The sequence below is a fragment of the Prionailurus bengalensis genome, chromosome A3, assembly GCF_016509475.1.
Source record: "Prionailurus bengalensis isolate Pbe53 chromosome A3, Fcat_Pben_1.1_paternal_pri, whole genome shotgun sequence".
NCBI lineage: Eukaryota > Metazoa > Chordata > Mammalia > Carnivora > Felidae > Prionailurus > Prionailurus bengalensis.
This window is the reverse complement of record NC_057354.1, coordinates 125,751,429-125,823,517: the sequence shown is the minus strand read 5'-3', so window position 1 is coordinate 125,823,517 and position 72,089 is coordinate 125,751,429. Positions and strand designations below refer to the sequence as shown.

Below are 72,089 nucleotides of genomic sequence, written 5' to 3'. Positions count from 1 at the left end.
AAAGCAAGAGGAAGGCACAACGTTTTTCAAACTTTGAATAATTTTCTATGAAGCAGAGTAGTCTAACCATGAAAATGACTGGGGGCAGCTCTGAGCTCCCTCTCATGGACACTTAACAAATAGAGAGGAGATGAGTGGCCTTCAGGATTTGGGGTGAATATTCCATTCTTAGAGGAGGAAGTGGAAGTTGGGCTAAAGCCCGAGGCTGCCTTTGGGTCCTGACAAAGAGCAAACCATTGTGAGCAGACCACTGGAAACTCCCAAAGCTGGGCAGGAGGTAGCACAAACAGACCTGGGAGAGTTAAATTTCTATTTGGCTCCAGAACATTTTAAAAATTATTTCTTGTCAAATCAAAACATTTCCAAACAACTCAGGTCAGATAATGCCAAGCTTACCACGTGGGTTTGCTCAGCAAGCAGAAGGGCCTGCAATGCCGTCCGACTGCATTCTGCACATAGGGGAAGAACTTCCCTGTCCGTGCCTCCTAATCTGATGAATCCTTGTCATAAATTCTGCCCAGGCAGTCAGCCGGGAGGCTGCTGGCACTGGGCTAAGGGGAGGGGCTGCTTTACGAGGGCCAGAGGAGACAGCAGGCCGCCAAGCCCTCTGTGAGAAGCTAGTAAATCAGCAGTCAGTGGAAGTTCTGTGAAGAAGAGGCAGCCCCACCTCGGAGTGCCAGGGGCCCAGGGCACAGGTGACATGGGCAGGAGCAGGGAGAGTGCTCTGGTCAGCTTATAGCGGTGGTGAGGGCACCCTGAAGCATGATTCCACAACCCCTGAGCCTCTCACATGCCCTGCTTCCAGGCATTAAGCTCCAAGTTGGAGGTTGGGAATTCAGGGCCAGTGACAGAAAGGATCTCCACCAATCAGTAGCTCACATTCCAGATGGGAGAACCAGTTGGAATAAAAGAGCTTCCATTTGTCTACTTGAGCTGCCCTAACAAAATACCATAGACTGGGTGGCTTGAACAACAGAAATGCATTTTCTCACAAGTTTGAAGGCAGGAAGTCTCAAATCAAGATCCCACAGGACCAGTTTCTGATAAGGCTCTTGTCGAGAAATGAATTAAGCCACTCCATGGAGTTACTGCCTCAGCATCCATCTTGTGTGGCCAAGAGGCCTGCGGGGACCTTACACTGACACTAGCCCCTCACGTCCTAGGCTGCAGCAGCAGAGTCATGAGCAAACGTGAGTTCCTGATTGGACTTCCTAACAGCCTTGTGAGCAACAGTCCCCCTGCCTCCCAGCGTCTATTTGCCTCGTGTGCCCCTTAACTAGGAATCCCGTGGGGCTTACCAATACCCTGTTATTCTGGCTTGAATTGACAAATCCAGCCCTAGCCTGGAAAACAGTGTGCTCCACTCACAGACCCTAATAAAGATAGGAGCCCCAGGCCCCCCATCTCTGCACTCTGCCTTGACATCCCCATGTGACCCCTCAAGGCATGCCAGTTTCTTCCTTTAGGACCTGAGAGTAATAAAATCCTCTTTTTCAATTTCTCCTGTGGTCTGTTGTTGAACTGAGGGCCACTATTTAGCACCCTGTGCTCCACTCGACAAATGTTAATTTAACCCAGTCATAACAGCTCACGCCCTGTCTTGTAGATGCCTGCCTACTTACCGTGCCCTCACGTGGCAGCGAGAAAGGGAGTGACTTCTCTGGTCTTTTCTGATAAGGACACTACTCCTACTGGATCAGGGCCCCAACTTTAAGATCTCATTTAACTTTTTTTCCATAGAAGCCCTATCCCCAAATATAGTCATGTTGAGGGTTGGGGCTTCAACATATGAATTTGGGAGGGACACAAACATTCAGCACAAAACAGAGCTCTAGAAAACAAAGCCTGATAGAAGAGGTGAGACATGCTGTTAGAGAATTGAGCAGAATCCTGTGGAGTGACTCCTCTGACGGAGGGACTTGGGGCTGAGAGAGAAATCAAGGAAAGTACCATAGAAGAGACATCTGATCGGGGCCATGTAGAATAAGAAAGAGCCCATCCCTTGAAAAAATAAAGCAGGGAGATCACACAGGATCACCATCCTATGTGTAAGGAGTACAAGCCTTGGGATCAAGCTGTCTGGGCTGTAATCCTGCCCCTAATCCTACTAGTTTCTGTGACCCTGGACAAGAATTTTAATCTCTCTGAACCTCAGTTTACTCATTTGTAAAATGTAAATTAAAGAGTCTGTTTGACAGGTTGTTGTGGAGGCTAACAAATTAATTCCCATAAAGGGACTGAGCCAACAACACTAGTGAATAAAACATGGCATTCTAGGCAGAACATGGGGGAGAGCCTGTCAATCACATGGAGTCTTGAAAACAGATATCCTGTTGAAGGAAGGGTACACAGTTCAACGTGGCAGCTTCAGGGACACCAACAAAGGAACGAGGATGTGGGATCAGTACAGACTGGAAAGTTATTTAATGAGGCACGAAGAGTTTGAACTTTCTTTGAGAGTTCTAGGCAGCCATTGGGAGACTTGAAGCAAAGAGTGACATGAAGAGGACTAGAGTTTAGGAAGACCACTCGGATGTCCATGTGAAGCAGGGGCTGAGGAGGAGGGAGTGCAAAACTAAGGAACAAGGCTAGGGTGCCCAAGGTGGCAGCCAAGAAAATGTCCTGGCAGTTAATTCCCCATCCCTTCAAAAGGTGTCTGCTGAACTTCCACAACATGCAAGGCCCACTGCCAAGGGCTGGCACTGAGACTCTGGTCCCAACCCCAATCTACTCGGTATTCAGGACCCTCCACAATCTTTTCCAACTCACCTTTCCAGTCTCTCCCCAAGCATTCCTCAGCAGTCTCCAGAAAAATGGACTGAAGGGCCTTTCCTAGTGGAATGAGCTTAAACTGTGCCTTCCCTTCGTGCCCTTTTTGTGGGAACCTTCACACCCTTGTTGTGGAAACCTTCATGCCTGGGTTTGAAACACTCCTTTGCCACTTACTAGCACTGTGTGGCCTAAGGCAGATCACTTAACTTTTCTGAGCATCCATTCTTTCATAGGTGTAATTTAGACAGCGAGAGTACTTACCTCAATTGCATATTGTAAAAAATAATGAGTCCATTTAGCACAAAATCTGGCAGAGTTGCTGCTACTTGCCTGCAAGACTCCCAAAGCCCTTGCCCAGAATCTCTTTTTCCAGGAGCCAGTTCCTGATCCACGAGTCTTCAGGCCCCGCCACTGACCTCTATTAGTCTGTCCCCTTGCTCTGCTCTCAGAAGCTAACGCACGTTACAGCTTCTGGGCACTTTGTTTTCTCCACTCCCAAACACTCACTGATGAAGAGGTCTCACAAGGACCACGTATTTCTCATCTATGTGTCCTCTCAACACTAAGTGTAAGAGATAGTGCACAAATCTGAACTGGGCAGATATCTATATGTTAGGCTATGAAGGATTAACAGCACAACACCAAGAATCCACCCCCACCCCACCCAACATGCCATGTCCACACTCCCTTGTATGTATGGTTTTTTTTCCTGCCAACAGTCTCTGATAATGTACCAGAAGAGGGCACAGACTCAACGGAAGCCTGCTAACAAAATGCCAATCACTGTGACATGACCCAACCAAAACTGTGAGCTGAGACAACCAGAGTCTCTGTTAAGAACAATGTTGGAAATGAGAAGATATTCAGGCATGGACAAGAACGTGTAAAATTGAAAGGAGTTTGAAAGTCCTGATGTCAAGACAGAGTCATTGAGGGGAGTTCAGAGTTGGAACCACAGGAGCCAACAGCAAGTAAAAATTACAAGAAACCAGAAATTATCAATAATAATAGAAATTACATGTATTGAAGATCTTCTGTGTGCCACCCACTAAGCTAGGTAATTCATGGATTCTCTTCATGGATTATCTTATTTATTCCTTTTACAAAAAAAAAAAAAACCCAATGCGTGGGCATTAATATTAGTCCCATAAGAAGAAGAAATCGAGTCACAGAATGGATATCCATTACCTTTATGGTCCCTCAATTCCTTACAATAAACCCTCATGCTATCCCCCATGCCCAATGCCCATTACTTAAAGTAACCTGAGTAAATCTCTTCTCCTTGTAAGTAACAGGAACAGAAAGTTCTATGGAAAGAAGGTCTATACACAAGACATGAAAAATGTGCAAAAAGCAGAGGAAACAAAGAAGTACCCCAACAAACTCAGCCCAGACCAGCCGCACTATCCAGAGTGACTTCCCAGCCCCCAGCTTGCAGGAACCATTCATTCTCCTGGGCCTCAATGGTCTGTGCCAGGCATGACTATATGCTATCTAGTACTATTGTGCCTTTTCTTCCAAGCGAGCTGGTGAGCTCCTTGGAAAACAGAGATCATGCCTTCTCATGTTGTTTGTTCTTTGGCAAATGACGGTGCCCTGAACACTTTCAGAAATCATCCCCCTGGCTCTGTTCAAAGTGCCAATGATTCCACCCATGTACACAGAATCCTTCGGGGCTCTCCAAAGGCATCAGAGCCCTTAGGTGTAATCTGAGAATCACTAGCAGAATAAATAAATCCCTGCCCTGGTGGCAAATACTTCCCTTTACTTCTTCCCTTATAAAAGCAAACTTCTCCAACCCAATCTCACAAGTGCTCGCTAATGGGTTCTTTGTTTTGTTTATGCCACTTAGTTCAAGCCAGAAGCAAACAAGAGAAAATGCACAAGGAACCACCTAGCACAGTGCATGGCATAGAGTCAGGAACTCCGTGTTTCCTCCAATACTGCCTTATTTGAAGAGTGCAAACTTTCGTGTTTTAAATGGACCAAAAAATGGTTAGGCAATAAGTGGTAGGTACCATTGCCAGGAAGCCTGCTTCTCAGCACTTGTGCAGACTTGCTACGTGTGAACAGGAACAATATAAACTTCAGGCACCCATCTTTGAGGCTTCCAGTTGGCCCTCTCAGCAATCAACAGAGTTACACTAGTCCATACCTCTCAAGAGGGGATCCAGCTCAGGATCATTTGTAGGATCAGCCTCAGAAGAAGCTGCTTCTGCAGGGCTAGGCTGGAAAATTAAGTCCTGTCCCCAGAAAATGGCAGATGCTTGGACCTACAAAGCTGAAAACCTCATGCAAGGTTCAAAATAGCATGAAGGGAATTAAGAGATCCCCACTTGCTGGGGTCAAGAACTAGCGATGAAGATTGGAGTGCAAGCAAGAAGGCAGAGGGTCTACAAGGGCAGGGACAGTGGAAGCGAGGCAGAAGTGAAGGCTTTCAGAGGAATGGACAATGCAGTGTTTTGCAAACATTTTGAGTAGGTGATCTCTTTAAATATATGCAATCCTAACACACAGATGTTTTAATCAGTAATTAGGAAATTAGTACATTTACTAATTACAAAGACAACTGATAAGAACAGGAAATTCATTTTATTAAGATAAAAATCTAAAGTAGAGGATGACAGCTGCAATTTTCTATCATCCTCTCCCTCCAATTTATTTCAGTATTTTGTCCTGGTTCTATACTTTCAAAAGAAAAAAGAAATTCTGGTCACAGCAACAAATTGTTGCAAGTGACAATAGAAATCTTTAACCAATTGTTTTATAATGAAGATAATCTTCAGTTAGCCAGCAATGGTAAGAAAAGCTTTATTCTGAAATCTGAAAAAAAAAAAAAAAAAAGAAAGAGTAAATGTGTTGAATAACAATTGCATAATCACTAAAAGAATGAATCCTTTAGTTTAAAAATCCCCAGCCAAGAACATCTACTAACATTTGCCACTTGATTTCACAGATTGGCATGGGCTGGAAGCATGGGCCAGTTGGCCTGTCTTAAAATTTTCTTTCTGTGTGGAGTGGACATAAGAGCCAAAGAGGCCTCTGGTGGGGAACTGATGAACAACCCCAGAATCCAAGTTACAAAGAAAGAAACTACCTAAATCCATACCACCAAATAGCTTAAAAGGGAAGTAGAGAGAAGCAAAAAAAAAAAAAAAAAAAAAAAAAAAGTAGAATCTGACAGGTTCAAGACTTAACCCCAGATATGTTATTTATTTGACCTTGGGCAAATTATTTACAACTTCTGAGCCTGAGTATTCTTATCCATAAAACTGGGATATTAATGTTCTTTAACTGAATTGTTATAAATATCAAATGAGATGCAATAGGTACATGTACGGGCCTGGCCAGTTAGCCCAATAACTAGGAACAAGGATGGAGTAACCCTGATCTGAGCAAGGGGACACAGAGGCCCAGTGGTTAGCTCTGGAGAACCTGATCCAGATGTGGAAGGGTCTCAGGAGAAGATCCTCATCAGGTGGAGAGGAGAGGGAGGAGATGGTGGAACTCACTTGGTTCCGCCTGCCACCATGGGGATTGATACAGGGGACAGAATCCACTCCAAATGAAGACTGGAGGATGTAGAGGCTGAGGGCCACAAAGACGATGTTAGCAATAAACACAGGCAAGTCCAAGGGAGGATACTTTTGTCCCAGCGATCACTCGTCTGTGATTTCCTGTGAATGCAGATTTTTGCAGATAGACACACCCTATTTACCCTCCACCCAAAGTCTGCAGAGAAGGAGAAATTTCGGCACCCATGCCAGACTCTACAGCAGACCAGACAGAAAGGGGCCACGTGAGGGCAATGCTACTTGGAGGTGTCAACCCTAACCCTGCTCCTTGAACTTACACACTTCATCAGTTAAAGTTCTGGGTACCTCTCCCTTTTCAAAATCAAAGTTCTATATTCTCCTCTGTCTTCCCAAATTGAAGTAGCTGCTTGTCCCCATCCACATATCTGAATCCCAGAGAAATTCCTCCTGTGTTCAACTCCATTGGGATTTCTTCTTTAAATGGGATCCTCATTTTTCCTTTGCCCTATGATATTTACCACCACAACAGCCAGCTGACTCACTTAGTCTATCTCCACCTGGGCCAGGTCTGTCCAATCCCTGACTAGAGATGGACCAAGATGAGATGAAAGGTAGATTCTTCAAGGAGAGGAAAAAAGCAAAGCCCCAAACACTGTAGTCTTCCCCACAATGTGCCAGAAGGAAGCACCCTTCAACTCAGGCAGGATTTGTTGAATCCATCTTTACTCCCATACTGCCAATCTGCAACTCAAAGCTTCAAGTCCTGTGAGTGAAGGCCTCGTAGACATGTGGCTTCTTGTTGGAACAATATACTGAAAGAGAGAGTCCATTTTCCCTCCTAATGGATCCCTTAACAAGCTTATGTAAAGATCTCAGAGATCATTGTTCTAGTGACACAGAGGTATAATTGATTATTGTGAGTTGGATGCCTACAGAGTGATTCATTAGGGCCCCATCATCTCTGTCATTTTTAATGGGAAGGGTTGGGTGGTATGTAAACATGGTTATGACAAGCAAGGAAGAATAAACAGACCAGAAAGAAAGAGAACCACAGAGGTCCCTGTAAGGTGAAGCCTTTCTTTCCCAGAAGTTTAAGATAATTCTGTCAGAGATGCTCTTCCAACAGGTGCCTTGGCCCAGTGCTACACCAACACCTAAACAATGCAAGCCCACACCTCCCTCCCAGACGTCTCTGAACACCAAGCACAGAGCTCCACAACAGATACAATTAAATGACTGACTGTGGTATTACGGTTGCACTCTATCTGAAGTGTACTTGATTTGCCTAGAGGATATCTTACAGAGGACTTCAAGGTCATGCTAACCTTTATAGAGGGTGCACTCCAGGTCAACAACTGATGCACTCCATTCTTTATCCTCACTTTATAAATAAGATCAGAATGAACCTCCAAGGAGTTCATTATTATAAGGTTAGCTTTAGGGGTTAGGAGATCAATGAGTCAGAAATGGGCATCAGGGGGGGAAATAATTAAAGGAGAATGTGTATACACTGACAAAGATAATCTGCTCTAAACTGTGGAAGCATGGTTAATTTAAAACTTTAGATATTAAAAAATGAAGAAGGAAAAAGCAAAGAAGTCTCCATTGATTATATGAAATCATTTCGCTGTGATTTCTAGAAGTTATGTCTTAGTCATCTTGAATCCATCCCATTTTCTAGCATTATGCCTAGTATATAATGGATACCAGAATTTTCTTGTGCAACTGGTATTATTACCAATTTCACTAAGACACTGTCATTTTTCTTCTTAACATTCAAATTGACCATTTGAGTCTCTATCCCATCCAAACTATCAGCATATCCAGTTTCTTTTACTTTGGATTTCCTTTGCCTAGAATTGTCGATGAGTCCAATGTTTATTCAGACCAAAGGGGCTACTTCAACTTCAAACTAAATGGAGAACCAGAGAATCAGACTTGTCCACAACTAAAAGCCCAGACTTTGACTGCCATGGCTTTTGTCTTTGCCACACTGATTTCTTTCAAAAATAGATACATCCTGCTGCACAGCAGTGATAACACCCTGTCTGGTCTCTATGCAAACAATAGTTTCTTCAAAAGGCACCATTCCACCTACTCCAGAGTTGGGCTTGGCCAAAGATGTCCCGAGCTTGGCTTCCCAAGGTCTTTGCTTGACCCTCACATGCTCAACTATTGTTCCCTGTGACAGAAGGGGCTAGATAAAGGGAGGAGCTCCTAGCCTTAGCCTAGCTCTATGCCAGATCCAGCCCTGCCCCTCTCCTCCCTGTAGCACCTGGCAGTCTCCTCGCCCTGGCATTGAGCCTGGGTCAACAGATCAGACTCTACTGAGTTCTCCCTGGGAACACATGGTTTTGAGGAAACTTAGTCAAAACACCCTCAATCCAATCTTGTCCCCAAAAAGAAAACTTAAGAGTTTCAATCCTTTCCTCCCGAAGGAGGATTTTTGCCCTTATACAAATTACCCCACAGCAACCCTATCTACCGATGCTAGGAGGGGCTGACTTGGTGAAGCCACAAGAGTTGACCTTACATTTATATGTAAGAGTTGTTAGATGTTACAGTTGTCACTCAAGTGACAAGGAATATGTATTTCCTATTTCTGAAAGGAATACGATTTGCTCCAAAATGTTTTCCTGATTCCACTTAGAAAGAAAAGCAGAGGAGTTGGTGACTTTTCAATGGAGACTCCTTTACTTTTTCCTTCATTTTTTAAGATCTGAAGTTTTAAATTAACCATGCCTCCCAGTCTAGGGCACATTATCATCGTTAGCGTGCACATGTTCTCCTTTAATTATTTTTCCCCCTAATGCCCATTCCTGACTCATTGACCTCCTAACCCCTAATGCTAACCTTCACCCTAACCCTTCCCCCACATGAGGATCATTCTCATGTGTTTAATGCACATCCCCTTGTTTATGTTTTCTTGTAAAATATGCATTGTTTTACACACACATGGTACCATGCTATGGATCTTGCTCTGTTTTCTACATTTTAACTCTGTACTACATTTTAAGGTCCACCAATATTTAGTCCATCGTTTCTAACTTACAGCATACTACCACATCATACGCAACCCCACATTTTAACTCTCCATTCCCCCAGTGACGGACACTAGGTTGCCTTCAACATCTTCCCCCATAAGCAACACTACAATGCCTATTCCTCATGTAGTCACCTAGAGACCTGTATGCACATTTCTGTGCCAGATTAGAGTATGTGTGTATATAACTTAGCCAACCACTGCCAGACTGCTCTTCTCAATGTCTCTCGCAGAACATGAGTGTTACTTCATATTCCTACACTCCCCAACACTTGGCATTATCACATTTTATAATTTTAGCCAGAATAACAAGTATAAATTTATATCTCATTACTGTTTCGTTTTCATTTAACTTGAATTTCTTCATTTACTTGTTAGCCTTTGAGGTCTTTTCTCTGTTAAATTGGTGATTCATATCCTTGGCCCATTTTTCCACTGAGATTCCCTCTTTTACATATTGAGTCATTTTTAAGAGTCCTTTTTATGTCCTGGATGTTAATATCTTGTCTATATAATAAGAATGCTATCTTGGTGATTAAAATGTTATCAACTTTATTCATGATGTCCTTAAATTTTACATGATCAAATCCATCAACTTTTCTGCCTTGTGCACTATGTTTTAATTGGTTTCATTTAAGAAGTTCTTCCTCCCTCCTAGGCCTTAAAAGTATTATCTTATATTTTCTTCAATTAACATACAGTATTTCCTTCCATGCTGAAGTCTTTAATTCATCTGAACTTCACCTTTATATGTTATCACGTTTATTTCTCTTAAAATTGTGAGGCCTTTTTCCCAAATCCAACTATTAAACTATTTATCTTCCTGTCCCCACCCCTGTCCTTCACGTGTTGTGACTGTTTTATGGAATATTAAGTTTCTAGATGTAATAAATACATGTATAGGTGAATACATATACAATACATATAAATATACATGATATAGATATGCATATATAGAGAGAGATGATATAGATGTTCAAATACAGATGTTTCAGATAAATATAGATACATAAATATATAGATACATGTCTGTCTCTGAGTTCTCTAATCTATTTCATTGGATTATTTGGTTTTTTTACATAAATATCAGTCTTTGTAACATGTCTTAATATCTGGTAAAATAAGTATACCCTTTTCTCTATTTTTTTAAAGTTCACTTAGCTATTCACGGACCTTATTTCTTCCATATTTCTTCCATTATTTTTTCTATTTTTAAAAACATGTTTATCAAGTTCTTTAAAATATCCCATTGGAATTTTCAATGAAATTGCATCGGATTTGTAATTTAATTGGGGCAGAAAACAGCTTGATAATATTAACTCATTCCATGCAAGAATAAGGATTGTGTCTCCATTTAAATAAATCATCTTCTATGTACTCTAATAGAACTTAATGTTTTTCTATAGAAATCTTGTATACTCTTGAGTAAGCTAATGCCTGCATACTTTAGTTTTTATTGATTTATGAATGTTACCTTCTTATGTTTTTAAGTGATAGTTGATTATTGCTGATGAAAAACCATGTTAAATATACTTAGGCTGATTTGGGATCCAAGAAGCTTTTCTTAGTACTTATAAGCATTTGTTTTGTGGGTTTTTTTTCCTACTTTCTTTAAATGAAAGCTTCTTTTAATTTTGTTGTTGTTGTTGTTTATCTTAACAACTACCTCACTGAGCTACAGCAAATATTCTTTCTTGGAATCTTTTTTTTTTTTCCTTCTTCCCATATGAAGATTATACATTCAAAAAGCTGAATAAATCATGTTTTAAAAAATAACTACATGGTGAATAAGTGGAACCAAGAAGAAAGATACAACTGTATTTTAACAGGGAGCATGTCCTTCATAGAAGCTAAAACTGGAAGTAGATACTCTCCTGGCTCTTAGAAAACCTGTGAATACTGTTTAGGGTAAACTTTTGTTTAACAGTTGTAGAGATGATGTTACAATTCAGTGATAAAATTAAGACATAAAGTTTATACCAGGGTTTATAAACATAGGTCTTTCAACAGCTTGTGTCAGGAAAATGTCCTGTGGAAAAATGATGCAGTTACACTCCTTATGCAGTAACACTGACAGTTGTACGCACAAGGACAGTCACTCAGACTAAGTCACCAGGGAAGGGTGCTAACTACTCCCAGAAAATGTCTGATGACACACTCTTTCTTCTTCCTATGTCCATAGTTCCATATCTTTCATCCTCTGTCCTCCTTACCCCTTTGGCTACGGTACATACAGGTTAAATTTATCCTGACTGGAAACATTTATGAAAAATGTTCCCAGTTCATTGAACTTTTGTCAGTTTTCAAACAGCAACAGATGTTTCCCCTGTGCTATTCATAGCCTTCTTCATGTTTCCACAAGCAGGAAGAACCCTCAAGCAAACGAGAGCTATCTCTCGCTAAAGGCAGGAATACTATGCACTGAAAGCAAATTCAGTTTGGAAGGAATATGTCAAAAGTTCCAAAATCCTTCTGTGGACTTTGAAATGATGGTAGTAATCTTGATCACATGGTGGTCATTTGGAACAGTCACATTATTTCACACCACCCAAACCTTTTCCTGATTCTTTACTTACAGCCTATCTAGGAGCAGCTGGAAAGCCTCCAGGGCCCCACCCAACAGCAAACATGAGATCCCATTCCCATCCTGAATGAGGGGCTGAGGATCACCCCACTTTGGAATGAACTGGGTCCACCATCACCAAAGCCAACTCCCTGAGACATGAGCTGGAGCAAGAGGGAAGGAGCAACTGGAACTGGGACATGAATCTTGCTCAGCTCTTTTAAGACAGACACATGCTGCCACCTGGTTCCCATTACTGCCTCGAGACAGGGAGACTTGCCCACTGAGGCACCCAGGTGGAAGAATGAGGCTGAGGCCCTTGTGCTTGGAGCCCAGAGAATGTTCCCAGCATATCACAATTACAGAAACATCTGTGCCCAACAGCTTTCAGCTGAACTGCTGTGAAAATTTACAGTGTTCGATTGCTTTCAGAATTTCTCACTTCTCAGCCTGAGGCAGGGTGGTCTCAAGGCTGCCAGTGAGTTGCTGCAGGAAGTGAGAGAGATCACAATTTCCAGTGTTTGGATGAAATGTGGCATAAGGGTGTGAGGGGTGATCCCGGAGCCCTGAGGGCTGTGGACCTCCACCAACTGAGCATTTCTTTCTTCCTTTCTATTCAATCAACATATACTTCCTGAGCATGAGGTGAACTGACTTTATGATGGATCCAAATCTGTGTAAGAGATGGTCCTCAAGGAACCAATAACTTAGTGAGAAATAACCAATGGTTAAAAATAATTCAAATAATATTTATGCTGAAACAAGATGAAAATAAAAAAGCTATACTAAATGTGAACATATTTGAGAGTACCATATAGAACAGCACTAAAGTCCTCAAATAAGCAACAATAGCATCACTTGGTATCTTGTTAGAAATGTAGTCTATGATCCCCTCCCCAGACCCACTATCTGGGAACAGGGCCCAGGAATCTGTATTAAAAAGTTCTGCAGGTGATCCTGGATTAACCTTCAGAAGCAATGATCTAGAATACAGACAAAACCAAAAACAAATTCTAGGCAAATAAATTACCCAAAACAATCCAACTTGGCTTTTCCAGGGGACCAGGGGAAACAGGCAAGAAGGACAGACTGCCTAGTGCAGTGTAGCAAAGGGTCACAGCACTCAATGGTGAAAGTGGATAAGGATTCATGGGACTAGTAGCAACAGCTAGCCAAGGGAGGAATCAACAAAGTCTTGGAAAGTTACAGAGATTGCATGAGGATATTTTCTTAAAACACTTAGACATTGCTAATATACGATGTCATGTAAAGACCTCTCAAGAATTAGAGGATAAACAACCAGAGGGTAGGACTGTGCACAGTTGGGAAAATTGGCCAAGGCCTCTCTCACAATTTATACAACACCCCCACAACCATCACTACCACCTTCTATGCTATGAGCCAAGGATTTTCACTTTTTCCGAGTTTTAAATATTGTAACCCATATGACGGTTAACTTTATATGTCTACTTGACTAGGCCACAGCGTGCCCAGGTATTTGGTTAAACATCATTCACGGCCTATCCACAAGGATATTTCTGGAGGAGATGAACATGTGAATTGGTAGACATAGTAAAGCAGACTGACCTCACTGACATGGATGGGTCTAATCCGATCAGTTGAGGGCCTGAACAGAACAATATATCAGCGTAAGAGAATTCTCTCTCTGCCTGTCCTTGAGCTGAGCTATCAGTGTCTTCTGATGCTTTTAGACTCAGACTCCTGGTTATTCAACTTACTGACTGAAGACCTTGGGACTTCTTAGTCTCCATAATCACTTGAGCCAATTCCTTATAATAAATCTATTTACGTACAAATATATATACATATAAACACATATGCATATATACATACAAATACATATGTACATACTTATCTGTGTATGTATCTATATATGTATGTGCATATGTTTGTGTGTGTACGGATGGATGTGTGTGTGTATGTGTGTGTGTGTGTATATATATATATATATATATATATATATATATATATGTTTTTCTATTGTGTCTGTTTCTCTGGAGACTAATAACCTTTGTTAAAATAATATTTTACCTGAGATCAAAATGCACAGGAGACAGGTAAGCCAGCTTTTCTAGTTGAGAAGTGTATTGGGCCTTGAGAGGATTCTACAGAATTCCCAGGGATTTTAAACCATTAAGTTAAAGAAATGTGTGTGCTCTTCATTCTAGTTTATGGTCTTCCACAAGCTGACACATACTCCCTACCCATCCCAGGTCTATCCTGGTCAATCCTGTGGAAATGAAGGCTACCAGTTCCAAAACCATTTAAACCATCTCTTATAACCTCCCTATTAAAGCCAAGTGCTGCTACTTCAGTATATTCATGTGCCTCCTTGGTAGAGTTCAATAATCCAATCTTGTGAAGACTGGGCTCAATTTTCTTACCTGATCCTGAGCTCTTTCTGAAGCCTGTAGAAGGCAGAGTCAAGACACCTCTGTGATGCAGGGAAGAAACTACACAAAGGCAATGTGCTTTCAAGAGTCTTCTACAACCACTGCTGCCACTCTTACTCAGGCATTACTCACTACCTATGATGCAAAAGTTCTTATCATAGCCACATGGCAATTTTATATTGAGTTGAACCTCTGACATTAGGGCAAAGTTGGATGCTTAAATAAGTGGCCAAAACTTAGTCCTTCTGATTTCCCATTACAACACATTTTTCCTCCCCTACCCCTGCTTTATTAAGGTACAACTGACAAATAAAAATTGTATATATTTAAGATGTACAATGTGATGTTGGTTTTTTTTAATGTCTATTTTTTTTTTTTTTTTGAGAGAGAGAGAGAGCACAAGCAGGAAAGGGGCAGAGAGAGGGAGACACTGAATCTGATGCAGGCTCCAGGCTCCAAGCTGTCAGCACAGAGCCCAACACAGGGCTCGAACCCACGAAATGTGAGATCGTGACCTGAGCCGAACTCGGATGCTTAACTGACTGAGCCACCCAGGTGCCCCCAATGTGATGTTTTACATATGCATACACTGTGAAATGATTACCACAAATAGGCTAATTAACACATCCCTCACTTCACATAGTTAACCATGTTTTTTTGATGGTGAGAACACTTAAGATCTACTATCAGGAAATCTCAAATAGCAATATCATATTGACTATAGTCATCATGCTAATTTTAAATGACCTATCTTCAAGTTAGCTAATTCTTCTGCATGACCAAGTCTGTTATTGAAGTTCTATATTGAATTTTTCAGTTCAATCATATATTCTTCAGTTTCAGGATTTCTGTATGGTTCTTTTTTATGGTTTATATTTATCAAATTTATTATGTTGCTCATATATTGTTTTCTTGATTGTGTTTGGTCATCTGTGTTCTCTTGCATTTGCGTCCAACTTCGGCTCAGGTCATAATCTCACTGCTCCATGAGTTCGAGCCCCGCACCAGCTCTGTGTTGACAGCTTTAGAGGCTTGAGCCTGCTTCAGATTCTGTCTCTGTCTCTCTGCTCCTCCCCTGCTTTCTCTATCTCTCAAATGTAAAATAAAACATTTTTAAAAAGATGATTACTTTGAATTGTCAGGCAATTTGTAAATTTCTATTTCATTGTGATAGGTTACTGAAGCTTTATTCATTTCCTTTTATGGTGTCATGTTTACCTGATTTTTCATTATCTATATAGCCTTGTATTGTGTCTTTGGCATTTGAAGAAGGGAACACCTCTTCCAGTCTTTACAGACTGGTTTTGGCAGGTAAATATCTCCTGTTAGATCTCTTGATGATGGGATTATCTCTGGTTTGCAGCTGAGTGGGTTTGGAGCCAGACCACATGGCTGCTGCTGGGTCTACAGCTTTAAAAGACCTGTTACCAGGAGCTCAGGGGGGGCGTGGATCCTGCCTGGTCCCTAAGAAGACAGGACTGCCTCCAGGACCTTTGTCAGTAGGGTTGGCACTGGGACAAGGGTCTACTTCAGGATCTACAGTTGGGTCCACAGACAGGGGCTGTTACCAGGTATGAAGAAAGGTATGGTTCCTACCACGTCCCTGAGAGGGTTCCTACTGCATCACTGGACAGATCCTCTGGGGTAGGACTGGCCCCAGACCACAGGAGGGTGTGGCTCAAACCAAGTCACAGAGCTGCTTCAGGGTCTATAGTCAGAATCAAGGTCTGCAGATCTGCCTCTAGGGATACAGGAATACATCTCTTGCTGGGTCTCTGGGTAGGCAAGACCAATCTAAGACCATGGCTGAGAGGGTCTGGAGCCAGATCATGGGCTGCTTCAAGTTCCACAACCAAGACAGGTCATCTGGTCCGCTACCAAGGTATACAGGTGTGTGGATCTTCCCAGGTCCCTTGGCAGATAGTGCTAGCAGATGGCCTTAGCAGGATGAAGGACAAACAGGGCTATCACTAAGTCCACAGAAGGATGGAGCTGTTTCTATGACTATAACTAGGACCAGGTTTGGCAAGCCTTCAGCATGAGTGTGTAGCTGCCCTCTCTGAATGGCCTCCTTTGGTCTTAGACTCTACTGGGGTTTCACAACATACTACCTACACCCCAAAGTTCCCACGAAGGCACTTTTGCCCATTGATGGCTGCCAAATTATTGTTGCTTTTGGAGAATATGAGTGGGTACTCTCCTGTTACACCACCTTACTGCCATCCCATTTTTCTGTTTGGTTCAGAGATCCCTAATCTGATAAAAGATAAGGTGAGGTAGGAACTGTTGACAACTGTGCAAGAAATTTTAATTGCCCCTATGTAGTTCCTGGTCTAAATCAAAGGGTAATATTAGATTTGATAATATGTGTTGGCGCTCTTTTGTGGTGGTTTAGGTTTAGGTTTCCATTGGTTAGTTGGTTCATTGGTTTGGGGGAATTTTATTTTGTTTTGATTTGTTGTTGCTTTTGAAACCATCGACCTGAAGGAAAACATGAGTTAGAAACAGAGCAATGAAGCAGCATGTAAGAAATTATCCTAAAAATAAACTATGTTCTTTGTAAAAACAGGAAGAATTTATATCTCCTAGGCTTTAAATTTTTTTCTTGATTCTACCACCAGGACGGAATAGCAGAAAAAGAGAAGAGAGAGGCACTCCCATTGTATCTTTGACAGAAAACTATGGATTCTGGCCAGTCAAAAATATGTGTCTGAATTACAAATATTTGAGGAATAGAAATGAGGAGAAAGGAGATCTTACTTTTAACTGTCAACAGGAATTTAAAAATAATCAATGAAAGTCAAAATTCTCTTGTGCTATTCTATGGAAGACTTTTTCTGTATGGTCCTTGACCTAAGAAGGCCATGAACTGACATCAATCCGTAAGACATCCAAGCATGTTTTAAAGAAAGGAATCCAACATGTGAAAGCAGAGAGTTAGCAACATAAAAATATCAGACTTTGAGTCACAGAGCATACAACTATAAAGCCCATTAGAGGGCTTCCAGAATAGGCTCCCATTTAATACATGGGGGAAGATGAAACTATAAGAGGAGAAATGGACCTAAAAAGGCAGGGGGGGGGGGGCGGAGGGGGCGGGCAGGGAGGACCAAACAGGAACTTTACCTAAGAGGGGACTCAAATAACTATAAACATATATAAAGTTGTTCAATTTCACTAGAAATGAAAGTTGCCAGTTAAAACAATAATAAGATATTTCACCATACTGGCAAAACACTTAAAATTTGACAATACCAAGTATTGGTGAAGATGTAAAAATATGGAAACTCTCTACTCTATGAATCAGGCAGTAAATAGGTTACAACAAATTTAGAAAGCAGTTGGGCATAAAGTTGAACACACATAACTATGACCCTCCCATTCTTGGATGTATATACCCTAGAGAAAATTCAGCAGATGGGCCCCAGGAGAAAGACTAATAATGTGCATGAAAGACTTCTCTGTAATATCAAAAGCTTCAATGACCCAAATGTCCACTGAGAAAAGAATGACTAAATAAACTGAGTTAAAGTAGCATTCCAGGGGCACCTGGGTGGCTCAGTCAGTTAAGCGTCTGACTTTGGCTCAGCTCATGATCTCATGGTTTGTGAGTTTGAGTCCCATGTAGGGCTCTCTGCTGTCAGTGCAGAGCCCACTTCAGATCCTCTGTCTCCCTCTCTTTCTCCCCCACCCCTGCTCCCTCTCTCTCAAAGATAAACAATCATTTAAAAACTAATAAAATAAGTAGCATTCCATTTAGCACTGAAAAGAGGTAAACTATAACTATATAGTTGAATTTCACAAATACAAGTTAAAAGTATACAAAGCCAGTCAAAGAAAAATACCACACAGTGTTTCTCAGTTTAATAAAGTACAAAAACAATCAACACTAATCAACATGTTGTTTAGGAATGTGGTGTTTGGGTGTGTATGCATATATAGTGCATGTATAGAAAAATAAAAAAATTTAAAAAAATCAAAATCCAAAATGATGGTTAGCTCTGGGGTTTAGTGAGGATGGCATTGTCAATAGGGGAGGGACATATGGAAGGCTTCAAAAGTATGGGAAATGTTCTACTTCCTAATCTGCCTGAAAGGTACCCAGGCATTTGTTTTATTAGTCTATAAACAATACATATGCTCTTTTATATATGTAATTGTCATCATTAGAAACAAAATTAAACTTGTAACTTTAATACAATCAATATAGACCAGTAGTCAAAGGTTAAGTAATTTTCCCAGGTCACTCCACAAATAAATCACTAAATCTGGACTTGTACCCAGATGATATAGTTTCAGCATCCAAGCTTGTAATGACTATGTTATTCAGCCTACCATCCCACTACAGGATATATACTACACTCCTTACTTAACCTTGCTGAGTCTCTTTTAATCTGTAAAATGGAAATTAAATATAAGTTTGTAAAGCTCTAAGCACAGGGCTTAGCCCATGTTATGTGCTCAAAGATAATCCTAAGAATGAGGGAGGGAGGGAGGGAGGGAGGGAGGGAGGGAGGGAGGGAGGGAGGGAAGGAAGGAAGGAAGGAAGGAAGGAAGGAAGGGTAAAAGACAGAAAGGGAGAAAGAAAGGAAAAACTGAGAAGGAAAGAGAGAAATACCAATGAGGAATGGCATCCTTAAAGAAACTGCACATGCCCAATTTAGAAAATGTACAAAGTAGAAGTGTAAACTAGAAAATCTGTTTTCTCTTCATTGCTGCAGGCCCCAGAGCATCTGGTCTCATTAAAGGTGCAAAAGTCGAATATCCTATTGAAAATTCTCTTTGGTGTAGGAAATTAAGTTAAATTAAAAACATGACCTTTCTTTCAAACTGGCAAAAGTGATCTCGCTCTCTAAGCATGATCGTATCCATCAGCAATACATCAAAACCAGACGTCGCTGTGGGACTTCTATGGCGGAGCCATCAACCTCCTCTGAGACTCCCATTTATTTGGCTCCATTCAGGCAAAGAGGATCAGGTTCTTTATAAAATCCAAAAGAAGAAGGTGATATCCGCCCAGGGAGGAGGGTTTCAGGTCTTCTCTAACATTTCACAGGCCATTCACTCAAAGGGAGAGCTGCTAACAGCCTGGAGGGTTGCTGCCCCCACTCTTCACTTTGGATACAACATTGAGCGGGACAGTGCAGACAGAATTGCTCTCTCTCGCAAAGACTGAGCCATGAATTTGATTGTAATCTTATAAAGCCCAGCTGGGAGAACCCTGGAGACCCAATGGGGACTCTAAGCAGGAACATGCACTCAGAGACCTGATGTGCCCTCCCTCTCCTTGTTCTCTGGCCATCCGTCCCCAAACAGAGACTACCCTTTCCCTACACCAAGATGCCCCAGAGCAGTGGGGCATTATCAGTCCAGCTTCACCACCCACCCAACAACCCCAAAGCCTATCCTCTTGCAACCCCACTCATACTCGGGCCTTTCTGGAGGTCCTTCTGTGGTCCAGAGAGAATGCAAGGGGAAAGAGCTCTCCAAAGAGCAGAGCAGAAGCCCAAAGCAATGGCGGCCCTATGAGAAAGTGGCCTCCTGAAGCCAAACTCCAAAGAGATATTCAGAAATGCAGACAAAGAATTTATGCATAAGTATAGTAACTGCAGTGTTATTTATAGGCCCAAGTAGTCTGAAACAATTTAATTGCCCAATTTAGAAGATGGTTACATAAATTGTGGTCTAATTATACCATATCACTTAAAATAGGCTATGACACATGAACACTCTGGTCCCCAACAGGAGGATATTTTTCCAATTAAGTTATTATTACTGATACTATAATAATGCATATATTTAGTAGAACTTTACAATTTATAGTGAGCATTTCTTACATCAAACTTATTCAATTTAATCAGCACGAATGTATGAGCTAGTCATGATGCCTGTTTCTATAGATAAGGAAACCGATTCTCAGAAAGATTAAGTGATTTGCCCAAGGTCAGATACCTAATAAGAGGCAGAGATGAGATTCAAATCCAGGTTCTCGATGGGAGTTGGGGGGAGTAGATATACACGCAAAAAAATGTCAAGCCTTACTTGAAGGGGCTTCAGAGCATTGTGAAGTGCACTGCAAAATGTGCTTGACCAATATGAAGGGCCAAAAAAGACTTGTGACACTCTGTGCTCAAAGAGCAAAGATGTTTACAAGTCTGAAGAGGCTTTCATCTTAGACCCTTTACAGTCAGGGGTCACTAAATAACCTAAAAGGATGGGGTAGCTGTGTCTACAATAAGTTGTAATAATAATAATAATAATAATAATAATAATAATAATAATAAGGAGGAGGAGGAGGGGGAGGAGAAGGAAAAAGATGAGAAAGAAAGAGGAAACATGGTACTAAAATAATATTTCATAATTTTCATAATCACCTAACAATTCCTGAAAAAGTCCTCAAGAATTACATAATGGAAAACCAGCATCACACAGAGCTTATTTATTTCCTTGATACTTTTAATTGTTTTGATCTCCAAAAATCACTTTTCAGAGTGAAAATAAGTATAGAAAACTCTCCTTAAATATATTAGCTATATTCTGGTATTGTTCCTACTGATTAGCAGGGGATGTGAAGTCTGAGTCATTTGGAAATATGTTTTAAAAAAACACAATACATTGGGGCGCCTGGGTGGCGCAGTCGGTTAAGCGTCCGACTTCAGCCAGGTCACAATCTCGCGGTCCGTGAGTTCAAGCCCCGCGTCGGGCTCTGGGCTGATGGCTCAGAGCCTGGAGCCTGTTTCCGATTCTGTGTCTCCCTCTCTCTCTGCCCCTCCCCCGTTCATGCTCTGTCTCTCTCTGTCCCAAAAATAAATAAACGTTGAAAAAAAATTAAAAAAAAAAAACACAATACATATACATATATATTATACATACAGAGAATATTACTCAGGCATAAAAAATAAGGAAATCTTGCCACTTGTGACAACATGTTTGAATCTAGAGGATAATGTGCTAAGTGAAAGAAACCAAACACAGAAAGAAAATACTGTATGATCTCATTTATATGTGACATTTTTAAAAAGTCAAACTCAGAACCAGAGAATAGTTGTTGCCAGGGCTGGGGGATAGGGAAAATAGAGAGGTGTTGGTCAAAGCATACAAACCTCAGTTAGAAGTTGAGTAAGTTCGGGGCACCTGAGAGGCTCAGTTGGTTAAGCATCTGACTTCAGCTCAGGCCATGATCTCATGGTTCAGGAGTTTGAGCCCCACATAGGGCTCTGTGCTGACAGCTCAGAGCCGGAAGCCTGCTTCAGATTCTGTATCTCCCTCTCTCCCTGCCCTCCCCTGCTTGTACTCTGTCTTTCTCTCTCACTCAAAAATAAATAAACAAAAAATTTTAAACAAAGAAGTTAAATAAGTTCTGGGGATACAGCATAGAAGCTATAGCTACTGCATACTTGAAATTTGCTAGGAGAGTAAATTGTAAGTGTCCTTACAACAACAAAAAAGATAACTAAGTGATGTCATGGGTGTGTTAATTAGCTTGAGGGTAATCATTTCACAATGTGTGTATGTGTGTATGTATGTATATCAAATCATCACATTGTACACCTTAGATATATTCACTTTTATTTGTCAATGATACTTCAAAGTTGAAAAAACACACAATACCTTATAGACATATTTCCATTCTCCATCATCATCATCAATTCTGGAAAAAACAAGCAAACTAAAACATGCATGGAAATACAAGCAAAGGGAAAATTATACTGTGGTTATACAACATGAAATGGCACGAGTGTGTATGTGTTTGTACATATAAACTAAAGAGAAAAGGGAAGTAAGGAAGAGAAAGGAAAAAATGAGCACTTAATTCCACCCAAGAAGAAAAAGATTAAAGCTACTGTACAAAATACTAACAGGTTTCGAACAGACCCCTAATTGCTGGAGGTCATGCTCAATTCATATTTGTTCATCCAGCCCTTTCAATGGATCAATCTGCTACTCACGGAAACCTACAATTGTTGTTAATGAATCCAATGTTCTCTAAGTTTTTCCATAAACGGTTCTTTTAAATAAATGGAACTTGAGTAGCTAAACTGTTTCGAAAAGAATAGACCATAGACTGTGCAGTGTTACTTTCCCCACACTCCACCATGCGCTGGAGTCTTAATTAGAGCCGTAGCTATCTGAACTATTTTTGCCTTTGACTTTATAGCACAACATGTAATTCCTATTGGTATAGTAAACCAGTAACTTCAGTATTTGTTAAAACTAAATAAAGTTTATAAGCCTATCAAAATACCTCTTGTTTCTTGTAAATGTTTAGGAAACATTTCTGAAATGTTTCTGAAAGTTAAGGTCTTAAGAGTTAGCAGGAACCAGTGACCTCACTTTGCACTTTTCTTCCTTCTGAATGAAGCAAGCCCTCCACTCTACAAGGGGCAAGGAGAGCCATGGCCGTCAGGGAGGGGAGTCAAAGAGGAGATGAACCACAGTAAGAAGGGTGGACTTCTTCCACAACCACACAAAGCCCCTGATGATAGCACGCTTTGTCTATTAATTGCCTAGCACCATCCATTACAAATGACATCTGTATTCCCAAGACCTCTGAGTAAGAAGTGAAGGAGGAAGGAAGAGTGAGGTCTCAATCCACATAGTAGCCCTTGGGGGAAACAGCCTTTACTTATTCCCTACATCACTTCTGAAAAGTTGTGTCACATCATTGTTCTTTGGCAGGGTCCTGAAATAATGCCTATATGCAAAAAAGTAGTAAAAATCAGAGTCTCACTAATATTTCAAAGGACTACACCTCTGCCTATAAACCACTAAGTCTGTAAGATAGGAATAACAGAGATACCAACCTCACTGGGTTGTGAGCATTAAATAAGATAATCCATGACACACATTCAGTATAATGCTTCACAGTAAGAACTCGAATATACTATTATTAGTTGTTGCTACTATTGTGGCTGTTCTGTTATTAAGAGACTCTGCATGACAAGCCTTGAGTTACTTCTAGGGAAGCTATAGGTGATGTAGCCTTTGGCTGACTCGACACCTTCCCAACTAGTTTTGCCAGATACTCACACCTGGATGTTCATTTCTCTTTTAGGCCAATGCAGTATTTGGAAATGTTAAAACAGCACAGCAGTAACAAAGCCATTCATGGTTTATTCATGTGTAGCCCTTTGAAAATCATGAGATTCCTTGAAATATTTCAAGTTACCTTGAAAGAGTTGTCATTATTCTGTCTCATTTCCTCTCTTCTTATTCTCTTTTGAACACGATTTAGTCAGGCTTTTGATTCTATTATTCCACCAAAATAGCTCTTACCAAGACCTCCTATGATTTCCAGAAATCAATTTTCAGCCCTCATCCCACCTTCCTTACTGAAATATATTTTCCCCTTGACACAGCTCACTTGGTTCACTTCCAAATTCTTCATCCTTTCCTATTCAGTCTTCTTCCCAAGGCTCTCCTCATCTTCCCACATTCTAAATGATGAGTGCCCCAGAACTCAGTCCCAAGAACTTTCCTTTTCTCTATACTAGCGATCTCATATAAACTTGTGGCTTTAAATGTCCTTTATATCTCCATCCTGAACTCCAGAACTCTATATCCAACTACATGTTCAGTATCTTCATTTAAATGCCAAATAAGCACATCAATATTGTCACATCCAAAACAAGATTTAGAATTTTTCATATCCAAATCTGCTCCTGTCAGTCTCCTCCAACTTAGTAATTAGTAACTCTATCTTTCCAGTTGCCAAGGAAAAATTCCTTGGAGATATTACTGATTCCTTTCTTCTGGTCATACTCAAATGTCTGATCTGTCAGTGAGTCCTGTGGCCAATGCCTTCAAAATATAAAAAGAGAATACAAACTGTGATTGCCTTCACTACTACCCTCCACTAAGTGAGACTGGAAGCTGTCGGGAGACTATGAGCAGAGAAATAACATGATATGACCTACGTTTAAAAGGACTTCTGGCTGTATTGACAATGAACCGCAGGAGGTCTTTGGCACAAAAAGAACCAATCAGAAGCCTACCTTAGCAATCCAGACACTAGATAGCACTATTCATTGCTGTATCCCTACTAACTTGAGCAGTATCTGGCTTACAGTAAGTGCCTAATGAATGTTGTTGAACAAGAAATAAATATAGCACCAGCAGATCCTGGAGGGGCTGAGTCCAAGGTCAGGGTTTGTCATGATAACAGGTAGATTAGGCAACCTAATCTACTGGTGCAAAATGCACAACAGAGCATCAGAGTATATAAAGTGCAGTAGATGCTCAATAATTACATGTTTGACAATTGGTTAGCTGGTGGATGAATGGATAGATGATGGAAGGAAGGAAGGATGAATTCACTGATGGGTAGACATTAGGAGGTAGGCTAGCCAAGCTGCTCCAACAGCTTGGGCCTTTGTAAGATGGTGCTTTTGTGAGCCTGAATGAGGGCTCACAGACAACAATATACCCAGAATCATCACCAGAATACCCAATGAAAGGAATGTGTGAGAGACATCTGTCCTTAAAACTTCCAATTCTCAAGAAATACTTACTACACTGAGAAGTGTGTTTTGATTTTCAATAGTATATGAAATTGACCACACACACTATAAGTAATACTTTCATTTGTTCTGTGACATTGTACAAATTACAAATATTTTATTGACCCAAAATGTTTAAGTATCTATTAAAATGTTATCTTAACCCAACTGACAATGATACGACTCTTAAACAAGCTCTATCCGCCCCCGCCCCCAGAGTTCTGCTGACTATCCAAACTCATTATTTACATTAACACATGCACAGCCCTCCATCACATAACACATCCTGTAGCCGCATTTTCAGCCCTGTCAATTTGGAGTTTTTCCTTTGGTAATATAAATATCTAAGAGAAACAAAAATGTTTCTTTCTTTCCATAAGAATTTCCAGTGACTTATCCAAATGCCACTATTAGTCTGCCTCTCTACCATCTTGACCTCTTCATTATACACTTCTGGCTCAGAATTTCTGGGAGAGACTGAGTAGCCATCAAGTGTGGCCTAGCATTAGGAGCTACAGCCATGCCCCATGCAATGATAGTTCAGCACTATGGACAGCAATGTGTATGCTTATGTGCACCACCCCCCCAAGAGATTTTATGTTCTAACTATACTCAGAATGTGTACCCATATCACACCACCTCCTCAAAAAAATAGCAATAACAGGTGAGATTAATTGAATACCTAATGTGTGCCAAGCACTGTACTAATCTATTTTATTTGTTATTATGTTTATTCCTCTCAAGAACCCTACAAGATTATCTCCATTCATGGATGAAGAATCTTGGGTCCAGAGAGATCAAGTAACTGCAAATGTCAACAACTAATAAGTCTTCAGAGTGGGCCCTTGATCTACTTGCAATACCATCGCCACCCCCACATACACACATAATAAGGTTTCCTCTCAACAGCCCAATGAAGCCCCAGTTTAGTGGACCACCAGGTCACTTCCTGATAATAATCAGTGAGAAGAAGGTCCTATATCAGAAAGGAAAATATAGCAACCATCAGGTGTCACCCAAGGAAAGTCACCATTGTGCAAGGGAGAAGGAAAGGGGCTCTGAAGACATGTTTTCCCCAGCCATATCTACAGGTTACTCACAAGGTCTCTGGGCACATAAACCACAACGATAGGCACATTCCATTTACAAATGCTTGCATGTTTTCATTTTCATGTTTCTGAAATCTACAGTTTTTTCCCAAGCATAGCAGTTTTCTAATCAATCCCGCATGTCTGTTCTCAACCATGTTTCTGAGGGCCAGCCAGACAAGCTGCAAAGTCCTTGGCCACAGAAGCACCTGGCTCCCCAATGAGGTGTGCCTCATTGTCTTAAATCTAGGAAAGGCTCTTTGATCTCCCTACTTAGACAAGATTGTGGCCAGGCCTTTTTCCAGCATCTTTCCAGACTCAGTATTCCCCCTTCTCCCAGATCCTTTGCTACTCACTGACATCAAACTCCCTCCCTCCCCTTCTTCATCTCCCATAGCTCTGAGCAGACATATCTCTCTTTGGGTCCTCCTCTTGCCTCTATGAACCATCTCCTATCTTGTGGATATGCCCATGACTCTCTAACTAGACTGTCAACTTATTCAAGAATTACCTCTTAAGGAGGCAGACTTGATCCTGGAACTACCCCAATTTTAAGTGTCATTCCTTTGACTTTCTATGGAGTTATGTTTTTATCATAACTCCATAGAGTTATGTTTTTATCATAACTCCATAGAGTTATGCTCTTATCATGTTCTTATCCATGGATCCTAAGTTTTACACATAAAACATGGTCAACACTTTCACAACTTTGTATCTCCCACATTGAGTGTTGCCCTTTACCTTAGGACACTACCTCCCCAAATACACACAGGTGCACACACAGAGACACAAGCATATATGTATATGTATGCATGACTGAGTGCATACGTGTGTGTGTGTGTGTGTGTGTGTGTGTGTAGTACTTTCTCTGCTACTGAATTACTGACTTCCTAAGATTAGGGGATATGTCTAATTCTTCTCTGAATTTCTAAACTCTGATACTGTTCCACATAGAATGTGGCCAGGTATTCAAAAGGTGGATTGAAACACAGAGTATGTGCATTAAATGGCTCAAATATTGAAATGTGAATAACTCTGGCATAAGCCATACCCAGAAAGAGCCTAGCCAGCTAAGTCTAACCTGTCTGTATGTGCTACTCAAGAACTGGGAGATAGTGCTGAATCTCCAACCCACCAAGGGACTCGGACAGGAAACACCTTTATACTGAGCACCACAAACAACTCACTCCACACACTCCCACTGATCACCTTCTATGTGCCAGACCCTCCAGCTAGGAATAAGAAACTAATTGGTATATTTTGAATTGCTTTTTAAAAATATGGAAGAAAACTTAATTCATAAAACAGGATATAAAAAAGGAGAGTAAACTGTTTTTACTGAATACCTCTAGTGTGTCAGGTTTATTGCACATATTACCTCATTTAAGTATCACAACCAACCCGAAACAGGGAAATCATTTTATCCATCTCAGGGAGCTCTAGAAATATCTGAGCCCTGATCTGAAGTCCTGGAATGTATGCTTCAGACCTGTAACTCTTGTGGGAGGCAAGATTGATCATGTAGGCATCCCTGCTCCACTCACTCACTATCTGTTTCCATTTCTTCTACAGCTCATCAGAGGTGGTGAGCCAATTTGAGCACATAATACAATAAAGTTTAGTAATGTTTCTTTATGATAGAAAAACAGTAAAGATTTCCTGTCATAATATGAAATGCCACTTACAGGAGTACAGATGCTGACTCTGAGCTGATTAGCCAAATTACGGTATAAACTCCAGCTCTCGGAGTTGTGTCCCCAAGGCAAAGTAAAATGCCCAGTAGCGATTACCACATTCCTCAACAAAAACAGCTTTCTAAAATGTGATGCAAATAAAATATTACATTTCTTAAACTATGTTGTCTTTGGGTCAGTTGCATATTTTCTACCAGAGTTAATACCACATATTGAGGTATAGGAACTTAAGACAGGCTTCTAATACAGTGAGCTATTTTAGGCAAACCCAAATTTCAAACAACAATATGGTCTGCACAATGTAACTTGTGTTACATTGCTTTTGGTCCTCACTGATCCTTTGCTTTGCAGTATGAAATTCTTTACCTTTGACTGCAGTTGTGGGAAGAGCAGAGAAGCATATGTTGGCCAAGTAGATGAACTTAGTACATGTCCTCCAGGCCTTGCCCTTTGGGGGGCCCTACCACTGTCCTCATGACACCACTCTAGTCCAGCTTTGTGTTTCCATCCTAAATCTTTTTTTTCCATCCTGTATCTTGAAAAGACATCCAAGACTCCAAACTTCTATCTTCCCCTGCCACCCAGATTATTCAGCATGCCCTCCCCATGTCAGAGCACTGCAGTTCCAAAACAGACAAGAGTTAAGCCCACTTTCCACTGTGTCTGATCTCCATATAATCAACTGATACTTATTGAAAATTCTGTTATGCCTGGCACTGAGCTAAGCTCATTATACAAATGACTGCATTTACTCTTCACAACCTAATTGAGGATATTCACTTTTTACCTCCACTTTACAAATAATGAAATTGATGCAATTCCAAAAGACAAATTCTATGAGGACTTTATCATATGTTGCAACAATTCCATGGCCTAGAATAGTGCCTAGCATATAAGTACTCAAGAAATAATGGCTGAGAAGAGTGATATCATCAACATGGTGGAATTAATAGTTTTCTACCATCTTTCTGTCCAAAAATACTCATTTAATTACCCATGAAGTAAAATGCCTTTGTGGAAGTCTGGGAGTCCAGTGGAAAGTTCTAGCATACAGATGGAGCAAAAAAAAAAGTGAAATTGGATGCATTGAAGAGGATAAAAGCAACAGTTTCATTATACTCACATCATCCCTCTCTCAAAGTGGCACATCTGAGTGCCTGTGATTTCTCCAACAAGGGAAAGTGAGAGTATCTGAGTGAGTGCCCAGCTTCCCCAGCTGTGTGGAACACCATCAAAGAGACCCAGTTCCTTCCCACTTCACCTAGAATCCTGAGATGTGCTGCCTGAATGCAGAGCAGGAAATGTCTGGGATAATAGCAGTCAGGGCTCTTGGAGGGCACTGAAAAGACATACATCCTACTAAACGTGTTGCACACCCCATCAGGAAGTCCACCAATGAGCCAGTGGGACTATCTCACCTACACATCCTCCCACTGGTCCACAGGCACCCCAAATGCATCACAACCTCTCCCATACTCTACCCTACCACTCTGTGGCCAGCTCCCTGAGCACAATCCCTATGACAACAAAACTGAGTCTTTGCAGAAAGTTAGTGAGCACATGTGGAAAGCCAGCCCAACTCTGCAGCACTGTGAAAAAGCACACAGTCTGAGCATTCAACACTGCCCTCGAGAAAGCAAATGGGAGTCTGACAGCCCCAAGTCTGGTTTTGCAGGATCAAAAGAAGGCATGCAATCTTAAGAACTCACCTTGTAAGAGGGGACAAGAACTGTGGAGAAGAAATACAATAGAAAATATATGAAAAAGGCTCAGAATCCCTAACATGGATGATGGAAGGTGTTTCCTGAAGCCAGTCAGTAAAGACTAGAGGAGGTGAGTGTCTCTTTAAATGCAAATGCAGCAACACAAACTTAAAGGAAAATTTAAAAATTATTAATCATAAAACCATCAAAGAAATAATATTTTCTAATAATCAACCTTAAAAAATGAAATTTCTCTAATAAAAAATACAAATAGTCATTTTAAAGAAACTCATTGAACTGCAAGAAAACACAGAAAGGCAGTTTGCCAAAATCAGCAAAACAATAATAAAATGAAGAGTCTATTACAGATATATAAATCATTTTTAAAAACAAGTTCTGGAACTGAAGAATGCAATGAATAGAATTAAAAATTCAGGAGAAAGGGGCACCTGGGTGGCTCAGCTGGTTAAGCATTTGGCTTTGGCTCAAGTCATGATCTCCCAGTTCAAGAGTTCAAGCCCCGCATCAGGCTCTGTGCTGACAGCTCAGAGCCTGGAGCCTGCTTCAGATTCTGTGTCTCCCTCTTTCTCTGTCCCTTCTCCACTCACAGTCTGCCTCTCTCTCTCTTTCTCTCTCTCTCTCTCTCTCTCTCTCTCAAAAATAAACATTTAAAAAAACTTTTAAAAATTTCAGGAGAAAGTGTCAGTATCAAACTGGATCAAATAGAAGAAAGAATCTGTGAAGTAGAAGACAGATCTTTTTAATTTTTCCAATAAGAGGAGAACAAGTCAAAAAGAAGGAAAAGGATAAAAGAAAGCCATATGGACTATGGGATACCATTAAAAGAAATGACCGTGCATTACTGGAGTCCCAGAAGGAGAAAATAGGGAGAAAAGGGCAAAAGCTTTTTGAAGGAAAGAATGGCTGAGAATATCCTAAAACTGGGGAGAGATATGGACACTGTTGGTGGGAATATAAATTGGTACAACCATTATGGAAAACAGTATGAAGTTTCCTCAAAAAATTAAAAAATAGAAATGCCATATGATCCTGCAATCCCACTCTGGACTCATATCTGAAAGAAATGAAATTATCTTGAAGAGACAGCTGCATTCTAATGTTTGCTGCAGCATCGTTCACAATAGCCAAGACATGGAAAAAACCCACATGATAATCAGCAGATGATAAATAGACAAGGAAAATGTGAATTATATATAATTTAGCCATTAAAAAAAGGAAATCTTGCCACTTGCAACAACATAGGTGAAATTTGAGAGTATTATGCTAAGTGAAATAAATAAATAAAGCATAAGAAATACTGTATGATATCACTTCATATGTAATCCAAAACTAAACTCACAGAAACAGAGAATAGAATGGTAGCTCCTGGGAGCTGGGGGTGGGAGAAATGGGGAGATGTTGGTTAAATGTACAAACTTTTAGCTGTAAGATGAGTAAGTTCTGGGGAGCTAATAACAGCATGGTGACTATAGTTAACAATACTGTATTGTACACTTGAATATTGCTAAGTGAGTAAACCTTAAATGTTCTCACCATAGGGGGGGGGAAATGGTAATTATGTGAGGTGATGGAGGTGTTAACTAACCTTTTTCTGATAATCATTTTACAACATATACATGCATCACTTTGTACACCTTAACTTAGGTGGGGCTAAGATGTCAATCATAGCCCAATAAGCCTGGGGAGGAGGGGGAAGAAATTATAAGGAAAAAAAAAGGAATATTTGAGTATATAAATGAATGAAGATTAACAGAGTTGTTCCAAGATCACACAGCTAGTAAGCATCGAGTCTAGAGAATACTCTGTAAAGTAGGACTTCCACATTCCTGTGCTATGCCAATGCTGACATTCTCTAGGCACATCCAAGTTAGAGGTCAGCTTGGTAGCATAGTGTCGAGGACAATGCATGAGACTAGGAAGGACAGAGCTGGGTCCTGGTCCCAGTCCCACAGTTTACCATAGGCCATTAGATAAGTCACTTAGCTTTCCTTAGCTTCAATTTCCTCATCTGTAAAATAAAAATAATATCTACTTTTCATTGTGTTGGCAGTTATTGCATAATAATATTAACTTCACCATACCTAAAAGGAAGTAGTAACTTTAACTGCACAGAGTTAATATGAAAATTAAGGGAGACTGTAAACTGTGAAATCACTCTTCAAACTAAAAAGATCTGTGCAAATGTAAATCCACAGAAGAAGCAATTATCTTCACAATTAAGAAAGACTGAGAAACAGGGAAGCACATTTCCCATCATTATACATGGTCATTGCTACCATGACCACCTGTCAGAGAAGCTTCAGTTATAAGATCTGCCCTTTGTCTATAGCACTCATTGACACTTGGAGCCACTAGCCAAAGCTTGGGTGAAGGATTTTACCTCAGGAAATTCCAGACATGGGCTTAACACCAGGATCCTGATGTCGCTGCATTCCTATCTGCAGGAGTTAGGAGTCAAACCTGGCACAGGACTTCCTGCTAGCATGCTACCCGTAGCCCAGCCAGCTTTCCTCATCTTTGCTGAAATCATTACACCTGTGTCATCTGCTTTTGGTTCAAGGCCTACCACTCTGGCTGCTCATTCAGTTTCCACTAAGAAAGTCACCGAATATTCTATACCAATTGTTAAATGTTAAATTGCATCCCCTAAAAAAAATATGAGAGTCCTAATCCCCAAGATGCCTCAGAATTTGTCCTTATTTGAAAATAGGGCTATTAGATATGTAATTAGTTGAATTCAAATGAGACTATATTTGAGTAAGGTTGGTCCCTAATCCAATATGACTGGTGTCCGCAGAAGCAGATGTCCATGTGAAGACACAGAGACACACAGGCACAAGGCCACATGATGACAAAGGCAGACAATGAAGTTATGCAGCTATAACCAAGGAACCCCAAGGATTGCTGGCAAACTCCAGAGGCTAAGAAGAGGCAGCCAAGAATTCTCCTACAGGTTTCAGAGGGAGCATGGCTCTGCTGACACCTTCACCGCAGACTTGTAGCCTCCAGAACTGGGAAACAATGCATTTCTATTATTTTAAGCCACTCGGTTCATGGTACTTTGTCATAGCAACCCTAAAAAACTAATACAGCTTAGTCTACAATCCCGCAAAAGTGCAATAGCGCTACCCCCACCGGACTCATCAACAAGAAGAACTCCCAAACAAAGGTTCAAAGTAGCGTTCTGTCTCATTTATCCAGAAAGCAATGCTTTAGGAGACTCAACTATGTAACTGTGGCCAAGGACCAGAAAAGAGGCAATAAAGTGCCCCAGTCAAATACCTATGACATAGTTCACATTTTTAATTCCTAGAAGAGATTTTTGAAGACTCATTTAGAACCTACTGACCCTTATCTGAGAAACTGCCCTACAGCAGAGTTGACACATAAACTACTGGAGAGTAGGTATAGAGCTGATAGCAGAGGCGAGCAGTAGCTGAGAATGGAGAAGACAGACTTACAGGTGACATTTAAAAAACTCTCGGCATCCCGGGGCCATCTAGAGCAGAGGGAAACATGTCTACATTTTAATAAATGCTTGGGAAAAAATGATGAGTTTGATTCATCCAAAATGTATAAGTGGTTTTTTTCCAGTCAGTTTGGAGTGACAGGGACCATTTTTACGCCCCTGCCTGAAAAGACTAAAAAGCCAGACAAAATATATGAAACAATGGTGTTTAGGGACATAGGATACCAGGCAATGAGGGACAGTGATTCCTCAGAGATGGGAAGCAAATGAGGTGAGCCCTACTGTTGCCCAAGAGCGCGTGCAGGCTTTGGAACTGGGGGGAAGGGTCCAGGCAGGGCCCAGGCTCTCCTGAGTGGGGGAACGGAGGGAAACTCCAGTGAGCTTCCAGGGAACTGTGCCAGCGAGGAAAGAGCTGCAGAAGGAGCACTCCTCCAGAGATCTAGGGAGTCTCCCTCACATCCTCATGGTGTCCGGAAACTACCCAAGACTGGGGAAAGAACCACCAGAAAGGATCAGCAAGCACAAGCCCCAGAGTTCACACACACCTGGAAACAATTCCTGTTGCCACAGCAGAGCAGAAAACCTCATAATTCATGGAGCGTCAGGCAGAGCACTAAGAAAGGTTTTTTTCCCTCAGCCGTGGGACAAAATTGGCTCTGATATAAACACTAATTCCAGTAGCACCTAACAAGATTTAAAATACTTTAACAACACTATGGTCTCAAAGTATCTCCCCACAAAATACTTATTAATTACAAACTGATAAAGGGTAAGTTTAGGGTGGTGAAGCTAGGCAGACACAAGCCCATCAAATGATCAAAAGTTGAGTCACCAGTAATGGACAAGTCAATGTGCCTCCTCATAGGATGCATTAACGGCATTCCTTTTGTAATGCTCCTGCCAAGAATGCATTCTCCAAATCAAATCATGGAGATACGTTAGGCAAACCCAAAATAGGGGAAGTTTTACCATGTAACTGGCCTATGACCTTAAAAAGTGGCAAAGTCATGAAAGTCCTGGAAAGACTGAGAAACTGAGTGTGAAAGAGACAAAAGATGCAAGACAACCAAATACAACCCGCAACTCTGGATCGGACCCTTTTTCTTTAAAAACCATAGCTGGGCACCCTGGGGGAACATGAGTGAGATCTCTGGATGACATGACAGTAATAGACAGATGTTAATGGCCTGATTTTGATTTTGATGGTAGCACAGAAAATCCTTCTGTGGAAGAATTACATACTGAAGTCTTCCAGCAACTTACTTTCCAATGGTTCAGGAAAACTGTTATTTGTAATATTCCGGCAAATTTTCTGTAAATATGAAATTTTATTAAAATATAAAAATAAACTTTACTGAGGAACAGGAAGGAAAAATCTAATAAGTGAAGAGACATTCTGTATTTCTAGAATGGGAAGGTTATATATTTCAAAACCATCATTTCTTCCACGTAAATTTTATGAAGTCAATACACTTCAAATTAAAATTCCATCAGAAATTTGTGAAAGTATTAGGGTAAAAGAGCCAATAAAATATTGGAAACTAAAGAAAACAAGGAGTAATTTACATTTCAATATATTTAAATTTACTTCAAAATGCAGTAATCAAAATGGCACACTATGGCACCAGCCTGCAAAATATTTGAATAATTGAACAGAATGAAAAGGCAGCAAAAAAAGGTCAAGTTAATGGCATTTGAAATCAGTTAGAATGAGTTACTTATCAAATATTAGGCTACTGGTTAATAAATTTGGGGGGAAATTTTTAAATACGTAACATGCCTCATACTATATATCAAAATAAATCCCATGTACATTGAAGTTTAAATACACATAATGCATCTATAAAAGTAATAGAGAAATGTAATCAACACATTTCTAAAATCTCGAGGTGCAAAAATTTTCTAAATATGACATCAAAGGCAGGAACAGAAGATAAAAATGGAATTGCGTACATAGGAAGTTAAAACCTTTGTACATCAAAAAGTACACAAAGAAAGATAAAACAGTTGTAACAAAATCAGCAAAGAGTTATAATGTCCTTACTATTAATTTTTTTTAACGTTTATTTATTTTTGAGACAGAGAGCATGAACGGGGGAGGGGCAGAGAGAGAAGGAGACTCCAGGCTCTGAGCTGTCAGCACAGAGCTCATCCCAGGGCTAGACTCACAAATCTCGAGAACAGGACCTGAGCCAAAGTCTGACGCTTAACCAACTGAGCCACCCAGGTGCCCCTATAATGTCCTTACTATTAAAGAACATTATATATCCATTAGAAAGTAAACCCAAAAAAGAAAAGAAACAATTCACAAAGGAAGACAAATAGCTAATAAACACAAGAAGCTGGGTGTTGAATTTCATTAGAAATAAAGATGCAAATTACAAAATATCATTCTTCACCCATCAAATTAACAGAGGTTAGATGCTCATCCAAAAGCATCTCTTATAATAATAAAAAATTAGACATAAACCCAGCCCTTTTTAAAACAAAGAAACTGTTAAATAAATTACAATATTATGGTAAGTAGAAGTCTAAGATGGCCCCAGGATTTCTCCACCCTGGTACACATGCCTTGTAGAATCCTGCTGACTATCAATATGATGGTTTACTACCCTGATTAGATCATGTTATATGACATAGTTATCTTTAAAATGAGGAGATTTTTCTGGTAGGCATGGCCTAATCTTATGAGCCCTTTAAAAGGGAAGAGTTTTCTCTGGTCACAGAAGCCAAAAAGTACAAACACAGTAAGGATTCAATGCACCACTACTTGCCTGCAGATCAAGGGGGCCTTGCTTGCATGTCAAGGAAAACAGGTGGCCTCCAGCTGCTAAGAGCAGTCCTCAGCTAACAACCAGCAAATACAAGAGGACTTCAGCCCTATGACCTTGAGGAACTGAATTCTGCCAACAGAAATGAGCTTGGAACAAGTCTTCCTAGAGTCTTCAGAGAACTTAGCCCAGCTGATACTTTGATTTTGGCCTTCTGACATGTGACCAGAGACCTTAACCATGCCATGCCAGACTTCTGACCTATGGAACTGTGAGCTAATACATGGGTATTATTTTATTTATTCACTTTTTAAATGTTTATTTATTTATTTTGAGAGAGAGAGAGCACACGTGCACAAAGTGGGAAAGGGGCAGAGAAGAGAGGGAGAGAGAGAATCCCAAGCAGGCTGCAGGCCATCAGCGCAGAGCCTGACTCGGGACTTGGTCTCACGAACTGTGGGATCATGACCTGAGCCAAAATCAAGAGTCTTATGCTTAACCTACATGCCCATGGGTATTATTTTAAATTGCTGAGTTTGTGGTAATTTGTTACACATCAATAGAAAACTAGTGCAAATATATTCACACAAAGTATTTCAAGTATCTGATTGGTATTTTCACTAAAAGTACAAGAAAACTGGCAAATGTTTATGATATAGTATTTGGATTTTTTTTTTAAAGGACTCAAGGGGTACCTGGGTGGCTTAGTCGGTAAGCATCTGACTTAAGTTCAGGTCATGATCTCATGGTTTGTGGGTTCGAGCCCTGCATTGGCTCTATGCTGACAACTCAGAGCCTGGAGCCTGCTTCGGATTCTGTGTCTCCCTCTCTCTCTGCCCCTCCCCCACTTGTGCTCTATCTCTCTCTCTCAAAATTAAATAAACAGTTAAAAAAATGTTAATATAAAATAAAGGAATCAAAACTAAATATACAATATAAGCACAATTTTAATTGATACGTATAGAAGGGGGATGCCTGGGTGGCTCAGTCGGTTAAGTGTCCAACTCTTGATATGGATTCAGGTCATGATCTCCTGGTTAGTGAGATTGAGCCCCATGTTGGGCTCTGTGCTGACAGTACAGAGCCTACTTGGGATTCTCTCTCCCTCTCTCACTGCCCCTCCTGTGATCTCTCTCTCTCTCTCTCTCTCTTAAAATTAATAAATAAACTTAAAAAGCAAACAAACCAAAAAACACTGCATAAAAATACACCAAAATGGCATGAGAGGTTATATCTGGTGAAAGAACTAAGTATTTTAAATTTTTCCCTTCTATTTTTCTGATCCAACTTTTCCTAAATGAGGGTATATTATTTTAACAAGCAGAAATAAAATCAGCAATACTTCAACAACTGCCAAGAACAAAGCTTCTGGTTTTGAGAGGCAACTAAAGTATTTCAGCTAGTTTATCAATAAGATGGAAGAAAGAATCTTTATAGCATCTTTATACTAATATTTGAAATTAAGCTCTGTTGTGAAATAGTAATACATGAACACAGGCAAACACAATGAGACTGTTGTCTCTGACCGCTTCAGGGACAGTCCCCAATGTGACATTAATTCTGAAGCCTGTGCCTCCGCAGTCGCAGATGCTGTGAATGAACTTGGGGAATGCTGCAACATTAGCCTTCTCTGCTAATCCTGCTAATGCACTCACAATCTATTTGACAGGCTGCCCATCACATCCCCTCTGTCAGGGCGAGCAGCCTTCAGAGGTGGCTGTGACAAGCGGATTACAGAAAGGACGCCCAGGAGGACAGACTGGCCCTCCCTTCACTGCACTCTGACTAGCTTTGTAGATAGGCCGCATACCACAAAGGCAATCAGACTCATCTTCAATACAGACCTCTTGGCACAGAGTACCAGAGGGAGACGTTCACCAACCCAAGGGAATGAGTGTTTTCTGACAGTCACGCCATCCTCCAGCCTCATCGTGGAGAAAGAAACAAGGCAATTGGAAGGAAAAATTCACAGGTTTCTGGATCATTCCTTAATAGCAGAGCCCCCCTCCTCTGCAGAGACCCTGCGTGCTCTAGAAAACTAGTAAAAGTTCTGGCCTCTCGGGATGAGTCAGAACACAGCTCTGCCCCCTCCTTCCCCTCTGGTTACCAGGTTCCTCAGTGAGTGGTTGACACTCCATAAAACCTACATTTACAGCTTGGGCTTCATTAAATTAGCAGGATCATTTTATTTGCCTTCTAAATTTTCAGGGATTCCATTTTAAATGTTTCATTTAAATACAAGGCAAAATAGAAATAAAAGGCACAGTCTTCACACTAGCAGATTATTCTTTGAAAAAGTAACATAGGATTTGTCCAGAGCAAAGTTGCTATTCCTTCTTCTGCAAAAGTCCCTTCCAGCCAGCCCCCATCACTCTGGAAGTGGACAGTTCTTTCTACCTCAGTTTACACACTTGGTTCTCAAGTGATGAGAAGGAGACTTTTCCCAGAAACAGTTAACTTAGTTACCTCCTTTTGTCATGAAGTGTTCCTCACTCCTGTAATCAGGCCAAGGCTCTTCAGTTTCCCGCTCATCTGGGAATATGTCCTCGGGCTCAGGAGCCGCAAAAGGCATAGAGACTACTGAGACAAGCAGAACCGGCTGGGGGCCTCAAGGAGCCTACCATCTAGAAGAGATGACCAATAGTGACCCAGTGTTAGAAGTGCTATGAGTGAGGTTTCTGTACAAGAGTGAGGTTCCATACAAGCACCTGGGAGAGACTGCCAGACCAGACTGTGGAGGCAAGGTACTCTCACCACCTTCTCCAGCTGTATTTTTTTTTAATTTTCTTTAATGTTTACTTTTAAGAGAGAAAGACTGAGAGTGATCTGGAGAGGGGCAAAGGGAGAGGGAGACACAGAATCCGAAGCGGGCTCCAGGCTCCGAGCTGTTAGCACAGACCCGGATGCGGGGCTGCAACTCACAAACTGTGAGATCGTGACCTGAGTTGAAGTCAGACGCTTAACCAACTGAGCCACCCAGGTGCCTCTTCTCCAGCTGTATTTAAGCCACACTGATCATTGGTGCTTCTTCTGTGAGATAGACCTCTGAAGGTTAGCTGAAAGTCTTCACCAAGTCCCATCAGGACAGTGACCAGATATCCCCCACTGAGGCCTCACCCTCCACTCTGCCATCAGTCCTTGACACGCCCAGCATAGGTGTTGCAACGTTATTCAGGCTCACAAACTTGCAGTGAAATGAACAGAAATGAAGAGGAACATCACACACGCCGCCCTACCGTCTCCAACAAGCCACACCCTCTCCTGATGGAAAATAAGCACAATAGCTCTCATGCAGGCGAAGTTCAGCCACCGCTCCTGCTCCTCTTTCTCCCAGAAGGGGCTCCATCCTAGATGAGACCCTTGGCAGGTCGCTCTATGGAGCAGGAGCAGGGCTTCTTCCTTGTACCTGGAGGTGGAGGCTAGGACCCAGGCCTTCCTCATTCCTTGGCCTGTGCACAGCACCCCCTGGGAGGCCCAGAGCTTTCTCAGCCCACCCCTCTTCCCTACTCTCTCCATTCCCAGAGAGGTTAAAGCCTAGCACTCTTTGTCCTTCTGGGCAGGGCAATCAGAATTTTGGAGATCTCAGTGAATCTCAGCTGTATACAGGGAAGCAGTAAAGGGTCTTGTGAGTGCATGAATTTTGGAGTCTGAAGAACCTGGAATTGATTATGATTATGTTCTATGACATACTCTGTTACCTTGTGCAAGTGTATTCTTTTGGCCTCCATCTCTTCATCTGAAAATATGAGAATAGTATCTGTGGATGTCAATCTCTCAGAACAGTGTTTTGCATATGGTAAGGGCTCAATAAATGGTAGCTCTATAAAATATTTTCTCCTAGAATATCTCCTAGGTCTGCATCTAAATATCAGCTCTCACTAACGAAGGAGGAAGGAAGGGATCTCATGAGAAAATGAGGGATTCCAGACCCCTGGGGAGCAGTCCAAGGTTTGTTTTCAAAGGGAGGTAGACTCTCATAGATGTCTCTGAAATCATCCTGCCCACAGAAGTACGTTCAATTAAGGCAATTCCTGTTCATCACTTAGAGGCATGCCCCCCAGGCCAGACAGGGGAAGTGTGCACCAAGCATCACTCCAGACATTAAGCCCACTGTGCCCCCAACTTTCTGGCTGCATATACATGGGGATTTTCTGGAAACCTCAAAGGACCTGGAGCCAGCCAAGCAGGCTGAAGACAATCACCCATTGTAAAAACAATGAAACCAACAAGCTGGAAAAGTCAGAATGGATTTCACCTGGCCTCCTCAGGCTGCACTAACAGATCCCTACTCATGCTCCATGCCCTTCTGGCCCATGCCTACTGTACAGCTCAGAGTGATTTATATGACAGGGAAATAAGCCAGTAGTAAACACGCACAAAGAAAACTCTAAACATTGCTTTACCTTTTTTCTGCCAAAAATGTGCTTTGCAGCCAGTTGTAAAGTGACCTTAATATCCACAGATAAAGTTCATGTAATACCTAGCTTTGGCTCACTCCCTAATTTCAGATTCTGAAGATTACATAGATAAAATTTACAGGGATTCTTTTTTAGTTTCTTGCCACATCTGAAAACCTGTCCAAAGATAGGAGAGATCCTGTGGGCTGCTGGTCTCCTACAGATGGGCCTTATGCAGAGATTCCCATTTTAACACAGCAATGTGCTTGGTTTGGTCTAACTACTATGAACACTTCACTCTGAAATTTGAAGTGAGTTTTCCTTGTTTCTCTAGAGATAACTATTTATTATTAAAATCTTTGTGTTCATTTTTTTCAAAATGTGTGTTTTTGTAGTTGTTCTTGCTTTCGAGGGCAGTTGGTTTACTTTTATTGTGCTTCTGGGGCAAGTCAGAATATCCACATGCTTCTTCATATTTCATAACGTGAAGCTGATTTTCTAATTACAGCTATTTTGATCTGTATATGTCTGCTACACAGTTCTGTAACCCATATGCAAAGCTTCTGCCTGAATCTGCATGGGCGACGTAACTAGCTGTCTGGCAACTAAAGAAGAATCAGAGTATCCAGGAGAGAAAAATAAATTTGATTTCTCGCTCATAGCAAAAATGGGACATAGTCAACCCTGTCAATGAAGTCTGTAAACATTTTTATAGCTATCCCAAGCACTTTTCCCCCCAAGCACTGTTTAAATTCTCTTTGCTCAAAGACATTTTTGAAACACCAAAAGAAACTGAAAAGCTGGGAGGTACAGGTACTTTAAGGCTCAGTAGAAAGAAGTAGATAGTCTTTAGCAATGTTATCTATATTTATGGCACAAATGTAAATTTTCTCTAACCAAAACTGTACAAGTCAGAAAAGATAAGTACTTTTATCCTCATTGACAGGTAAGGAAATTGAGGCCCTCAGAGGTTGCAGGATTTGACTAAGGCGACCCAACAAAGTTCAGCAATAAAATGTGTGCTGAGACACACATTTCCTGCTTCCCAGTTCCTTTCATCTGGGTTATCTATTTAAGTTGCCCTGACTTACTGAAGTAAACATTATGCTGTAACAACACACATTTCCCTCAGTTTGCATGATGTCCACACTTAGCCTGTGCTCAGGAACTAGTTACAGGTCTTAATAAATAATATTAACTGAAGAGAAGGTTTTGCTTTAATAATTATTTCTCAGGGTGCTTGGGTGGCTCAGTCAGTTAAGCATCCAACCTTGGCTCAGGTCATTATCTTGCAGTTTTTGAGTTCGAGCCCCATGTCGGGCTCTGTGCTGACAGCTCAGAGCCTGGAGCCTGCTTCAGATTTTATGTCTCCACCTCTCTCTGCCCCTCCCATGCTCGTGCTATGCCTCTCTGTCTCTTGATAATAAGTAAAAGTTAAAAAAAAAATAAAGGAAATAATTATTTCTCTCCCTGGGGTACCTGGGTGGCTCAATCCATTAAGCATCCAACTCAGGATTTTGGCTCAGGTCATAATCTCAAGGTTTGTGAGATCAAGCCCTGAATCAGGCTCTGCTCTGTCAGCACAAATTCTTGGGATTCTCTCTCTCTCTCTCTCTCTCTCTCTCTGCCCCTCCCCTGCTTGTTCTTCCTCACTCTCTCTCTCAAAATAAATAAACATTTAAAAATAATAATTATTATTATTCCTCTCCCTGACCAACTCAACACTAAGAAATCTGTAAGGCACAATTATAGAAGAGAAGGGAAAAAATCCTATCCGGTTAGGAAATATTCTGACAATAAAGGAAACTAATCTAATATTTTAGGAAAATTTGGACAGATTCTTGAAATTCCATTGTCAAAAATTTAACAAATCTTACAATTCTATGGACATATTTATATTAAAAATTACAACATGAAAACCAGACATGAGAGTAGGGCAAAAAAGAAATCCATGCTCCCAGCCACTAGATACATTAGATTTTTTTTGTTTTCATAAACAAAATAACAGACTCAATTTTACTGAGCCAAAATTCAAGAGGTTATAGCTAATCTAAAAATATTGATTGTTCCTTTTTTTTTTTAATCCACAGGGACCCTACATACCAACATTTGAGAGTAGACAAAAGTTTTGTAACTTTACAATAAAATACCACCCCAGAGCATGTTATGTCAAAACCTAAAGTGAGAATTTTGTATTACAAAATTAAAAACACCACAATATATTAGAGTGGCAACCCCGGATCGGATCACCTTGGAACAATAAATGAAATGATCCCAGGAAATGGGAATTTGTGCAGAAATTTGTCACGTAGTGGATAGTTCCATAAGGCTAATACCAGTTCACTTTTGCAACAAGATATTCAGAAGGCCACAGATTACCAGTCAGGAAAGACAGTGAGAAGTCTGGACTTCTGTCTGCCTGCATGCAAAGGGAAGCTCCTCCATGTCCCATCCAGGTGTGTCTGAGAAGACTGAGTGGGCAGCCAAACTTGCACCACCACCCAGATGTAAAAAGCTTTCTGTGTACCCCCAGAAGAAGCTATGTGGAAACAACAAAAAGGACCTTTCCCCTCCTAGCGTAAATGCCAGTGGGGAGCCTGAAATCTCACCTCTACAAAGTTGCAATACGGCACCCGCTCCTCCTAAGTTGGTAAGAGAGGCCAAGTGGGTGTCCTGGACATTCATCCCCACATGGTAGTAACAAAGTGACACCCCTTCCCTACCAGTATGGCAAGTCAGAGGAAACTTACCAAAACAGATTTCAATAAGAGTTTCATAACAGAATACCAAAAATTTCAAGGGTATGATCAGAAATTACATGTCAGACCAAGAACCAGGAAAATCTCAACTTGAAAGAGAAAAGATAATCAACACACATCAACATCAAGATCACACAGATGTTGAAATTATCAACGAGAATTTTAAAGCAGCCATCATAAAAATACTTCAATGAGCAGTTACAAACCCTTGCAACAACTTAAAAAGTCTCAGGAAAGAAACAGAATATATATTTTTAAAAACCATTTGTAAATTTTATGGGTGGCTCAGTGGGTTAAGAATCCAACTCTTGATTTTGGCTCAGGTCATGATATCACGGTTTATGAGACTGAGCCCTTGTGGGGCTCTGCATTGACAGCAAGGAGCCTGCTTAGGATTCTCTCTCTCCCTCTCTCTGCCCCCACCCCACTGGTTCATTCTCATTCTCCCTCTCTCTCTCTCTCTCTCTCTCTCTCTCTCACTCTCTCTCTCTCTCTCTCTCACTCTCTCTCTCTCTCTCTCTCTCTCAAAAATAAACTTTAAAAAACCCATATGTAAATTTTAGAATTAAAAAAAAAAATCATTGGAATTTTTTAAACCCTCAATATCAGAATGGAGGGGACCCAGGAAAGAATCACTGAACTGGAAGACAGAACAATAGAATTGACCCAGATTCACCAACAGACAGAAAACAGAGTGAAAATGTGAAGAGAACCTCAAAAACCTGGGGAACTATAACATTTGTCATTGCAGTCTATGAAATAGAGAAAAACAGTAAAGATGAAAAAAGTATTTGGAGAAACTGAACATTTTTGAACAGTATTTTGAACAGCTGAACATTTTTCAAATATGGAAAAGAAATAATGGCTGAAAACCTTTTGAAACATGGAAAAAGATACAAACCTATAGAATTAAAAATCTGAGAAAACCCCCAAAATGGATAAACCCAAAGAAATCCATGCCAAGAACCATCATAATCAATTTCTGAAAATTAAAAACTTTAAAAAAACTAAAAAACTTTAAAGACATAGAAAGCACCTTAGAAGCAGCAAGAGAGAAATGACACCTTACATGCAAAGGAAAAACAATTCAAATGACAACAGATTTCTCATCAGAAACCATGAAAGCCAGAAGGAAGCAACACATTTTTCAAGTGCTGAAAAGAAAGGACTGTTAACCCAGAATTCTGTACCTGGTGAAATTATCCTTCAGAAATGAAGGAGAAATAAAGACATTCTCAGATGAAGGAAAATTAATAGAATTTTTCACCACCAGACCTACCTTAAAATAATGGCTAAAAAAGTTCTCCAAAAAGAAAAGAAATGGTAAAAGATGGAAAACAAAAATATAAGAAGAAAAAAAAATTGAAAAAGCACAGACACAGCTAAATACAACAGACTTTCCCTCTTGAGTTGTCTAAATTGTTTGATGGTCAAAGCAAAAAGTAATGCATTGTCTAACTTGGATCTCAATGCATGTAAAGGCAATATTTATGACTATCATGTCATGCACAGGGAGGAGGACAAAGGGGCTTACAAGTTGGTATCTTAGTTCAAGCTGCTGTAACAGAATACCACAGACTCACTGACTTAAAGGACAGGCATTTCTTTCTCTGTGAGTCCAAGACCAAGGTGCCAACAGATCTAGTGTATGGTGAAGGTCATCTTCCTGGTTTATAGATGGCCAGCTTCTTGCTGTGTCCCCACATGGTGTGAAGCAGAGAGAGAGGAAGCAAGTTTCCTCAAGACGCTTCTTATAAAGACACTAATACCATTCATGATAGCTCCACCTTCAAGACCTAATTAATTACCTCCCAAAGCCCCATTTCCTAATACCATCACATTGGGGATTAGGATTTCACCACAGGGATTTTGGGGGGTTACATTCAGTCCACAAGAGGAGTTAAGGTTTCACTCAAACTGCTAAAACATTGATATCAGTAGATATCAATGTGGTAATTATACAGTTCTGTATCTTCATTATGGTGGTAGTTACAAGAATCTACCTATTCCTATTTTTGTGGGAAAATAGCATAAAACTAAATGCAAACATTGTACCAATATCAATTTTCTGGTTATGATATTGTATTACCATCATGCAAGGTGTAACTGTGGAAGAAAATGGTGAAGGACACATGGACCTTCTCTGTACTATCATTGCAATTTCCTATAAATCTATAAGTAATTCAAATTAAAAAGTTAAAAAAAAAAAAACAGAACTCAGAGTGCCTGGGTGGATCAGTCAGTTAAGCATCCAAGTCTTGATTTCAACTCAGGTCATGATCTCACAGTTTGTGGGTTCAAGGCCCACATTGGGCTCTGCGCTGACAGTGCAGAGCCTGCTTGGGATTCTCTCTCTCCCTCTCTCTCTCTGCCTCTCCTCTCTCATGTGCGTGCTCTCTCTCTCGCTCTCGCTCTCTCTCAAAATAAGTAAATAAACCTAAAAATAAAATTTTTTTAATTTGTTTTTAAAAACTGAAAAAAAAAAAAAAAACCCAGAACTGTTCTAGGTTAAAAGAGGACAAGACATAAACGCAATGTGAAAAACTTTGGATTTTGATTTTTAAAAATTCAAAAAATGGGGGGTGCCTGGGTCGCTAAGGAGGTTAAGAGCCTGACTCTTAATTTTGGCTCAGGATTTGATCTCACAGTTCATGGGATCAAGTCCCGAGTCAGTATCTGTGCTGACAGCACAGAGCCTGCTTGGGATTCTCTCAGTCCCCCTCTTTCTCTGCCCCTCCCCTGCTCTCACTCTCTTTCAAAATAATAACCTTAAAAAATCAAAAGGTGGGAAAATTTGGGGAAACTATAATGTAGATGGGACATTTGATGACACCAGGCAAAATTATTATTGACAATAATGTTATGGTAAAAGAGTAACGCCCTTATTCCTAAAATACGTGTGCTGAATTATTTAAGGTTAACATATAATGAAGTCTGAAACTAACTTGCAAATGGTTCAGGGAGAAAGACAGCAAGAGAGAAATATAATAAAACATGATCAGCTGTTGACTCTATAAAGAAAGTATGAAAGTGTTCTCTGTCCATTCTTACAATTATTCTGTATGTTTATAAAATTTTCATTTTAAAAAAGTTGGAGGGGCGGAGTGGAAGGATATGTGATAAAGTATAGTAAAATGTTAACTGTGGAATTTAGGTGGTGGATAATTGAGTGTTCCCTATAAATTTCTATTGTGCCATAGGACTGAAGTGTTTAAATTAATATATGGGGGGGAGAGAAAGCTGAGGAAACATATCAAAGCCCAGCGCCCTCCTCCAGCACTCCCTATACTCCCCGGCCCAGTTAAATACATACTTATGATAATTAAAATAAAACATCATTTGCCAGAGACAAAACCTTGCCTGGCTTCCTGCCTGGAGAAGCCCTAGCAATGCCTCCCACTTTTCCCGTAGTGGTAAAACCCCAGCCAATGCCACAGTCCCCACAGCCACACTGAGGAGGCTCCCATGGGTCCCGCTAATTGTCAAGGAGAGACAAATCTGAATATGTTTTATATATATATATATATATATATATATATGAACTAAAAAAAAAAAACAAACAACAACATTCTACCATTGTGGTGGGAGTTTTTAACACACTAAAGTACCCAAGTTAGGAATTAATAGACAAACTGAAAAATAAAAAGGAATATAGAAGATAAAAGATTTAGAAGCTACATCTATGGTGCCCAGATCCATGTAACGGTTAACAAGAACTCTTTGAGCCATGCCACCCACCTTAAGAATGGGTCTGCTCAAATAGTTCAGCCTTGGCTGGTCTCCCCGATGACACCACCATAATAGAGACTGTTCTGGACAGCCTAAGCACCACACCTGCTCTGGTTCTTAGTTATATAAGCTGTGAGATACTGAGAATATTCTGAATTCTGCACAAAATGTTCAGCTCTTGACACATGTTAATAAGAAGTGAACCAACCCCCCCAAGTAAATCTCATTATTTAAAGCAAGGCCTAAATTCTCTGGAGGCTTGTTTTCCCTCTCTGGTTCTTTGAGAGGTGAAGAATCTAGCCATTCCTGCCCCATCTCCTCTAGCTTTCTTCCATGGCCCCTGTAAAGTTCCATCTACCTACAGTCTCCAGTGTTACCCACTCCTACCAGTGACAAAAAGCAACCCATCCCTGCCTTGTTATGACAAAACTCCTTATCTTATCCCACAAGCAGGAGTCCAATCAAACCAAACATTGAAAATAAATTATGCCTATACCTCCCAGAGATGGCTGAACTGCTAAGAGCCATCTCCATGTTTAGAAATAAGAAACAAAACCTAGTCCATTCACCCATCCATCCCAGTTTTCTGAGCCCTTCTGTTTTCTGATAGCTGGGGCTAGAACTAGCACTGGCTAAGAAAAATGGCCAAGAGTGGTTGGTATCAGAGGGCCAGGGCTCACGTGACTGGGTAAAAGGAACATTCCTGAAGATATGTCCATGTAATAGCATTGTATAACTATCAGAGAAAGCAAAAATCCAAAGAAGATTGTAGTTGGGTGTGTTTGTAAAGTCAGAGACCCCCTCCCACCTATTCAGTCACACCTACCACATATACAGCCCCCTGACCTGCCCCACACCTCAGTCTGCCTCAAGTTGTCTCTTTCTTCCTACGTATATGCCACAAAGGAATGGTAGGTAGGGCACTTACATTTTGTCACCCACCTTCCTCTCTCAACCAAATACAACAATAATCTGTGAACTGATTTATCCATCTCCATGCAGTTTAAAGAAGGCTTCTTCCAAGTTTTCTAGAAGTTTCATGACCACCAGTCCAGGTGATATCCTTCCTCCATCCTTTTTCAGAATCTTTGGGTGATGAGAGTGAGGATGGGAAGATTCTCTTAGGAATAAGGCAGCTTGGGAGCTTCAGGATGCTGAGGGAAGCATTTCTAATGCTTTGCATGGTGCTTCATAAATGCCAAAGTTGTTCTGCAACACATTAGGGCCCGGTTTTGGTTTGAGTAGTGAATAAATGATTGAGAAAAGATGTATGACTTTGACCTCTACACCAACTGAATGAGGTAGGTGGGAAGAGTATTATCCCCATTAAAGGAAGAAAGGCCAGGCTCAGAGACATGCAGGGACTTGGTCAAAGCTTGTAAGTGGCAGGAAATGTTAAGGACTGGGTCTTCAGGCCCCTTGCCTCAAAGGAAACACAGCTTCTAATTCTTCCTCTGCCACTGACATGAGGTTTGCCCCCTTCCTCCTATCTCAGTCCATAGTGAATTTTTTAATCTGAAACATGAGAAAACTGGACCCAGCCATCAGTCTGGCTCTTGAAGTGGCCCTCTAGAAAGCCAGGCCGAATGGGTAGGGTGGGTGACCAAGCCTGTGCCTCCAAGAGCTCCGCTGATCTGGAAGCCAAGACCTCTGTCTCAAAGACCCAGCTTGAAAGGACTAGGGCCACACCGGATCTAGTGCAGGGCCTGGCCGCACCATCCCTGCCGGCTCGAATCCCAGGGACCTCCGTCGGACCATGGCAGTGCTGGATTCGAGGTCCCACAGGGACTCCAAGGGCCTTCAGCTCGCATGAACCCAGAGCTGCCCTCTTCGGCGTCAGCATCTCTAGTGCTCACAAACGCCCATAGCGGGAAGCGCCCGCTGTGCCAGTAGTACCCCACGTTCGTTAAGCCTGAAAGCGGGACACGGAAGTGGGCAGCGACCGCCCGCGACTGCCCGCCACAGCCGCGGGACCGTGAGCTCCAGCGCCTAATGTTCCGCGGGAAGAGTTCACTCTGCGCCTGCGCGCAGAGCGTGCGCAGTGGTGGAGGCGGGGGTAGGACCGGGTAACGTGGGCGGGGCGGATATCTCGCAGCAGCTGGTGCACTGGAAAGCTACGAGCGGAGAGGTTTATCCGAAGCCGCCAGATTCCAGAGGGGGACGCTGCGGGGCGTTGGACCCCAGACCAACGCTTGGGGTCTGTGGATCCTGTTGATGGAGACGAACGAATTCTCGGCGCGTTTCTGGAAGGGTTTGCAGGGCGGGGCCGAAAAATGTGGGAGCCGTAGTATCACAGCCCACATGTGACGTCATAACACTGCATAAATGAGATAGGTAGACCTGGCGGAGCCCGGGCGTATCTTGCCAGAGGCAAATGTGACGTTACAGCGCCTTAGTGCCATGGAAGGTGGGATGGGATTCCTTTGAGCCAGCTCTCGAGACACCAAGATTCCAGGGGTGGGGTTGGGTATGTTATCACAGGTCCCACATTCTTGGAACTGAGGTTATATCTAGGAGCCCTAGACCAGCCCACCGCATTTCTTCTTTCCCCCACAACCCTATGCTAGCCCTGACTCCCGCGGCCAAGAGGTCTGAGGAAAAAACGGCCCATTGTACGCCCCAGACCCCTGGCTACATTTCAGAAGAAGGAGGTGGAACCTGAACCTCTTCTTGGGAAGAAACCCCTGCGAGCTTTTCTTTCTCCACGGTGTACCGATCTCCTCCCAGAGCACCTGGAAGCTCCAGGCTGCCTTAAGGGTTTCTCGCGCCTTCTACCTGTTCAGCAAAGAGATCCAGCCGAGTAGCCCCGCTCCCTTGCCCCTCAGAGAAACAGATGGCCCAGCTTAGGAAAGGACTCCCGCTGAACTCTCCTCTCGCCTCCTTCACTCCCGAAAGCTGGGCACCTGAGACCACAAAAGCTTAATGTCTGAAGACTGGGGTCGGAGAAGGATGGGATCTTCTAGGCGTTTAGCGGGAGTGGGGGGGGGGGGATGTCCCCTTTGCAGAGTGGGTAGGCAATAAAACCCACCCAAGCATTTCTGGCATTCTCTTTGCCTTTTCTTGCGACCCACAGAGTAGGAGCTGGAAACTGTCCCCCAACCACGTTGCCAGGAAAGGTAGCCTGTGTGATGTCTTGTGGCCAGAATCCCCAGATTGCCCTCCCACTTGCCCTTCCATTTGCTGTGCTGTTACTACATAGCGTATGAACAATCACTGTCACAGTATAGACAGCGAGCTATGCTGAGAAGTGGCTTCTGGGTCCATCAGGATGATAGAACTATGGTAGAGCAAGGCAAGGCAATGGCATTGTGAGTGGTGGAGGTCTTTGGGCAGTACCCTGCCCCACTCCCAGCCCCTCTCTATAAACCCTGTGCTGGGAATCCATTCTTCTACACTTGATATTATCGAAAGTCAGTTGCAGGGTCTAGGATGGAAGGACGGGGATTCAGGTTACCAGAGGTGGCACGGGCCAGAATGGAAAAACTCGCCTGCGAACCTCCCCCATTTCACAGCTTTCAGGAGGTCTTTGGGGAGGGGCTAACTGCAGAGGCTCTTGTTGTCGTGGAGGAGTGGGAGGTGGCTAACTTGGGGTGGAGTGCGTTGGGCGGGGGCGGAGCGGGGCGCAGCAGTAGTAAATCCTCAGGAAAGATGGGACCCCAGAAAGAGCAGAGGAACTGAACGAGGCGCTCCGTCAGATCCTCAGGGGTGCCCAAAGCTCTCTGTGACAGGTGTATGTACTCAGTCACTGTCGTCTTGGAACAACCACGTCTCCCGACCTCCTGGGGCTAATGACAGAAACGATGTGGGCCTGCCATGGACCCTCACGTAAGCCATGGCCAAGTGCAGACCATACTACGGACTGCACTGGCTGGGCTAAAGCCAAGTCCAAAACCCACTGAATAACTCTTTCTCCCTCTCTGCGCCCAGAGATCACAGTTCTCTGGGATCCAGACTCTGGTCTGTCCCGGGTCGCCTCCTTATGAAGCTGCAGAAGAAGGGCTGTGATCTTGCCGGACTAGCGGAGATCCCTCAGTCCGGTCAAGACCCGGCAGCTCACGGTCCTCATTCGCAGTGGGCCGTGGAACCGATCAAGAAGTTTTTGAGCGCAAGACCAGATATCCACAGGGGTGGTGGACAGGGGCTGCGGCAGAAAGTTCTGCCGAGTCCTCAGCAGGACGCACTGAGGTGCCCCAGTCCTGATCCGCCCCTCCAGGCCTGTCCAGCAGGGGGCAGCGTGGCTCCGAACGCGGAGGGCAGGGCTCTCAGCGCAGGCCCAGCCAAGGCCACCGGGACACGTTGGGCCCCGGAACCGCGGAGTTCAAGCCCGCAAGGGGGGCGGGGGCGGGTATGCGCAGAGGAGGTGACGTTGGTTCAGTGAAAGTCTAGAGCGTTTTAACTGGTATGGCCTGGGCTTCCTTTCTCAGGCCGCAGGGCTCTGCCGGAGGCTGGGACCTTGGGTCCCCGTTGCAGGGAAGCTCGGCCCATCGTTCTTCGCGGCCGCTGAGCTCCAGGCTCAGAAGCCCGAGAGGCCGAGCGCTCGGCTTGGGAAAGGCCGCGGGCGCTACCGCCTGCGCCGCCCTGCGGTCAGGACACTGGAGCTGGGGGAGCCCCGCCCCGCCCCAAGAAGGAGAGCCCCCGGCGGCCTGGCCTCTAATTGTGGGAAAACTAGACGCCCCGGGGAAGGTTCAACTTGTGGAGGGAGGACTCAGATTTCCCCTCCTAAACTTCCCGGGCCTCCCAGGGCGCCCGCCCCCGCCATTCCTGACGAGGCTTTAAAAACTGTAGGGAATCTTTGGGCGTGGAGCCGTACTCCGGGCAGGGGATGAGACCCAGCCAGAGAATTGTATCGGGGGGATCCTAACGGAGGGAGGGTTGTAGGTTTGGGGCTTTGGGGCTTTGGGGAAGCAGCGATGATTGTGCATTTGCAGCGGGGTATTGGGGCCCTGGGGACAGTACTGGTCCTGAGGCTATACGTGAAGGCACCTCCCCACCACCACCACCACCACCAAAGCAGATGCTGGAGGCCAGTAGGAAAGTCTTTGGTTGGAGAGGTGGGTGACATTCTGTTCCCTTAGTGGATCTTAAGCGACCCTGGCACCCGGAGACGTTGTGATTTTTTTAAGGCCGAAGAAGTGGCTGCAGGCTGGGCTTCCTTGTAAACTACCAGCCCCGTGGAGGTGAGGGGTGGGGACACTGAGACCCTAAAGACCGAAGTGGAGGAGTAAAGTACGAAAATAAACATGTGGCCGGGGTAGACCAACACAGAGAGAGAGGAGGCTTCTCCACCCATCTCAACCCTATCGCCCCAAGAAGGCCGGGTTTCCGGAAGCGGAGCAGGTTGGAGCGGGCAGGGAATCCTGCTCCTCTGAAGGAAAGAAGCCTCCCAGTGTCCTGTTTGGGAGGGAGAATACCCATCCTGCAATGCCTGTAAAATAACCGTTTATTTCATATTTTAAAAAACTCCAGTGATAAATGTCCGTTACCGATGGTCAGCATAAAGTGCCAATCGCAATACAATGCCCTGCTCCTAGCCGGCTGCTCTCTCGTGGTGACGGGACGGCGGAACAGGGGAGCCGGAGGCCGGGCCCGCTGCAGCCGCAGGGCTCAAGGCCCCCGCCCCGCCATCCGAGTCCGAGGGCCCACGGCCGACCGGCTGCGGAGCAGGGAGGGGGCGCTCCTTGGCCCCGCGGTCCCAGGGCCCGGCGGCAGAAGCAGATACACGGATTACACTTTTGCAGGCTCCCGGGGTGGGGATGGGGACGGGAGGAGGGGGTGGACTCTGCAAACGCACAGAACTTCCTTCCCTCTCCCCTCTCTCTCCGCAGGCAGAGTTACAAGCTTATATGGTCAAAGAAAAAAATAATAAAGTAAACGTATAAAATAACAATAGAAAAAGTAATACTTCTGGGAGAGGCGCCGCTGCGGCTCCGCGGAGCTTTCGTTCTTTTTTTAAATGCAGTTTCCCTTCCGCCACGTGAGTACCGCCTTTTGGCCAAGACTTTAGCCGCGTCCTGGGGGAGCCGCCCTGGCGGCTGGGGTCACGGCTCCGGGCGGGGCTCTCGAGTTCCGCGTGCGCCCGGGACCCAAGGGACAAGTCTGGGGTAGGGGAAGGTCCCGGGAGCCCCTCCCGCTGCCCGCCAGAGTCGCCTTCGGCTTCTGGTCCCTCTGGAGGAGGGGGTATCGTAACCCAGGGTCCTGGTGACCTGGAGGCTCTTTTTAGCATTTGATCTTGGAGGTTTTGAGCTCCTTCACCTGTGAGTGTAGCGTCTTGTGGACAGCGAGAGTCCTGGACTGGCAGAATCCTTTCCCACACTCTTGACACTTGAAAGGCTTCTCTTTGGAGTGAATGTATCTGGAAGCAAAAACAGAATTAATCTTTGCAAAATGATGTAATGTTATAAACAGTTATCTAAGATCCCCTCCCACTGCAACCAGGCGCTTGCCCTCAAAAGAAAGTGGGGGGCGGGGGCCTAGCGTGGAGTGGGCAAAATTCTAAGTTTGTGAATAGAGTAGGGAGGTGAAGGAAACTGGCAGGCAATATCTGATCTATCTGATAGGTCAACGGGTCCAGCTAGGCCCACCCCTGCCTTCCCCAGGAGGGGCAAGCACTGTCTCCTTATAAGGTCTGGGTTAACAATAAAGGTGAATGAGGGGACCCAGGGGCAGGGAGGACAATTTGCTGGAGCTGTGCTGTCCAAGCGGGCAGCCACTAGCCACATGTGGTTATTAACATGAAAAGTAAGTAAAACTAAAAAGTTAATTTCGCAGTCACACTAGTTGCACATTTCAAGTGCTGGGCGGTCACATGAGTCACAGGTCCCCCTGCCCGTCACCGCAGAAACTTGGACTGAACAGCACTTGCAGATGCACAGGTGAAGGAAGGGATGAGAAGGCTGGCATGCCTGTCTGAAGCTCATGGAGACCTGACTTATTCTTCCCAAGCTCTCTCCACCCATCCTCCAAGAACCTATGCCTAAGCCTTGTATGGCTTCCTTTGCGATGTTAGAGAATTCCCAGAAACTGGGAGGCCTGGAGAGCCCAAGTGGGGCTCAAGAACCACCTCATTAGGGAGAAGGATGGTGAGGACAGTGACAGACAGCTTTGGGGGGGGGGGGCACACACCGTACCTGTGGTCCCGTAGGTGGTCTTGCCTCCGGAAGGCTTTGTGGCAGATGTCACACGTGTAGGGCCGCTCATCGGTGTGCGTCCGCTCATGGATAAGGAGGTTGTAGGACTTAGTGAAGTGGCGGCCACAGAACTTGCAGACGAATTCCTTCTTGGTCTTGGAAGGCAGGCGTCCCCTCGTGGGCTTCTTTTCGGGGGACAGCTTGGTTACATCCAGGAGGGCACCCAGCCCACCAGTGGGGGAGCCAGGACCTTCCCCCCGGCCAAGCTTGGATGGATCTTCCTGCGTGGCAGCTAAGGCCAGGTTGGCAAAATCAAAGCGTGGCTTGGTCTTGAGCACAGAGGGGCCACTGCCTCCAACGGTGATCTCAGGCTTAGGCTGGATTACGTGAGGAAACCAGGGAAAGGCGGGCAGCTGGAAGCGTGTGTCCACGAGGCTGGACACGGCGCCCGGGACTTTGGAGAATGAGGAGCGCGGCAAGTGCATGGCAGGGTAGCCCAGCGTCCACTGGTGCAGGTGCACAGCGTGCAGTGCGCTGAAACCGTACAGATTAGGCAGGTGGTCCGAGGGCACCGTGGGCAGGCCATTCACCGCCTGAAGGAAGGAGTAGTTGGTGAGCTGCAGGGATGGATGAATGGGCACTGGCGCTGGCAAGGTTTTGCTGCCCATTGCGGTAGCTGCAGTGGGTTCTCAATCGCAATCTGCAAAAAAAAGAAGAGAAAAGAAGGGAGAGAAAAAGAGAAGTTCAGAGTAGGTCACCCTCTTTAGGAATTCCAACTCAGCCACACCCTCTCTGTGCCCCAGGGTAGACGCTGGGAGTCTGAGACCCCACTGAGGGAACCCACTGCCCTCAGAGAGAAAATAGAACCTTCTCTGATGCAAGGGCTCCCTCCAAATGGCCATGGCAGAGACACACAACTTGCTACAGAAACCAGCAGGAAACAAATCCTACGCAATGCAACCAACTTAAATGAGGGCCTACAGTGGAGGCACAACCTGGGGGAGACCGGTGTGTGGAAATTTACATCCACGCAAGCCTGAGTCAACACAGAATTTCACTCTCCGGCGAAGAGAACAGGAACTTGGAAGCACATTTACATGTTCGTGTGCAGATAAACAGAAATGCACAATGACAGATAAACACAGATTCACATGCTCTGAAGCAGAGATGACAACAAGGTGGCAAGATAAACTGAGATGATCAGTGTTGTGCTGCTAAACAAAATGCTGGCGTGAACATGTTCACGTGTGCGTGTGCGCGCACACACACGCACACATGGGATTGCATGGAACCCACGCAGGGCCTCCAGGGAGACAGCACACATACAAACACACACAGATCTGTACATCTCCCAGCTCCTCTACATTTAGCTCTACTTAGCTGATCTTCAGTCTGGCTTCTAGAAGCCATGTCATCTTTCTCCTCAAAGCTCTCAACTTTGACCTCAAATTTGCTTCTCTGCCTCACTATTAATGAGCCCTCTTGACACGACCCTCTGCGGCTACTTTTGGGCTGACTTCTTACCTGAGCCCCTGGGAATTAATTGCCTTTGAAGGTGATGATACCCACCTTCATTTACTAATTCAGTCAAACATCTGCAGGTACATACAAGGGGGCTTCGGTGCCCTCCCTACTCCATCAAACAGGGTGCAGTGTCTCTGGGCTCTCGGATATTTGTGTGCGCAGTGACACCTGGGCAGGTGGGTATGCCTATGGGCTACAGTATTAAGGCCAATACAATCAGCTTCTATGCTCTCTGTGCCCTCCAACTGCAAGGCCAGGAAGCTGAAGTGACCAGCAGTCTGGCATCTGCTGGCCTCCTTGGTCAGGATCTCCAGCCTCCGTGGACAAGTCTGGGTTCTGCAGAGAGACCTTTCATCTCCAAGCCTCCCAGCCACTGTTAAGTCAGTCTCTCCAGTGGAGGCAAAAACATGGCGAAGGAAAAGTAGAAAGTACATGGTGGGGGGGGGGAGGTGGCTTGCGAGGCTCAAGTGCTGAACTCTCTCAGCTCTGAGCTGAGGGCTACTTGAGAAGTCACTAAGGGAACAGGGTGCTTGGTTCTTTGCCTGTCTCAATCCCCTGCTGCCCACTTTTCCCTTACCCCCATTTCCCCTCTTCTCTTCCTCAGATTGCTCCTCTAACCTTCAGTAAGCCCCCCTTCCTGGGTTGTGCAGGCCATGGTACCGCTCCTTCCCACGGCTGGACGCTGACACCACCCAGACAGTTCCCCTAGGCTGGCTTACCCTCAGCCCAAGGCCACAAGGCCCAGTCGGACTCGGCAGCATTTCACTGCAGCAAAGCTTCTCACGGGAGATAGCCCTGCCCTTTCAGGAAGGAGTATGGACAATCTCGATGCAGAAACCCTTTCCCTTGGAAGCTGTCAGAGAAGTCACTGGCTGAATAGTAGGCCCGCGGAGAAAGAGGTTCTGCAGGGGGTGGAAGGTGCAAAACACTGAAAGCCTGCAGAGATGTTCCCACTGCAGGTTACATTAGCAACCCGGCAAAAACCCAGTGTTAAGGCAGCAATTAATTCAGCCTGGCGCCTGAGGACCCGTGCCTCAGTAGCAGAGGGCCTCCCTACCAGTTTTCCCTGCGGCTTGGATCACTGGTGGTCCGGTGATCCCAGAGCGCCGAGATCATCCTAGAGCGCTAACACCCCGCGAAGCAAAATACGAATTGGGGCAGAGAGAAAGCAGGGGCGGATTGGGGTTGGGAAGGAGAGAGGAAGGAGAAAGAGGACTCTCGCCAACTTAAAATGTTGGCCCACACTTAGGTGATTAGGTGAGGTGAGCGCTCTTTGATTTGCTGTCACCTCTTTTTCCCCTCCTGGCGCTGGAAATCAGATCCTTATTTCCGGCTCCCCGGGGCCGCCGGGGCCACCGGCACCTCCGCTTGCTTCTCTAGGTGCTCGGCCTATCGCCGGCCAAGAGAGCGGCGGTGACGGTGCGACTCTGGGCTGCAGAAGAGCCCGAGCCCTGCCTGTGCCCCGGTGGGGAACCCACCAACGTCGGGTACTAACCTGGCCTCTCCTCGCCTACCCTGCCTACCCTCAGGAGCCCAGAAGACCTGGGGCTCCATAGGGGGAGGGGGCTTTTGCAGCCATCACTGCTCTTGGGAGCCAACCTTTCCGGGCTATCTGCCCGATCTTGTGTCCCCCAACACTCAATTTATTTTCTTCAGCAGCACGGCCAGTTTCTTATTTTCTGCTGCATTCCGAGGCCAGGGCTCCCCAAGCTCTCGCCAACGACTTTCCCGGGGACGAAATTCGTTCGAAACGTGGCTCCTTACACTAGTACCAAGAATGGGCCAAATGCACGATCCGGTTTCAGGCGGTCAACTAAGAGAAAAACACAGTCTCACACTCGCCTCTCCAGCCGGAGAGGATGAACGAACTCCCAGCCCCTCCGAGTCCCGTTGCCCTGACCCGGGGGGCCCTTGTGTGAACGTTTTAGATTTTTAAACGCGAGGGCAAACACCTCTCCCCGGACCAGGCATCCGCTTGGCAAGGAGCTTGAGCCTCGAGATCTGGGAGGCGCGGGTAAAGATCCCGACCACAGGCAGCAAAAGCAATTCGCGCTTCCAGTCCTGGGTCCCCCGCGCAGTGCAGGCGCTCCTTCCCTCGCGTGGTCGAGCGCCAATTCCAGGTCTGCAGCCAGCCCTATGCCGGGCATTAATGAAGTGTGCAGAGTCTATTAAAGTGGTTTATTCGGGGCTAATTGAGCGTGAGCGAGTTAACTGCTTGCATTAATGAGGACGGAGCGAGCTCCACGAGCTTTCGCCTGAAGGAGCCCAGCAGCAGCCCCAGAAAATCATCCTTGACATCGAATCCCCAACACGCGTGGTGACAGGCGTCCAGGCCCCTGGTGGGAGGACTAACCACCACCAGATACTTCTGTTGAATTCTCCCAACGAACGAGAGCGAACGAACCCTTCGGCTAGGCGGCCGTCCCGCGGCATTTAAACGCCCGCTGCGTCCTTAGCGGTCTGTTCCCCAGTCTTAATGAAACCGCAATTACTTCGAGGAGCCTCGGATAAAATATCCACCCACTGGTCGCCCCCTGTCCCTGTCAGCCCTTGTCTTCTCTAGGAGGCCGTGAGCCTGGGAGACCAACTTGCTGTGCACGTGGTTTCTCTTCCCAAAAGCCAGCGCGCAGCTCTTAGCCCGGTTGAAATTTACCAAATTGTGGCAACAAAGAAACCCTCGCAGCTACTTTTCACTCTGAGAGCCCATCCCGCTACTGCTCGAGCTGTTGAAAAAGGACTGAATGTGGGTTTTCGTTCTTCTGAACCTAGACATTTCGGGAAAGAAAGTAGTTCCGCAAGGCAGCCCCTCACCTCTTTCCCTCTCTCCTCGGGCTTCCCCCTTCTCTCCTGAAGGCTGAGTTAGGGGACAGTCAGGGGGAGGAAACGAATCCTCGCCTTATAAGCCCCAAGCCGGAGACATGCACGGCACCCACAGCGTTTCTGCTACTTGGGCGTGCGAGTCTCCAATTGGGAAAGAGTGCTCGCGACCCCCTGCACTCTTCCCTGAACCGAGACAGTCGCAGGTTAACTCCCCAGGCCCTGACTACACAGAGCAATCATCCTATAGAGAACACCCCGAAGTCAGAGCAGAAGTGCGAGGCGGGGTCAGGCACGCGGCCCTGCGCTCCGGGTCCAGCCGGCCGGATTCCCGAGCGCAACTACGCAAAACAACAAACTTGCACGAAAAGCGCGACCCGGCTGGGGCATGCACCTGTCCCTGGCGCCGTCGGCTGCGGCCGTGGCCATCCATCCATTCTCTCTTCCTTCTTCGTCAGCTAAAGTAGGTCAAACTGCGCTAGGCGCGCGTTTCGGGAAAGTTTCTGCCCGCGGAAGTTTCTTCGGTTTCTTAGAGGGGGGCCCACAGGCTGACTCCCGAAGTCCGCGGGCATCTCGCCGCGGATTCCTAGGAGCCTGGCAGCGCGAGGGCCAGTGCTGGAGGCCCGCCCCCTCCTTCCCCGGAGGTCAGAGGCCGAAAGACCCCGCTCGGGAAGTCCCTGAGCCAGCACCCCCAACCACCCTGGGCTGCAGCTGCTCTCACTTTCACTAAGGTCCTGCAGCCTCCGTTTGGCAGGAGGAGCTTCCTTCTGGGACACGGAGAGAGGAGACACCCGCCGCGCTGTGACAGGGGACCCGGGAGCGCTGCCCGCATTCCCCTCGCTGAGCAGGGGCGCCCGGGGCTGCAGTTACCTTGTTCCGCGGCGGTCCCGGGCTGAGGGAGTCTCTGGGGCTCCGCTGCGGGGGACCCGGGAAGCCAGAGGCGCTGGATTCCACAGGCACCCCCGGAGCTCTTGAGTCCTGGCCCCTCTCCGGCTGCGGGGACTCCGAGCGCCCGACGCGCGGGAGCGCTCCACTGGCCCGGAGCCCTGCCCCCCGGAGGACAGTGAGCCCCGCTCGCAGCTCCCTGGTTGGGTCTGAACCGGGAGCGGCTGAGAACTTGCTGGGGAGAGACCGAGCTCCGACTCACTCATCCCTTAGCACCGAGCCGCCTACTTATTTTAATCCACCACCCTCCTCCCTCCCTCCCTCCTTCTCCCTCCCGCCTCCCCTTGCTTCAGGATTCCTCCCCTCCCTTGCCTGTCCCCCAACCATGCCCTGCGCCTGCGCACTGAGAGACAAAGTTTTGCTGACCCGGGCAGCCGGCTTTGGCAGCTGCGTCGCTTTGCCACGGCCTCCCCGGACCTGAGTCCCCTGCTTTTCGGTCCTGTGCGACCCCTTTTGCATTGTTAGGCTCACGGTGGCATCCCTGGAGTGCTAAAGGAAACAACCTCAAGCAGAGGAGAGCAGGCTGAAACTGCACACTTCGCAGTCCTATTCCTGCTCACCTGGGACACAAGTCTGTGCAGGGGTGGTGGGAGGTACCCCGGGATACCTGCGCCGAGGCTTGGACTCCAGTGCCCTTCGGACCCTGGCAGAGCCGCCCTTTCTTCCAGAATCCTTTCCCAGAGGCGGCTGGCCCTGGGTATCCAATAGCTTCTGGACGTCCAAGAGGGCTCATTGCCAGGGCAGTAAACCAGACCTGAATGCCTATGGCTGACCCCAGACTCTGGCTTGTGGAGTTCAGTGGAGAGATCAGAGGTGGAGGGCAAGAAAGTTATTGGAGTCCCAAACCCTCTGGGATTCCACTCTTACTTACAGTCTACCCCTCCAATCAGGTACTCATTGGTTTGGGGAGTTTGGAGAGCAAGCTGCAAAGATTGTCAGCTCCAGGACCTCTAAGCTCAAGGAACTGGTTCAGGTGGCATTTGGGACCTACAAGAGGTCAGGATTCTGGCTCCGAAAAATTCTGCCTTCACTCCTTCCGCCTTAGAGCAGCATCCCTACCTTACTGACTAATGGGCTCCTCCGGGAGCTGCCCTCCAGCTGACCCCAGCCCTGACCTCTCCCCGCCACCTCTCTGGAACACTGGGCCCTGGGTTCAGGAGGAGGCAATGGTTTCCCAGGACCTGGGTGGGTCTAGACTGACACCACTGCACTCCCAGTGTTTGCATCAAGGTCGCTGCTGAGTGACTCACCCAGCCCTGGGAGCTGGATCCTGGACTCAGTGGGTCTCTAGCATATCGGTACTGTGTCTCTGGGAAGGGAATGCTGCTGCCAAGTCCAGCTTTCCTCTGAAAATCTTATTGCTTTTTAGGGTGTCAATCCCTGACCCAGGGAAATGATAGTGGAAATGTCCCCCCAAAAGACATAGTTGAAGAAGACCCTTGTCTTATCCATAGGGCTTTAGGACAGAACCTGGCCTCCAGCCCCTAGGTAACTTTGAGGTGGGTGGGGAAGAAGAAGGGGGGGGAGAGGTGCAGTTTTTGCCCCAAGGGATTGCACTCATCCCCTGCCACAGATTAGTGCTGGAGCAAAGGACCCATGTAAGTTTGCAGTTGGAATCTTAACAGCTGCCAGCATGAGGTGATATTCTGGCCAGGGAGAGGATCCTTGGGAGAAGAAAGGAGCTGAGATCACTCCCTTCCCTGAGATTCCAAGGCAGCAATACCAAGAGCAGGGGAAGGCCTGGAAGGAGAGTCCAGCAGGGTATTCCTGGATTGTGCTTGCTCCTACCTGGGTCAAGGAATTTCCTTGTGCTAGTCTCAGGCTCTCCTAGGAGACAAAACTCAAGAACCTCCATTAGCAGCAATGAAAGAATCCAAGAGAGGTCTCCACACTTGGCCCTCTGGCTGTCCAGATTGCTTAGGAAGTGTCCTCTCAGAAAAGGACATTCAGGTGGGATGGAGCCTCCTGGGGTGTGCAACCCCATCTCCTGCTCAGAACTCCACACAGCGTGACTATGTTTCCTCCCTCTTTCCACTTCCCTATTTCTTATGAATCAGGGCCCTTGGCTAACATGCTTCAAGGACTTGAAGAAATCTCTAGATAGTAGGATCCCTAAAGAGCTCATGGAGAGTCTTTAGGAATGCCAAAGAAAGGACCATGAAACTGGGTTGTTTAACGCCACTTTTTCCAGGTTATCTGGAAAACTGATTTGGACTCAGGCCAAATCCTGGAATCTAGCGGGTGTAGGGCAAGATGAGGATGTAAGGTTGGAGCTAGCCCCTCATGGCCCAGCATCCCAGGCTTTGCCTCCCAGACTCTGGCTGGGTCTCCTGGAGCTAGTCTGCAAGGCAGGATGAGACAAGGTGAGAGATGTGGGACCCTGGCACAGCTGGGGCAAAGATGGGCCTGTTTCAAATTCCCACCTTGGAAGATGATCCTGCTAGGTCTCACTTGACAAGGAACAACCCCAGAAACCCCAGGAATGAAATTAAGGATTTGTTAATGGCTCAAGAGTCCTCCACCCCAATCTGAGCTCCCAAGGGAGTGACCCACAAGCTATGGCCTCGGTCTGCACTGCAAGCCAACCAAGTTCAGGTTCCCTTTCAGCACCGCAGGCAGAAGCAGCCCAGGAAGCTAGGAACCCCACTGCCCTCCTTCCAGGGGGAACAGGGGCGCATCCCCTCCCCCACCTACTTAAGAGAAACTGATCAGCCCAAAGCATAGTCGCAGTGCTGCGCCTGGATTCCAGCTTGAATGAATTGCAGAAGGAAGGACCCAGGACGTCTAAGGGCTTCCAGGTGACTTTTTAGCGAAGTCAGATTCATTTAGGACTCGCAAGGACATCACTTTTCGAATTTAGTAAACTTCCTCAGTAGCCAGAACCCAACCGTCCTATGGCCCAAAAGCACATCGCAGGTGACAGAAACTTTTGTCTGGCCTCGCATCCCGTTCCAGGGCGTCCAGAGCACCCCGCCACCCGCGGCTGCAGCCTCTGCTCACTGTCGGCTCCCGCCGGAGACTAGACCCGCGCAAACTCTTGCCACCGCTCCTTCTGGCTCTCTTTCTCACCCACCGCCTGCAGGGCGGAACCGCCCGCGCCCAAGGAGTCCCTGTGTTGTCTGGAACGGAGCACCCTTGGGGAAAGGTCCCCAAACTAGCTCCCGGGCTTCCAGGTCCCGGTTACACCCCACCCCGCAGGTGGGGTCCGGCAGGGATCAATAACCCCCGGCTGCCTGCCGAGACATCCGACCGCCTTGCTCCCAGTCCCCCAGCGAGCCCTCGCCGCCACGTTCTGTGGGCACATTGGGGGGGTTGTGACAGCCCCTGCTGGTCTCCCTGCCCCAACCCCAGCTCCTCTGGGAACATCTGCTTACTGGGAAGGAAAGAGCCCCAGCCTGTCTTCCGAGTGAAAATTGAACAGCTTCCAGAAAATTAACTAGAACATGGCCTCTATCGCTTTGGGGTGTTTTTGATAAAAAAAAATGAACCCCACGTCTCCCTACTCCCCAGCCACACAAAAATGACCTCATTTTTTAAACATGGAATTTACTTAGCACTTTCGGAGTTTTTGCTTCCAATGCAATCTTTTCCGTAACTACTTTGTGGACAATTGGGGCTCTGCTCATTTGACCCCCCTTTACGCATGTACAGAGCTTTCAAATAATCCGGAGATTTAGGTATCCCTCTGTAATCATTTAGATGATGGATTGTAATAGCTCAATAGTTCCTCTGGAACCATTACGATCAATCAGGTCAAAATCCAGCTTCGGGGAGAAAGTTTTTAAGCGGGGGAGGTAGGTAACACGACATCCACACACACTTGTACAGATAACACGCTCTGATAACGTACAAACAACTCCAGAGTCTTAAGAGAATAGATCCCAGGTGAACCCAAGAGCCGGTGTTTATTGTGACAGCGACAGACAAGTTACAGTATCAAAACTGAAAGGGAAAGTGAGCTGTGTTTCCAGGCAGTTCCCGTTTCGTAAGTTCTTTATGAGACCCTAGTATTTTGTAACGATTTGTCACCTTAACAAATGTAACAATGCACATAGACACAGATCTACCCTTGGTTTATAAGATCATGTATGAAGCACGGGTATTCATGTGAAATTGCTTGGGTTCTGGGCATACTATCATCTGTAAAATGAAATGATGATAATGCCTTGTATTGTGAGGAGCATGTGTAAAATGCGTTTGAATGGTGTGGTGAGTTTCGACTTTTTGTACAAGTATGAGTTGTCAATTATTTTAGACAGTTAACAAATCTATGTTCTAAGACTACTGAACTTTTTCTCTTATCCAACGGTGGAAATAAATGTATTAGAAACGAAGCAGTGTCTAACCAAATTGAGGATGACGAAGAAAAGTTATGTTAACTGAACCGTGTATAGTCCGGGTGAAACACTTCGGAATAGAATTACCTTACCATACCCGCGGCGCTGCGTCTTTAACGGGCTACTTCGGCGGCGGTCGGCGCTGGAGGAATCCGCGTTCGCGGTAATTAAACATTTCCAGACACTGGAGGGTTATTATCTGCATAGCGATTTCCGGCGAAGGGACTCAGAGCTTGTCTGGCTGCGAAGTTTTATGCAGATTCGAGGAAGCAATCCTAAAGAAAACGCGCCACCTGCTGGCGAGCACTGGCATCTCCCGGTGCCCTTGCCTCCAAAACTCTCAAATCCATTCTCTTTATTGAATCTTACCTACCAGTGGGTTTCTTCCTCTTTTAATTTTCTTTTGTGGGTTACGAAATTCGCCTTTACTCGTTTAAAACTATGCACACTCTTATGCTTCCAAAGAACAAACAAAAGAGGGATTCCCTTTCTCCACAGGGTTTCTGGTTTTCCCTGCTCCAAAAACCAGATTTGTGAGTTTTTGTTTTGTTTTGTTTTTAAGTAATCCAAAATCCTTGGCAACTATCTACCACCATTAGTTTCTGGTCCTGGGAAAAACGATGAGCCAGGATCTGTGAGCCTTTTCTGCAGTCTTCGTCAAAGCTGGGTTACTCTACCTTGCAGGTAGCTCCCAGGTTGCCTGAGAGGTGAGGAGAGGAGATCCGTTCTTGCACCCCTCCCGCCCCTGTGGGGAGCTGGGCAGTACCAGATCCCTCCATTCTGTTTCTGGCTTTCTGAAGACCATAGGAATGAAGAGAGGGGGTCTGCTTCGTCAATCGGTTTCCCTTAAACCCATGACGCTTGCGACCCCTGTCCTTCCTCCCAAGCCATTAGATTCCAGCTCCTTTGTTTCTCCCTTTCCGTCTGAATTCCCTCACAGAATATTATAGCTACACCCTCTCTTTTCCTTGGCATCAAAGATGCATCTTTTAATTTTTTTTTTTTAATTTTGGGGGACAACTGGGTGGCTCAGTCAGTTCAGCGTCTGACTCTTGGTTTCTGCTCAGGTCATGATCTTGCAGTTTTGTGAGTTCAAGCCCTGCATGGAGCTCCACACTGTCAGTGTGGAGCCTGCTTGGGATTCTCTCTCTCCCCCTCTGTCTCTGCTCCTCCCTTGCTCATGCTCTCTCTCTTTCTCACAAACTAAATAAACTTAAAAAAATTTTGTTGACAAGTAATTGACATACAACATCGTGTAACTTTAAGGTGTACGAGCTGTTGTTTGATACATTCACAGACTGCAATATGATTGCCACCATAGCCCTAACACTTCTATCACTTTACATAATTACCATGGCTTTTTTGTGATGAGAACACTTAAGATCTAGTCTCTTAGCAACGCTGAAGTTTATAATGCAGTACTGTTGACTATAATCCCAATATTGTGTATTAGCTCTCCAGAACTTACACTGGTTGCAAGTCCCCAATTCTTCCATCCCCCAGCCCCTGGTAACCACTACTTTCTGTCTTAGGAGTTCAACAAAGATGCATCTTGGATGCTTTCCTTCCTTGCCATCAAAGCTCCAGCTTTTCAGATAGGGACAGAAAGAGAGAAGTCTTCAGAATACATCTGTTAATTATGCTGTTTGGTCTGTCCTCTGCCTATAGAAGAAAGTAGGGTGTAGGAGATCCTTGGGAGCTTCAGCTACATTGCTCTCACAGGCCTCTGGCCACCTTCCTTATGTTTGAGAACCTATATAAAGATGACAAGCTAGGGATCGAGGAAAAGACGGACCCCTTGACGCTGCCCCAGACGGTTAGAAAAAGGCTCTGCTCACCTAGGACCCATCACTCTCTTTGCTCCAGTAAGAGGTAGGGTCTCCCAGTTCCTTATCCTGACCTTGCAGTGAGGGGAAGAAAGGAAAGGGACCCAACTTAGACACTCCAAAGAACTGCCAAGGCCACCAGCTCTCCCCCAGGTGGTGTGAAGCTATGGGGTGCCTCACCTTGATTCATGAATGAGGACACTCACTGGGAGATCAGGGGCTTATGCCTCTTTTGGGTTCAAGGCAGGAGGTCTTCCTGAGTGCAGACTATCATGCTGCAGTCGTGCTGGCTTCCCAAAATGGTGGCCTAACTGGGATAGAAGAGATTGCCTTTGGGAACCTGAAAGGCATCTGGATGCAGCTCTAAAAAGTGGCGATCCTCCTCCACCTGTTATGACAGAAACCCAAGTCCCGACTTCAGGGAGGCGGTGGGGTGGGAGACTGTAACTGAGAATGTTCCAGGACATTAGTCCCTTGACCAAATCCACAGTGACAAGCAAACTGTGAGAGGGCCATGCCCTCTGCTAGAAGAACCCCCGTTTATCTGATTTCTGTCAAATCAGACTTTATAGGAGGAGAACAAGTGGTATTTGTGGATCTGAGCCACATGACAGTGTAGTGCCATATCTACACAGAGGAGGAAACCAAACTCCCTATTTTAGCCAACCACAAGGACCAGGCACCCTTCCTCCACGCTCTTAGCCAGGAGTTGGTGTGGACGATGACAATACCAGCTCCTGCCATAGCTCCCTTTATTCCCAGATGGCTCCAGGCAAATCCCCTTGTGGATCATGCCTCCAATTCCCTATGTGGGAACCTTTCCTCTGATGATAACAGCATCTGCTGAAACACTTTGAGCAAATACAAAATAAAAAAAGGGAAAGATATTAGCATGTGATTTTTCACTTCACTGAATGACTAATGGCTGGGTTCCTTTGGTATATTAGGTGTTAGTTTGCATATCGCATGTCAACAAGAAAGAGGTGGAGAGAAAATTTAAAACTAGAGTGTTATTATCAGTGTATTCCAGATAAATAATTTTCAGGAGTCATGACTTGGCTTGTCAAAAATTAGGTCTGTAACAAACATTTTAGGAGATTTATCTAAAAAAAAAATCAGGTATTCTAGTGGGGCCTGTTTCTTTCCTAATTTTCTGAGAAGATATCCAAAGGGGAGTTGCCAAAAGCCCCTATGAATGGAAAAAGCTTGGTTCTCAATGCCTGGGGTCCTGCATAGGCAGCAAGGTGACTGGGAGCCTGGAACACCACAGCAGAAGGCTTGACACTTCTGAGTACCTGAGTCTTAGCCTGAAACAAAGCCCACTCACTGGGGAAAGGAAGGATAAGAGAACATCCCACAGCTCAGTTTCGCAACTGGCCAGTCAGCTAATTCCTGCTGGAGTGGTAACCCACGGGTAACACACTATTGGGTTAAGAAGCTGCTTTACACAATCCTGTGGCACAGTCAGTCCCAGAGTCTTTACACAACACAGATTGCTGGGTCCCATCCTCAGAGTTTCTGGTTTAGGAGACCTGCAGTGGGCCCTGAATATCTGCATTTTTAAAAGCTCCATAGATTATTTGGATGTAGGTGGTCTTTTGAGCAGATATATACTGAGGGCCATTGGTAAAGTATGACTCTGGCCCACGGTACATGGGTCTTGCTAAGGAGAATTCCAAGAATTGAAAAGTTATCCAGAGTCAAAGAAACTGCTCTTCATTGAAGTATCTTATACATTTGAGTAGGCATTTCTTTTTGTAAGCCCCCTCTTCTTTATTTGCAAGAGAAGAGAACTGTATTGGGTATTTAACAAAGACATTCTCACTTCCTCAATTTTAAGATTCCACTTCACACATGCTGTAGATGATGAGAGATTTGGGGTAGGTGCTTGGGTCCTGACACTCGTATGATGTAGGAAGCTCTGTACTGCCCACATGTGGGATTTGTCCCATGAGAGAGCCAGCCTGGGTCTTGGAAAAAAAGACTCATCTCAGCCCACAGAGAAAAGGTCACTCTGGCAGGAGAGCTCCTTTGGGAATACAGATGCCCCAGACGACCAACAAGCAAAACTACCCTGTAAAGTTGGGTACGCAGAGTCTATAGTTTGTTCTGTGAGTGTTACCAGAAGCTGCACAGAGAAGGAAAGTGCTGTGGGCTGAGTGGGGAATCCTTGGTCTGGCCATTCACCCTGCACATTCCAGATTTTGTAATAGGACTGATGGTTATTCTCCACACAGAAGCAGTCTAGACAGCTGAATGGAAACACTACAATAGTTCATTATTCCCTGTGTTACTTGGGGTCAGGACATCAGGTCATAGCCAATAGGGCTTTTTTTTTCTTAATGCTCTTCTTTCACTTTGACAGTACTTTGCAATTTGGGGAGGGGGGGTTAAAAACTCACTTCAAGTGTCTCTTAATTTTAAAAAACGTGGGAATCGTTCTACATGAGCATTAGCAATTTTAATCACTGATCATGTGTGTCGGTAAGGTAACATACGTATCTCGTTGAAAATGTTTATATTCGGGGGCGTCTGGGTGGCTCAGTCGGTTGAGCATCTGACTTTGGCTCAGGTCATGATCTCACAGTTCGTGGGTTCGAGTCCCGTGTCACGCTCTGTGCTGACAGCTCAGAGCCTGGAGCCTGAAGCCTGCTTCAGATTCTGTGTCTCCCTCTCTCTCTGCCCCTCCCCCACTCACGCTCTGTCTCTCAAAAATGAATAAACATTAAAAAATTTTTTTTGAAGAAAAAGAAAGTGTTTATATTAATTTCCTTAAGTTAGGTATCTCTAGGGCCCCTGGTTTGATGGGAAGGACCTTTGATTTCAACCACTAACACCACTGGACTAACTTCAGTGAAGAAGGAACTCTGTGTGGGGCCTCCAGGAGGAGGCATCATTCCTGTTACTCTTGATTTGCTAACAGAGAAGTGAGGTCCAGAAGCCTTCCAGTGCAAGAGGTCAAGGCTCCTTGGTGCAGTCCTGGAGCGGGATGAAGCCTCAGAGGGTGCAGCTGGACACAGTTTTCCCAGGGCCCTCTCCTCTCGTGAGCTTGTGGGCCCCACACCCCGCATCACCTGCCTGAATCCCTACAACAAACCAGAAGTCGGTACAACAATATTCTCACTTTCTGTTAATTAGTCCCAACTTTTCAGAGCTGCATAAGTCTGGAGCCAGGACTTAAAAGCAGTTATGTCTGATTTCAAAGCCCGAGTTCATAATGAAGCACACTTGGGCCTCAAAGTTGTGGTCTGATGGTGGCATCGGCATCCCTGGTGAACTGCTAAAAACGCATAAGCCCAAGTCCTGTCTCCAAACTACCAACGTGGAAGGTGCATTTTAGCAAGACCCCAACCCCCAGGCTCTGTGCTTGCTGTCTTTGCCCCAGACACAGGATTTAATCTCTGCTTCTAGAATGGAGAGGAAAAGCTCCTGGATGTACCAAATTAAATCAAAGAGCCACAGACTCAAGCTTAGAAAAATGGTAGCACCAAACCACAGGTTTAGACCCACAAACCCTGCTCTGGCCCAAGAGTAGGCAGTGTGGGCCGGCCCACCAACAAACTGGCTCTGGCCCTTCCTGTGGCCACTGTCCTGTCTCCAGAGGTTAGGGTGCCTGAGCAGAGCTTCCGCTGTTAAGCTGGGCACAGTCTCTCTACAAGAAAGGCAGGCTTCGGAGCTTGCTTGAGGAGACAGGAGATGAGACATAATAGCGGACCTTGACGGTATTTTGGGAGCAAAGGTACTTGCCTCTACCTCCCACCTCCTAGTTGACAAGAAAATAAAAAGGGGTTCATAGGATCTTCTTTGGTGAGACATGAACTTACACAGTAACACACGCATTACTGGTGATATCTACACATTAATAATGCATAGTTGATGAGTCATTTTGGCACAGATAATGTTTTGAAATTCCAAAGGAATCCACAATTAGGGATGGCATGTTAAAATTACACAAAAGGTCCGTCTCTCACAAATCCCAAAGCTCTTAAATATGCACGTTCGTTTCGTTATCTCAATCTCTGCCCAACTTAGTATAATCATCGTATCTTCCTCATCAACACTCTGCCAACAAAAAGGAACCGAGTTTCAGCAAGTGTGCTCAGCTTCTCTTTCAACTCCCTCTTGAAACTCAAATGCAGAAGATGTCTAAGTGGAGGTGCAGCGGCCCGGGGCCCACCATGCTGAGTGTCAGCAGGGCAGCACAGGGTCATCAGGGCGCCTGCTGGCGCTATCCTCTCCCTTTCCAGGTGTTTTCTCCTCCAGGAGCCCAGGGCTTTCGGCTGGCCCCGTTTGACTCTCTCCCTTATTCTGAGGTTGGAGGGGTTGCAAGAATCACCACATCAAGGGAGATGTGCCTGTTAAGAGCAGGGTCTGGAAAGAATCATGTTTAACCTACAGGATTGGCATAGAAATGATGGAATTTGCCTATTCCAAAAAGCACAGAGTATAAACTCTTGGAGAAACCTTAAACATATCATCTTTGACACCTCCATTTCACAGATGAGAAACCTGAACCTCCAAATATGATGTACCCAGGAACATGACGGTGACTCGGAGCTGGGTTTCGTGACATCTGGCGGGTACCCTTTACATTTTTCTCCCTACTCCCCATTGTTGTGAGGGAGGCCTGGAAGGGAGGTGTCTTACAAGGGCCTCCCTTTGTTCTCCATCTTCAGAGGACAAAGCTTGTGTTAGGCATTGACATCCCAGGGTGGAGGCCCTCGGTGAACCGGGAAGGCGCGCTGCGGTATACGGATGCACCGATGGATGGCCGAGCCTGGGCTCTGGATGATTGCTGCTCGGTGCAGCAGCTTTATGAAAACATTAAATGTCATTACTTATTTCTTCATGTCCAAAATGTATACTTCAACATTTTTTCTCTGTAGACAAGTGTCACTTTTACTGCAATCTTCAGGCCAGATGTTCCTGGTATAAGTGGTAACAGCTGCCATGCTGGCAGACGTGTGGCTCCAGCTAAGTCACTTTCCAAAGACCCCAAGGCCCTCTCTGCAAAAACACTGGCATGACAGGAGAAACCCATACCTGGCCCTCCCAAGCCGCCCCGGGAAACCACGGGGAAGGCTGGAACAGGGCATTTGGGCGGGCAGGCTGCCAAACCACGACTGCATTTCCCTCTTCCTCGGTGATGAGCTGGAGTCCCTGGATAGAGAGAGCTGCCCGTGCTCCTTCCCTTCGGGCTCCCCTTCAAAGCAGCGTTTATAGTGCCATCACCCATTATCCACGTCCTCATTTGTCTCGGCACCAAGTCATTTCCCTGGCTTTCTGTCACCCTCGCCATAGCCTGCTATGATCTCAAGTTGATGTTCTATTGTTTTTGAATTTTGCTCAAGTTGTAGCCGCCTGGTAGCATTTATCTTCTCTGTTCCCTTGGGCTTTGGTGAATTCCTCAACAAGGTCCCATCTCAGCGTCAGCGTTTCCAGAAAATGCAGGCACAATTTGCTTCCATCTTCAGTGAAGACTGGAGACTTGATTCAGCCAAAAAATAACTCTTGCCTTTGCAATTTTTGGCTCTCTGGCTGAATAGCCTATTATTCAAGAATGTCATCCTGTTAAGTAAGGTTGAATTTATAAGACATGCAAACATAAGGACAGACACACAGACACAAACACTCTCTGGACATCACACAATGTATCTATGGGTGGCTGCAGCAGGATACTCCCTCCAAGAGGTGGCGAGCTCATTCAAAGTTCTGGCTCCTTCAGGCAGGACTGAGGCCAGCGCTGGGCAGGAATAAATCCCTTTGGTGATGCTAGAATCTGGCTAGATAAGAACTCAAAGGACAGAAGTTCTCGTAGGCACGAACTGTCAAGAGGTCATTGGTGGAAGAGTGGTCCAGCCACTGTCCCTCCATCCAGGATCCTGGGTCTCAGCCCTACAAGGAAGCACCTTCTACCACAGAAAGACCAAGAAGTGGCAGAAAGGCTGGGCTTCGGGTCCTGACCTTGCCTCTCACTAGCTACTTGGTCTGGGCAAGTTACTTAACCACCTGAAACTTTATCTGTAAAACAAGATGAACACCTGTTCTTTGAGGTTATTATGATTAATGAACCAACATCTATAAAGCTCTTGGCACACAGGGAATAACTGATCGATGTCATTTCCTTCTTCTGCAGGGACCAGATCATGGTTTTGTCACTTCTTGAATGGAGTGGTCATTTAGGTGAATTCCCTCTTCAAAATCAGGACCATTTTTCAAGCCTGCTGCTACAAATACAGTCAGAGCCACAGTGTCAGTTATTACACCAATGTCACTCAGCTTCCAACCCACCTTTCTACACCCTGCTCTGTGGTGCTGGGGCTGGGAGCCTGCAAACTATAATTTTCCCTGCCCAGCTGTTAGACTTTGTGAATAGGTGGACTCAGGGGGAGACTGGAAGCAGTCTTCTCACTGTTTCTGTCAGTCCCGCCCTAGGACTGCCCTTCACTCAGCCTCCCCAGGTGGTTCCAGTTTCCAGCTTCTTTCTGCACTCCCAAACTCCAGCCTCATTGTGCCCTAGACAGGTGCCATCACCAGCTGGCAGTGCTTTCCCAGGGACTGGGAGAGCTGAGCCCCTGGTCCATGGATTTCTTCTGAGTTCTTAGACTTCTAGAAGCAGTAAGGGAGTGCTACCTCCCCAGAGGGCTGAGTCCCAGGTCTGCAAGGTCCCTTCTCCAAGCTTCTAGGTTCCGATAAGCCCAACCTCTGCCTTTGTTTCCCCACCCCTATTACCGTTGTGTTACTGCAGTACTCCCACTGGGCTTTCTTAGACTTCTCCACCCATTTAACCCATTCTTTCTTCTAAATTCTCTCTGTTGAAATGCCTAATATGGTTACGGTTTTCCTAACTGGACTCTGACTGATACAGGGACCACATATCCCCCGTTTGCCTAGACTCTCCTGATTTACACTAGTTTTCCTGGCATCTTGTCTTGTTCAGCATTTATCTCATGCAACATTGTCTTGGTTTCCAATGTAGACTGTAAGGTCACCTTAGATGTAGTTGTCCCCTTTAACAGGCCCCTTTGAGCACTGTGTGTATCAGGCCTCTCCAA

The 72,089-nt window shown here is 44.8% G+C and overlaps 1 protein-coding gene across 1 annotated transcript; it reads right to left on the bottom strand.

The window, feature by feature from the left end:
- Positions 1–51,880: 51,880 nt before the first annotated feature.
- OSR1 (odd-skipped related transcription factor 1) lies at positions 51,881–63,435 on the bottom strand. Its single transcript, XM_043604477.1, is given in 4 exon segments — positions 51,881–52,697; positions 52,699–52,810; positions 53,586–54,285; positions 63,301–63,435. Coding segments are annotated over 3 exon segments (981 nt in total). The 5' UTR covers positions 54,254–54,285; positions 63,301–63,435; the 3' UTR covers positions 51,881–52,496.
- Between the last annotated feature and the right edge of the window lie 8,654 nt (positions 63,436–72,089).